The sequence below is a fragment of the Ranitomeya variabilis genome, unplaced genomic scaffold, assembly GCF_051348905.1.
Source record: "Ranitomeya variabilis isolate aRanVar5 unplaced genomic scaffold, aRanVar5.hap1 Scaffold_551, whole genome shotgun sequence".
Classification (NCBI taxonomy): Eukaryota; Metazoa; Chordata; class Amphibia; order Anura; family Dendrobatidae; genus Ranitomeya; species Ranitomeya variabilis.
This window is the reverse complement of record NW_027508187.1, coordinates 98,953-166,154: the sequence shown is the minus strand read 5'-3', so window position 1 is coordinate 166,154 and position 67,202 is coordinate 98,953. Positions and strand designations below refer to the sequence as shown.

The 67,202-nt window shown below is 58.4% G+C and overlaps 4 protein-coding genes and 4 non-coding genes across 8 annotated transcripts; 4 read left to right on the top strand and 4 right to left on the bottom strand.

Moving 5' to 3' along the window:
* Positions 1-5,895: 5,895 nt before the first annotated feature.
* LOC143790784 (5.8S ribosomal RNA) lies at positions 5,896-6,049 on the top strand. The gene has a single exon (XR_013219855.1). It is a non-coding gene; the product is annotated as a 5.8S ribosomal RNA (ribosomal RNA).
* A 616-nt stretch (positions 6,050-6,665) lies between these two features.
* On the bottom strand, positions 6,666-9,893 carry LOC143790765 (uncharacterized). Its single transcript, XM_077279167.1, has 5 exons — positions 8,718-9,893; positions 8,433-8,634; positions 8,227-8,355; positions 7,996-8,129; positions 6,666-7,921 (listed from the first exon to the last, which is right to left on the bottom strand). Exons 1-5 carry the CDS (start codon positions 9,383-9,385, stop codon positions 7,429-7,431), a joined length of 1,626 nt encoding a protein of 541 aa, XP_077135282.1. The 5' UTR covers positions 9,386-9,893; the 3' UTR covers positions 6,666-7,428.
* A 12,265-nt stretch (positions 9,894-22,158) lies between these two features.
* On the top strand, positions 22,159-22,312 carry LOC143790783 (5.8S ribosomal RNA). Its single transcript, XR_013219854.1, has one exon. It is a non-coding gene; the product is annotated as a 5.8S ribosomal RNA (ribosomal RNA).
* A 616-nt stretch (positions 22,313-22,928) lies between these two features.
* Positions 22,929-25,543, bottom strand: LOC143790766 (uncharacterized). Its single transcript, XM_077279168.1, has 5 exons — positions 24,981-25,543; positions 24,696-24,897; positions 24,490-24,618; positions 24,259-24,392; positions 22,929-24,184 (listed from the first exon to the last, which is right to left on the bottom strand). The coding sequence occupies exons 1-5, from the start codon at positions 25,529-25,531 to the stop codon at positions 23,692-23,694; spliced, it is 1,509 nt and encodes a 502-aa protein (XP_077135283.1). The 5' UTR covers positions 25,532-25,543; the 3' UTR covers positions 22,929-23,691.
* Positions 25,544-37,703: 12,160 nt separating this feature from the next.
* On the top strand, positions 37,704-37,857 carry LOC143790782 (5.8S ribosomal RNA). Its single transcript, XR_013219853.1, has one exon. It is a non-coding gene; the product is annotated as a 5.8S ribosomal RNA (ribosomal RNA).
* A 616-nt stretch (positions 37,858-38,473) lies between these two features.
* Positions 38,474-41,701, bottom strand: LOC143790771 (uncharacterized). The gene is made up of 5 exons (XM_077279172.1): positions 40,526-41,701; positions 40,241-40,442; positions 40,035-40,163; positions 39,804-39,937; positions 38,474-39,729 (listed from the first exon to the last, which is right to left on the bottom strand). Exons 1-5 carry the CDS (start codon positions 41,191-41,193, stop codon positions 39,237-39,239), a joined length of 1,626 nt encoding a protein of 541 aa, XP_077135287.1. The 5' UTR covers positions 41,194-41,701; the 3' UTR covers positions 38,474-39,236.
* A 12,265-nt stretch (positions 41,702-53,966) lies between these two features.
* Positions 53,967-54,120, top strand: LOC143790781 (5.8S ribosomal RNA). Its single transcript, XR_013219852.1, has one exon. It is a non-coding gene; the product is annotated as a 5.8S ribosomal RNA (ribosomal RNA).
* A 616-nt stretch (positions 54,121-54,736) lies between these two features.
* On the bottom strand, positions 54,737-57,964 carry LOC143790772 (uncharacterized). The gene is made up of 5 exons (XM_077279174.1): positions 56,789-57,964; positions 56,504-56,705; positions 56,298-56,426; positions 56,067-56,200; positions 54,737-55,992 (listed from the first exon to the last, which is right to left on the bottom strand). The coding sequence occupies exons 1-5, from the start codon at positions 57,454-57,456 to the stop codon at positions 55,500-55,502; spliced, it is 1,626 nt and encodes a 541-aa protein (XP_077135289.1). The 5' UTR covers positions 57,457-57,964; the 3' UTR covers positions 54,737-55,499.
* Between the last annotated feature and the right edge of the window lie 9,238 nt (positions 57,965-67,202).

Genomic DNA, 67,202 nt, shown 5'->3' with positions numbered 1-67,202 from the left:
TGCATATTTTCATACTTTGAAAATTTCAGGCGTGTGTCAGACTTCCATGCAGGGGAAACCGCTGGAGGCGTACCGATGACGCTTCCAGGAGCCTGGGGAAGATTTTCTGGAAGAGTCCTTGATACTTTAAAAAAAAAATAACTTAGTGCGTTTTTTGAGAAAATCTCGATTTTGTGAAAAATGTCACATTTCCCCTACTTCCACCCCAGGGGGGCGTCAATATGTTGTAAAGCACCCCAAGGCAGTGACCTAAATGCGGGTGAAGTTTGCGGGGCGCGGGCGGAAAGTTGAATTTTTGGATGAAAATGCATATTTTCATACTTTGAAAATTTCAGGCGTGTGTCAGACTTCCATGCAGGGGAAACCGCTGGAGGCGTACCGATGACGCTTCCAGGAGCCTGGGGAAGATTTTCTGGAAGAGTCCTTGATACTTTAAAAAAAAAATAACTTAGTGCGTTTTTTGAGAAAATCTCGATTTTGTGAAAAATGTCACATTTCCCCTACTTCCACCCCAGGGGGGCGTCAATATGTTGTAAAGCACCCCAAGGCAGTGACCTAAGTGGGGGTGAAGTTTGCGGGGCGCGGGCGGAAAGTTGAATTTTTGGATGAAAATGCATATTTTCATACTTTGAAAATTTCAGGCGTGTGTCAGACTTCCATGCAGGGGAAACCGCTGGAGGCGTACCGATGACGCTTCCAGGAGCCTGGGGAAGATTTTCTGGAAGAGTCCTTGATACTTTAAAAAAAAAATAACTTAGTGCGTTTTTTGAGAAAATCTCGATTTTGTGAAAAATGTCACATTTCCCCTACTTCCACCCCAGGGGGGCGTCAATATGTTGTAAAGCACCCCAAGGCAGTGACCTAAGTGGGGGTGAAGTTTGCAGGGCGCGGGCGGAAAGTTGAATTTTTGAGAAAATCCACATTTGAGAACAAACAGAGAGCTCAAAACTTTGAAAAACGTCAGACCGCTGTCAGACTTCCAGGCGGGGGAAAGCTCTGAGGTTGTACCGAGGACACTTCCATGGCCCCCGGATTGATTTTCAAGAAAGAGTCCTTGGGACTTTGAAATTTTCCGGCGAGCTGTTTTTGGCTTCCGGGAGCCGTAGAACTTTGGGAAATCGATTCCGCTCACCGGTTCAGGGTGTTTCGAGCTAGTCCAGGTCCCAGCCACGCCGCCTGGCCTCCAAATTTCGCAAATTCGAAAAAAAAAAAAATAGAACCGGAATGAGGAAATTTCTGGCCGCCGGATCCGCCGCACGGCTCCAGGAGGTCGGACACTTTTTGACTTTGTTCCCTTAAAGTGGGGGTCGGTGTCTCACCATGCAAATACCCAGTTTTGCACACCAGCTGCAGGATATAGGAGAGAGAGGTACCTCTCGGCCCCGACCAAAATCCGTTGTTTTCGTGGTTCCTCGACTCGGGTAGGCGGTTTGGCGAGTACCCCCCTTTTGCATGGAAGTTCGCACTCGCGCCGAGACCAGGCTTCCGCGGCTCCAGGGGGACTTTTGCCGGTTGTCCGTCCCGAGTCCGAGACGCGTTTCCTGGGTCGCCCGAGCCCGAACGGACCCTCCCCACGTGGGTTCCTGTCCTCTGAGGGCGACGGTCGTCAGAAGGGGGGCAGATCCAGAGTCCTCGTCCGCAGGAGGGCTCTGGGAGGGCGGATCGCTCCTTCTGACTTTGTCCCCTCGGAGCGGGCTCGGCGTTTCTCTGTGTCGGATGTCTCCCGCTTCCGCGCCAACGGGGAGACCTATGAGAGAATCGCACCGCGACCCGGCTTCCGTCTCGAGGGCGCCCGGAGCGCGCCGGACACTCGCTTCCAGGACTCCAGGGGCACGTTTCTTCCCCGTCTCCCCCGAGGGGAAGAACGGAGGCAGGGGTTCCACCCGAGCCCCTGCCCTTTCTTCCGATCGATCTGGCTCAGCGCTCCCGGGTGGGGAGGTGGTGCCGCTCGCTCGGCCCGGGCTTTGGAGCCCGCGTCGGTTTACGGCGGGCGGTCTCCTTCCTCTGTTACCCCCCCCGGGTTTCAGGCACTCGTCCTTGGGCGCGCACGCCGGCGGTCGCCCTCCCGTCTACGGACGGAGGCGGCCGAGCTGTGGGGAGTTTGACCCGAACCGTGGTACGGCAGCGGTCCGACGACCCGCACGGGCGAACGGAGGGGCGCCCACCCACCTCGGCGTGGGGGCCCGCCGTCCGAATCGCTCCCCGCGCGGGGCAGCACAACGATCTTCTCCGAGGGCGGCCCTTTGACTTCCAGATGCGCAGCTCGTCCGCGGAGGCCCGCGCCGCACCCCAGCGTCCGAAGGGCGGCCTCCGCGGTGGGCATCGGCGAGAGCGGCGGCGGTGGGTGGCGCTTCCACGCCACCGCCGAGCTCCGCGTTTTCCAGTCTTTTCCCGAGCCCCTACGATAGTGGGGGGATGACAGACGTGCGGGGAGGCGGGCGAGTGGGTTCTCACCGTGCGGTGTGCCCCGCGGCCGAACGCCGTCGCCTTCCCCTCGTCCGCCGTCCTCCGAGGCGGCTCGGCAGGGAGCGCGAGAGCGAGAGGGAGAGCGAGAGAGAGAGACCAAGCGGACGCCCCGGAGCGAGAAGGGAGGATGGAGAAGGAAAGACGAATCGAAGGGGGGGCACGAGTTTGGCGAAGGGAGTACCCGGCGTATTGCCGCACCGGACTTCGTCTGTTCTCAACAGTCGAGACACGGCTTCGGGGGGAGACGCCGCTCGGTCGGTCACCTTTGAGGTTACGGGCAAGAGCCCGGGACAAGGGACTACGCCGGAGGGCGACGCCGACACGGCCAGGCCGACCATGCCCCGCGCTTGACCTCCGGGTCGCTGGGGCTTGTGCTGGAGCCGCGGCGGACCCCGACGGCCAGCCCCCCTCTCCCACTCCTCGCGCCCGTCCGCCGGTGGGTCGAGGACCCCCCGCGGTGGAGGCAGGTCTAAGCCAGACGGCGGCGCCGCACAGGCCCCCCACGCCCTGGCCCCTCTCCCCAGCAGCGACTCAGTGCGTCGCCCCGGGAGCGGTGGGTCACGAGGCAGGGCGGCCGTGGCGTCCTCCGGAGGCCAGTCACCTCGACCTTCCCGCGCAAGGGGTGGTCTTTCGCGACAGATGCCCTCCGTTCGGGAGGCCGGGTCTAAGCCAGACGGCGGCGCCGCGCAGGCCCCCCACGCCCTGGCCCCTCTCCCCAGCAGCGACTCTGTGTGTCGCCCCGGGAGCGGTGGGTCACGAGGCGGGGCGGCCGTGGCGTCCTCCGCGGGCCAGTCACCTCGCCCTCTCCGTGCAAGGTGGGTATTTTCCAGACGCCCTCCGCATCGGTGGCTTTGCGCGCCGTACAGCGTGCACGATCTCCTGGCGGCACTGCACTCGCCGTTCAGGCTCCTTTTTCCTGTGGGTTACGCCCCCGTGATGCCGCCTACCGGCACGGACGACGACGACAAGATGCGCAGCTTGTCCGCGGAGGCCCGCGCCGCACCCCAGCGTCCGAAGGGCAGCCTCCGCGGTGGGCATCGGCGAGAGCGGCGGCAGTGGGTGGCGCTTCCACGCCACCGCTGAGCTCCGCGTTTTCCAGTCTTTTCCCGAGCCCCTACGATAGTGGGGGGATGACAGACGTGCGGGGAGGCGGGCGAGTGGGTTCTCACCGTGCGGTGTGCCCCGCGGCCGAACGCCGTCGCCTTCCCCTCGTCCGCCGTCCTCCGAGGCGGCTCGGCAGGGAGCGCGAGAGCGAGAGAGAGACCAAGCGGACGCCCCGGAGCGAGAATGGAGGATGGAGAAGGAAAGACGAATCGAAGGGGGGGGCACGAGTTTGGCGAAGGGAGTACCCGGCGTATTGCCGCACCGGACTTCGTCTGTTCTCAACAGTCGAGACACGGCTTCGGGGGGAGACGCCGCTTGGTCGGTCACCTTTGAGGTTACGGGCAAGAGCCCGGGACAAGGGACTACGCTGGAGGGCGACGCCGACACGGCCAGGCCGACCATGCCCCGCGCTTGACCTCCGGGTCGCTGGGGCTTGTGCTGGAGCCGCGGCGGACCCCGACGGCCAGCCCCCCTCTCCCACTCCTCGCGCCCGTCCGCCGGTGGGTCGAGGACCCCCCGCGGTGGAGGCAGGTCTAAGCCAGACGGTGGCGCCGCACAGGCCCCCCACGCCCTGGCCCCTCTCCCCAGCAGCGACTCTGTGCGTCGCCCCGGGAGCGGTGGGTCACGAGGCAGGGCGGCCGTGGCGTCCTCCGGAGGCCAGTCACCTCGACCTTCCCGCGCAAGGGGTGGTCTTTCGCGACAGATGCCCTCCGTTCGGGAGGCCGGGTCTAAGCCAGACGGCGGCGCCGCGCAGGCCCCCCCACGCCCTGGCCCCTCTCCCCAGCAGCGACTCTGTGTGTCGCCCCGGGAGCGGTGGGTCACGAGGCGGGGCGGCCGTGGCGTCCTCCGCGGGCCAGTCACCTCGCCCTCTCCGTGCAAGGTGGGTATTTTCCAGACGCCCTCCGCATCGGTGGCTTTGCGCGCCGTACAGCGTGCACGATCTCCTGGCGGCACTGCACTCGCCGTTCAGGCTCCTTTTTCCCGTGGGTTACGCCCCCGTGATGCCGCCTACCGGCACGGACGACGACGACGATGAGGATTTCCCTTCCTCCGGGCGCCCTTCCCGCTGCGGGGCTTCCTCCGGCCTCTCTTCCTCGCTCTCCCCCTCCGGGTCCGCTCCCTCGCCTCAACGCGGTCCAGTCGTGTTGGGGAGCTACCTGGTTGATCCTGCCAGTAGCATATGCTTGTCTCAAAGATTAAGCCATGCACGTGTAAGTGGTTCTCCTTCCGCTTTGCCAGGGCGCTCTGCAGGGCGGGGGTGTCGAGGGCACGCGAGGACAGCGGGCGGGCGACGTCGGGAGGGTGCGGGGAGCCCCTCTCGCTCCGTCGCCCAGGAAAAAGACGCCCGGCCTCGCGCCGATGATTGTTGCCCTGACGCTGCCTGCCGAGGAAAAACAGGAAGCCCCCCGTGCACGCGAAAGGCCGTCCCGGGTACCATTCTCCTGTGCGCTCACGTACCCCTCCCCGGGGTATGTGGGTCTGGGTGGTAGGTCGAGAAGCCTCGAGCCCTCCTTCGTTCTCCTCCCTGCTGGAGGGAGGGGCGGGGAGGCCGAGCGCCCGGGGCAACAGGGCCGAGATTTGAAAACAACCCATTCTTTTGCGGCCGGCCGAACTGAGAGTGAAAAGGGGGTGCCTCCGAGCGTCCCCACAACCACAAAGTGCGACACTTAATAGTGGATCACTCTGTTCGTTGACTATCTAGAGGTTTGACTATCTAGAGGAAGCAAAAGTCGCACCAATGTTTCCCTAGATGAACCTGCGGAAGGATCATTAATGGGCGAGTGAAAAATACCGATGAGGCGAGGATCAGGAAGCTGAGGCCAGCCATCCGCCAAATCCCCGCAGGGTACCGAACGTGATGGGGGCGGTGGTGGGTCTCCTTCCGCTTCGCCAGGGCGCTCCGCAGGGCGGGGGCGTCGAGGGCACGCGAGGACAGCGGGCGGGCGACGTCGGGAGGGCGCGGGGAGCCCCTCTCGCTCCGTCGCCCGAGAAAGACGCCCGGCCTCGCGCCGACGATTTTGCCCTGCCGCCACCTGCCGAGGAAAAACAGAAGCCCCCCGCACGCGAAAGGCCGTCCCGGGTACCATTCTCCCGTGCGCTCGCGCACCCCCCTCCCCGGGGTACGCGGGTCCGGGCGGTAGGTCGAGAAGCCTCGAGCCCTCCTTCGTTCTCCTCCCCGCCGGAGGGAGGGACGTGGGAGGCCGAGCGCCCGGGGCAACAGGGCCGAGATGGAAAACCCCTTTCGACGCACCCCAGTCTTTTGCGGCCGGCCGACACGAGAGTGAAAGAGGGGGCGCCTCCGAGCGTCCCAGACCCAGAAAGCGCGACTCTTAACGGTGGATCACTCGGCTCGCGCGTCGATGAAGAACGCAGCTAGCTGCGAGAATTAGTGTGAATTGCAGGACACATTGATCATCGACACTTCGAACGCACCTTGCGGCCCCGGGTTGCTCCCGGGGCTACGCCTGTCTGAGGGTCGATCGCCTCCGTGGCGCGGCTGGGGTCCCGTCGCAAGGGTGACATCGAGGGAGGCCCGAGGCTCCGCGCCCCGACGCCCTCCCCTCCTTTCTCCCCTTACGTCCCCCCAAGGCCAGACCCACCCGCCCTGGGCCCACCCGATGGGGTTCACCCTCCGTCACTCCCCCCCAGGAGCGTGCCGCGAGGCTGTCTGTGGAGACACAGGGCTGCCTCCGGCGACGAGAGGGCGAAGACCGAAGGTGGGCGCCGGACCTCCCCCTACCTACGGGCGGCGTGGACGGGCAGCGCGCGGCGCCCGGCGGCTCGTCCGCCGGCGCCCGGACTCGACTAAAGACCTCAGATCAGACGTGGCGACCCGCTGAATTTAAGCATATTACTAAGCGGAGGAAAAGAAACTAACCAGGATTCCCTCAGTAACGGCGAGTGAAGAGGGAAGAGCCCAGCGCCGAATCCCCGTCCGCCCGGCGGGCGTCGGGAAATGTGGCGTACGGGAGACCGGACCACCCCGACGTCGCTCGGGGGCCCGAGTCCTTCTAATAGTGGCCCCAGCCCGCGGACGGTGGTAGGCCGGTAGCGGCCCCCGGCGTGGCGGGACCCGGTCTCCCCGGAGTCGGGTTGTTTGTGAATGCAGCCCAAAGCGGGTGGTAAACTCCATCTAAGGCTAAATACCGGCGCGAGACCGATAGCGGACAAGTACCGTGAGGGAAAGTTGAAAAGAACTTTTAAGAGAGAGTTCAAGAGGGCGTGAAACCGCTGCAATCTATTGAAAGTCATCCCTCGAGACAAGCTTTTGTCATTTGCCTCCGATGCGTATCCCCCCCTCTAACGCTGCAGGGGGGAAGCGGGAACCCCTCCGGGGCACGGAGACCACGACCGGACGTACAGGGGTCTGATCAACCCCTGGACCGTACGGGCTGCTGGCTGCCGTGCCTGCTGCAGGCGAGAAGCGGGAACCCCTCTGGGGCACGGAGACCACGACCGGACGTACAGGGGTCTGATCAACCCCTGGACCGTACGGGCTGCTGGCTGCCGTGCCTGCTGCAGGCGAGAAGCGGGGAACCCCTTCGGGGCACGGGGACGGACGTACCAGGGGACTGATCAACCCCTGGACCGTACGGGCTGCCGTGCCTTCCTCAAATCGCTTGACCTGAACAAAAGGTCAATTTTTTGTGATGACCGTGGTGGAACATTGGAGGTGTACCGAGGACGCTTCCAGGAGCCTGGGGAAGCTTTTCTGGAAGAGTCCTTGACACTTAGAAAATTTGGGGCAATTTTCTAAGGGAAAAAAATCACAGGTCAGTGATTTTAGACCGAGTCAAAGAGGCAAAGATGAACGTAGATTTGAATATTTTTATTCATGACAGACCAAAATTGACAGATTCACATGGGCTTTGTTCTCCTGAATGGGATGAGCCGAATATTCTCGAGACTATACGACTCGGTAGACTCAGTAGACTCGGGTGACTCGGGAGCACTTTCCGTGAGGTCTACCGGCTCGTTATCCAATTCACTGGTCGATGCCATTACTGGGGACAGAATCTCGGCGTCATCACGATTTCCTGCATGCCCCTCAGACTCGTGTGACTCGGGTGCACTTTCCGTGAGGTCTACCAGCTCGTTATCCAATTCACTGGTCGATGCCATCACTGGTGACAGAATCTCAGCGTCATCACGATTTCCTGCGTTGAACACCAGCTCTTGGGCACGGCACATATCGGTCAGGGTCTTCTCCCGGTAAATTCGCTCGGCCACGTCGTTTGTATGTGCCAAGTACCGAGCAAACAATCGCTTTTCACAATCCGTGTATTGTGACAAAGTCCATGTCTCACATACCCGCCGTACGAGGTGGCTGGTGATGTTTGTGAGGTTGTAGCTGCGGAGAAAAGCATATCGTTAGTACCGGTTGCTACGTACGGCTGTGGGTCACTTGACTGGTGGCCGCCTTGCCTTGAATGGTATCGTCTGAGTCCCACAGACGGATTTTCTATGACCTTCCCGGTACACGTCACAAAAAAGTTTGTGATGATCTTTCGGCCAGCGGTAAAGACCGGCCTGACATGTTCCGCATATGCTTTGAACCACTGAAAAAGAAAAAAAAATGTTAATCTCAAGCCAGAGGGCACCCCTCCAAAAGGCGAGTGGGGTTGCCTGGGTTCCCTGGCTTTGAGAAAAGCTTACCGATTCCTCTTCCTCCGAAAGTACGAAAGTTGCTACCTGAGAGGTGGAACACTTGTGAGTCTTCACACCCACAATTGTCTTGCGCCTTCCGTGGTACATGTGATGGATCCTCTCATTCCACTCTGAAACCTACGATGTGAAAAAAGGTGGAAAAATATTGAACCGGTTCAGCAAATACCGCTGACCCACAGGGCGCGACGACTTACCGTCATGTTACGAACGACACCCGGTCTTTGGAGATGTTTTAGAATCAGAAGGGCTTGGAGGTACAGTACGACTTCCCGGCGATCTACTTCCGATCCGCCATCTGTCACAGCCTCGATGCTAGCTAGAAATGTTGGCCTTGCCTCCTCCAGTATCATCTGGCAGTCCTTGGGTGACTTTGATGGCTTCATCAATATATCGTACCTGTGGGGAAAAATGAAGCCAATTAACCAACATGCAAGGTTCGGTAACAATCCGCGGACGATTGGCTTTTTTGAACGGCGCACCTTTTACTGACAGACTCTCGGCAGGCTCCCTTGTACAATGTTTTCTGGAGGTCTGTTGTAAAATTCATGAACACTTCACAGGCCTTATAAAGCTGCGGATTCTCCAGTCTCAGTTTGGTGGCCCTCATCTGATAGATGGTAAATCTCCGTATGTGCTTCAACATTTTGAGGGAGGTCTGGCTCGATAGACGGAGTTTTCCAAGTTGCTCGAAAAAATTATTAACCTTGGATGGTTTTACGAGGTACTCGAGTGTTACAAATCTTGGGTTCACAAAAAATAGAAACCGTGCTACGTTTGATACCTCCTGTTGACAGTTTGGGACCCCACGGGTAACTGTCAGGTACGAGTGGAACCCCTTTAACATGGGGTGATTCAATGAGTGACGCTTGTACAATCCGGCGGCCTTGGTAGCCCTGCGGTTTTTGTCTTTCCATTCCCTTTTCTGAATACTTAAATCGCTGCCATCCACGACGCTCCCCGTGTGGTCAGGCTCAGGGCACGGTTCTCCCACCGGACTGTCTACCGTCCGTAAAAAGAAAGGCACGTCCATCTCATCCGAATCTCGCTCTGCCAGGGGCGGGGAGCACGGTTCTCCCACCGGACTGTCTACCGGCCGTAAAAGGAAAGGCACGTCCATCTCATCCGAATCTAGCTCTTCCAGGGGCATGGAGCCTGGGCGGTGCTCCGTATTGTCAGCTGGTACCTGAGCGGACCCTTCAGAGGTCAGTGGCGCGTTTTGTGACTCAAACCTCGGCTTGTTTGCTATTAAAAAGCCGCGACCTTCTAAGAAGGTAACAGTCTCTTCCAACGAATGGAGGGGCTTGAGCTCACTGAATTGGATCGTTGTCCCCTTGCTAGCGATACAGCGGAGTTGACACTTGGCCGAAGCGATGGCGGTTTTTATCTCCGACTCCCCGTGGGACCTCAGGCATACCCGTCTCAGATGTGTGGATATGTATTTGGTTGCCCTGTGACACACGGGGCATGTAAGCGGTGTCCGTGGATGCCTGCGGGGACACAAGCAATAAAACCGGTCACCTTGAGTACAACTCCGCTGCAAGGTACATTTATGTGTCTCTATGTGGCCGACGAATGTCTTCTACTCACCGCTCCATGGCGAAGGGTTTCCCGCAGTCAAACGGAGCGTCCCGTAATAGTTGATTAAAGCGCTGTGTTTCTCTGTGTCTTGAACGGTGGCAAACTGCTTTTCCTCCGCGTGTCACCCGCCCAGGTGAAAGACGCCAGCACAGGTGATTGGAATTGACCGGATGTGTTTTGCCGTACTCTGATATACGTCACCACGGGGGATGAGTCGGCCCCAAGGGTGGCACCTACACGGCTGCTAAAGATCCGTAGGGTTGCTGTTATATCCCTAACCGGATCCACCCGCCGTAATCACCTATACGGCACCACGGGGGATGACTCAGCCCCAGGGGTGGCACCTAACCGGATCCACCTGTCAGAATCACCTATACGGCATCACGGGGGATGACTCAGCCCCAGGGGTGGCACCTACACGGTTGTCGAGCAGCCATGGCTGTAACGATGAGGTACCAACTGGATCCATCGATCCTCATCACAGCACGGTGGCTCACTCGTTAGCGCTGCGGCCTTGCCGATCCGGCGTCACGGGTTCGAATCATGTGTTGTCATGCAGAGGAAAAAACCTCGGATGTAATGCAAGGACACTTCCATTAGCCTGGGAAGGTTATAAGGAGGATGCCTTGCCTCTTAGGAAAATTCTGAGGTCCCTGTTCTCTGGAGGTGAAGTCCCCTGCGGGACGTTGTCTGGGCGCGTGTCCGAAGTGAGAGAGGCAAATCTGGGTGACCCGAGGCCGGAGGGACCCCTCCCCACGGGGGTCCCTGCTCTCTGGAGGGGAAGTCCCCTGCGGGACGTTGTCTGGGCACGTGTCCGAAGTGAGAGAGGCCAATCTGGGCGACCCGAGGCCGGAGGGACCCCTCCCCACGGGGGTCCCTGTTCTCTGGAGGGGAAGTTGGCTGGACGCGTGTCCGAAGCGAGAGAGGCCAATCTGGGCGACCTGAGGCCGGAGGGACCCCTCCCCACGGGGGTCCCTGTTCTCTGGAGGGGACGTTGGCTGGACGCGTGTCCGAAGCGAGAGAGGTGAATCTGGGCGACCCAAGGCCGGAGGGACCCCTCCCCACGGGGGTCCCTGTTCTCCGGAGGGGATCACTGTCATAAGGGCAATATTCCTGAGTCCGAACCCAGGGTTGGGCTCTCGAATGGCGGACGCCTTTCTGTCTTTTTCCCCCCGGAGCGGGCTCGTTGTTTTCCTGTCGGAAGTCCCCTGCGGGACATTGGCTGGGCGCGTGTCCGAAGTGAGAGAGGCGAATCTGGGCGACCCGAGGCCGGAGGGACCCCTCCCCACGGGGGTCCCTGTTCTCCGGAGGGGATCACTGTCATAAGGGCAATATTCCTGAGTCCGAACCCAGGGTTGGGCTCTCGAATGGCGGACGCCTTTCTGTATTTGTCCCCCGGAGCGGGCTCGTTGTTTTCCTGTCGGAAGTCCCCTGCGGGACATTGGCTGGGCGCGTGTCCGAAGTGAGAGGGGCGAATCTGGGCGACCCGAGGCCGGAGGGACCCCTCCCCACGGGGGTCCCTGTTCTCCGGAGGGGATCACTGTCATAAGGGCAATATTCCTGAGTCCGAACCCAGGGTTGGGCTCTCGAGTGGCGGACGCCTTTCTGTCTTTGTCCCCCGGAGCGGGCTCGTTGTTTTCCTGTCGGAAGTCCCCTGCGGGACATTGGCTGGGCGCGTGTCCGAAGTGAGAGAGGCGAATCTGGGCGACCCGAGGCCGGAGGGACCCCTCCCCACGGGGGTCCCTGTTCTCCGGAGGGGATCACTGTCATAAGGGCAATATTCCTGAGTCCGAACCCAGGGTTGGGCTCTCGAGTGGCGGACGCCTTTCTGTCTTTGTCCCCCGGAGCGGGCTCGTTGTTTTCCTGTCGGAAGTCCCCTGCGGGACGTTGGCTGGGCGCGTGTCCGAAGTGAGAGAGGCGAATCTGGGCGAACCGAGGCCAGAGGGACCCCTCCCCACGGGGGTCCCTGTTCCCTGGAGGTGAAGTCCCCTGCAGGACATTGGCTGGGCGCGTGTCCGAAGTGAGAGAGGCGAATCTGTGCGACCCGAGGCCAGAGGGACCCCTCCCCACGGGGGTCCCTGTTCCCTGGAGGTGAAGTCCCCTGCGGGACATTGGCTGGGCGCGTGTCCGAAGTGAGAGAGGCGAATCTGGGCGACCCGAGGCCGGAGGGACCCCTCCCCACGGGGGTCCCTGTTCTCTGGAGGGGATCACTGTCATAAGGGCAATATTCCTGAGTCCGAACCCAGGGTTGGGCTCTCGAGTGGCGGACGCCTTTCTGTCTTTGTCCCCCGGAGCGGGCTCGTTGTTTTCCTGTCGGAAGTCCCCTGCGGGACGTTGGCTGGGCGCGTGTCCGAAGTGAGAGAGGTGAATCTGGGCGACCTGAGGCCAGAGGGACCCCTCCCCACGGGGGTCCCTGTTCCCTGGAGGTGAAGTCCCCTGCGGGACATTGGCTGGGCGCGTGTACGAAGTGAGAGAGGCGAATCTGGGCGACCCGAGGCCGGAGGGACCCCTCCCCACGGGGGTCCCTGTTCTCCGGAGGGGATCACTGTCATAAGGGCAATATTCCTGAGTCCGAACCCAGGGTTGGGCTCTCGAATGGCGGACGCCTTTCTGTATTTGTCCCCCGGAGCGGGCTCGTTGTTTTCCTGTCGGAAGTCCCCTGTGGGACGTTGGCTGGGCGCGTGTCCGAAGCGAGAGAGGCGAATCTGGGCGACCCGAGGCCGGAGGGACCCCTCCCCACGGGGGTCCCTGTTCTCCGGAGGGGATCACTGTCATAAGGGCAATATTCCTGAGTCCGAACCCAGGGTTGGGCTCTCGAATGGCGGACGCCTTTCTGTCTTTGTCCCCCCGGAGCGGGCTCGTTGTTTTCCTGTCGGAAGTCCCCTGCGGGACGTTGGCTGGGCGCGTGTCCGAAGCGAGAGAGGCGAATCTGGGCGACCCGAGGCCGGAGGGACCCCTCCCACGGGGGTCCCTGTTCTCCGGAGGGGATCACTGTCATAAGGGCAATATTCCGGAGTCCGAAACCAGGGGTGGGCTCTCGAATGGCGGACGCCTTTCTGTCTTTGTCCCCCCGGAGCGGGCTCGATGTCTCCCTGTCGGAAGTCCCCTGCGGAGGTTGGCTGTCTTTTCTTGCCTCGAGGCAGGGGGGGGGAATTATCGTCACCTGACCTAAACAAACAAGCACCCACTTTGGTTGGGACAGTGATGAACATGGTTGAGCTCTTTGGACGCGGCTGGGAGGCCGGCACCCCGCCCCAGCTCAGGCCCTGACGGAGTGTACACCGAGGGGGCTTAATAGTCGAAGGGGGCTTAATATTCGTCCAGTGGAAGCCGTCGGAGGGGGCTTAATATTCGGCCAGTGGAAGCCGGCGGAGGGGGCTTAATATTCGTCCAGTGGAAGCCGGCGGAGGGAGCTTAATATTCGGCCAGTGGAAGCCGGCGGAGGGGGCTTAATAGTCGGCCTGAGTACCCCTAAAAATCTCCAAAGTGAGGTCAAAGTGTGTGTTCCATGGGCGGAAATTTGAATCTTGAGCGAAAAACCATATTTTCATGCTTTAAAAATTTCGGACTTCCAGGCAGGGGGAAATCGCATGCGCTATACCGCGGATGCTCCCCTGATCCTGGGGAAGCTGTTCGGGGGTTGCCGCTAATACTTCCATACTTCCAGCGGGTTGCGCTGGCAGGCGCTATCCCGCGGAGTCTCCCCTGGGCCCGGGGAAGCTGTCCGGGAGTTGCCGCTAATACTTCCATGCTTCCAGCGGGTTGCGCTGGTAGGCGCTATCCCGCAGAGGCTCCCTGGGGCCCGGGGAAGCTGTTCTGGAAGATCCGTTGACACTTAGAAAAATTTTGAGAAATTTCCGTTTTTTGTGAAAAATGCCCCCTTTCCCTCACTTCCACCCCAGGGGGGCGTCAATATGTTGTAAAGCACCCCAAGGCAGTGACCTAAGTGGGGGTGAAGTTTGCGGGGCGCGGGCGGAAAGTTGAATTTTTGGATGAAAATGCATATTTTCATACTTTGAAAATTTCAGGCGTGTGTCAGACTTCCATGCAGGGGAAACCGCTGGAGGCGTACCGATGACGCTTCCAGGAGCCTGGGGAAGATTTTCTGGAAGAGTCCTTGATACTTTAAAAAAAAAATAACTTAGTGCGTTTTTTGAGAAAATCTCGATTTTGTGAAAAATGTCACATTTCCCCTACTTCCACCCCAGGGGGGCGTCAATATGTTGTAAAGCACCCCAAGGCAGTGACCTAAATGCGGGTGAAGTTTGCGGGGCGCGGGCGGAAAGTTGAATTTTTGGATGAAAATGCATATTTTCATACTTTGAAAATTTCAGGCGTGTGTCAGACTTCCATGCAGGGGAAACCGCTGGAGGCGTACCGATGACGCTTCCAGGAGCCTGGGGAAGATTTTCTGGAAGAGTCCTTGATACTTTAAAAAAAAAATAACTTAGTGCGTTTTTTGAGAAAATCTCGATTTTGTGAAAAATGTCACATTTCCCCTACTTCCACCCCAGGGGGGCGTCAATATGTTGTAAAGCACCCCAAGGCAGTGACCTAAGTGGGGGTGAAGTTTGCGGGGCGCGGGCGGAAAGTTGAATTTTTGGATGAAAATGCATATTTTCATACTTTGAAAATTTCAGGCGTGTGTCAGACTTCCATGCAGGGGAAACCGCTGGAGGCGTACCGATGACGCTTCCAGGAGCCTGGGGAAGATTTTCTGGAAGAGTCCTTGATACTTTAAAAACAAAATAACTTAGTGCGTTTTTTGAGAAAATCTCGATTTTGTGAAAAATGTCACATTTCCCCTACTTCCACCCCAGGGGGGCGTCAATATGTTGTAAAGCACCCCAAGGCAGTGACCTAAATGCGGGTGAAGTTTGCGGGGCGCGGGCGGAAAGTTGAATTTTTGGATGAAAATGCATATTTTCATACTTTGAAAATTTCAGGCGTGTGTCAGACTTCCATGCAGGGGAAACCGCTGGAGGCGTACCGATGACGCTTCCAGGAGCCTGGGGAAGATTTTCTGGAAGAGTCCTTGATACTTTAAAAAAAAAATAACTTAGTGCGTTTTTTGAGAAAATCTCGATTTTGTGAAAAATGTCACAATTCCCCTACTTCCACCCCAGGGGGGCGTCAATATGTTGTAAAGCACCCCAAGGCAGTGACCTAAGTGGGGGTGAAGTTTGCGGGGCGCGGGCGGAAAGTTGAATTTTTGGATGAAAATGCATATTTTCATACTTTGAAAATTTCAGGCGTGTGTCAGACTTCCATGCAGGGGAAACCGCTGGAGGCGTACCGATGACGCTTCCAGGAGCCTGGGGAAGATTTTCTGGAAGAGTCCTTGATACTTTAAAAAAAAAATAACTTAGTGCGTTTTTTGAGAAAATCTCGATTTTGTGAAAAATGTCACATTTCCCCTACTTCCACCCCAGGGGGGCGTCAATATGTTGTAAAGCACCCCAAGGCAGTGACCTAAATGCGGGTGAAGTTTGCGGGGCGCGGGCGGAAAGTTGAATTTTTGGATGAAAATGCATATTTTCATACTTTGAAAATTTCAGGCGTGTGTCAGACTTCCATGCAGGGGAAACCGCTGGAGGCGTACCGATGACGCTTCCAGGAGCCTGGGGAAGATTTTCTGGAAGAGTCCTTGATACTTTAAAAAAAAAATAACTTAGTGCGTTTTTTGAGAAAATCTCGATTTTGTGAAAAATGTCACATTTCCCCTACTTCCACCCCAGGGGGGCGTCAATATGTTGTAAAGCACCCCAAGGCAGTGACCTAAGTGGGGGTGAAGTTTGCGGGGCGCGGGCGGAAAGTTGAATTTTTGGATGAAAATGCATATTTTCATACTTTGAAAATTTCAGGCGTGTGTCAGACTTCCATGCAGGGGAAACCGCTGGAGGCGTACCGATGACGCTTCCAGGAGCCTGGGGAAGATTTTCTGGAAGAGTCCTTGATACTTTAAAAAAAAAATAACTTAGTGCGTTTTTTGAGAAAATCTCGATTTTGTGAAAAATGTCACATTTCCCCTACTTCCACCCCAGGGGGGCGTCAATATGTTGTAAAGCACCCCAAGGCAGTGACCTAAATGCGGGTGAAGTTTGCGGGGCGCGGGCGGAAAGTTGAATTTTTGGATGAAAATGCATATTTTCATACTTTGAAAATTTCAGGCGTGTGTCAGACTTCCATGCAGGGGAAACCGCTGGAGGCGTACCGATGACGCTTCCAGGAGCCTGGGGAAGATTTTCTGGAAGAGTCCTTGATACTTTAAAAAAAAAATAACTTAGTGCGTTTTTTGAGAAAATCTCGATTTTGTGAAAAATGTCACAATTCCCCTACTTCCACCCCAGGGGGGCGTCAATATGTTGTAAAGCACCCCAAGGCAGTGACCTAAGTGGGGGTGAAGTTTGCGGGGCGCGGGCGGAAAGTTGAATTTTTGGATGAAAATGCATATTTTCATACTTTGAAAATTTCAGGCGTGTGTCAGACTTCCATGCAGGGGAAACCGCTGGAGGCGTACCGATGACGCTTCCAGGAGCCTGGGGAAGATTTTCTGGAAGAGTCCTTGATACTTTAAAAAAAAAATAACTTAGTGCGTTTTTTGAGAAAATCTCGATTTTGTGAAAAATGTCACATTTCCCCTACTTCCACCCCAGGGGGGCGTCAATATGTTGTAAAGCACCCCAAGGCAGTGACCTAAATGCGGGTGAAGTTTGCGGGGCGCGGGCGGAAAGTTGAATTTTTGGATGAAAATGCATATTTTCATACTTTGAAAATTTCAGGCGTGTGTCAGACTTCCATGCAGGGGAAACCGCTGGAGGCGTACCGATGACGCTTCCAGGAGCCTGGGGAAGATTTTCTGGAAGAGTCCTTGATACTTTAAAAAAAAAATAACTTAGTGCGTTTTTTGAGAAAATCTCGATTTTGTGAAAAATGTCACATTTCCCCTACTTCCACCCCAGGGGGGCGTCAATATGTTGTAAAGCACCCCAAGGCAGTGACCTAAGTGGGGGTGAAGTTTGCGGGGCGCGGGCGGAAAGTTGAATTTTTGGATGAAAATGCATATTTTCATACTTTGAAAATTTCAGGCGTGTGTCAGACTTCCATGCAGGGGAAACCGCTGGAGGCGTACCGATGACGCTTCCAGGAGCCTGGGGAAGATTTTCTGGAAGAGTCCTTGATACTTTAAAAAAAAAATAACTTAGTGCGTTTTTTGAGAAAATCTCGATTTTGTGAAAAATGTCACATTTCCCCTACTTCCACCCCAGGGGGGCGTCAATATGTTGTAAAGCACCCCAAGGCAGTGACCTAAGTGGGGGTGAAGTTTGCAGGGCGCGGGCGGAAAGTTGAATTTTTGAGAAAATCCACATTTGAGAACAAACAGAGAGCTCAAAACTTTGAAAAACGTCAGACCGCTGTCAGACTTCCAGGCGGGGGAAAGCTCTGAGGTTGTACCGAGGACACTTCCATGGCCCCCGGATTGATTTTCAAGAAAGAGTCCTTGGGACTTTGAAATTTTCCGGCGAGCTGTTTTTGGCTTCCGGGAGCCGTAGAACTTTGGGAAATCGATTCCGCTCACCGGTTCAGGGTGTTTCGAGCTAGTCCAGGTCCCAGCCACGCCGCCTGGCCTCCAAATTTCGCAAATTCGAAAAAAAAAAAAATAGAACCGGAATGAGGAAATTTCTGGCCGCCGGATCCGCCGCACGGCTCCAGGAGGTCGGACACTTTTTGACTTTGTTCCCTTAAAGTGGGGGTCGGTGTCTCACCATGCAAATACCCAGTTTTGCACACCAGCTGCAGGATATAGGAGAGAGAGGTACCTCTCGGCCCCGACCAAAATCCGTTGTTTTCGTGGTTCCTCGACTCGGGTAGGCGGTTTGGCGAGTACCCCCCTTTTGCATGGAAGTTCGCACTCGCGCCGAGACCAGGCTTCCGCGGCTCCAGGGGGACTTTTGCCGGTTGTCCGTCCCGAGTCCGAGACGCGTTTCCTGGGTCGCCCGAGCCCGAACGGACCCTCCCCACGTGGGTTCCTGTCCTCTGAGGGCGACGGTCGTCAGAAGGGGGGCAGATCCAGAGTCCTCGTCCGCAGGAGGGCTCTGGGAGGGCGGATCGCTCCTTCTGACTTTGTCCCCTCGGAGCGGGCTCGGCGTTTCTCTGTGTCGGATGTCTCCCGCTTCCGCGCCAACGGGGAGACCTATGAGAGAATCGCACCGCGACCCGGCTTCCGTCTCGAGGGCGCCCGGAGCGCGCCGGACACTCGCTTCCAGGACTCCAGGGGCACGTTTCTTCCCCGTCTCCCCCGAGGGGAAGAACGGAGGCAGGGGTTCCACCCGAGCCCCTGCCCTTTCTTCCGATCGATCTGGCTCAGCGCTCCCGGGTGGGGAGGTGGTGCCGCTCGCTCGGCCCGGGCTTTGGAGCCCGCGTCGGTTTACGGCGGGCGGTCTCCTTCCTCTGTTACCCCCCCCGGGTTTCAGGCACTCGTCCTTGGGCGCGCACGCCGGCGGTCGCCCTCCCGTCTACGGACGGAGGCGGCCGAGCTGTGGGGAGTTTGACCCGAACCGTGGTACGGCAGCGGTCCGACGACCCGCACGGGCGAACGGAGGGGCGCCCACCCACCTCGGCGTGGGGGCCCGCCGTCCGAATCGCTCCCCGCGCGGGGCAGCACAACGATCTTCTCCGAGGGCGGCCCTTTGACTTCCAGATGCGCAGCTCGTCCGCGGAGGCCCGCGCCGCACCCCAGCGTCCGAAGGGCGGCCTCCGCGGTGGGCATCGGCGAGAGCGGCGGCGGTGGGTGGCGCTTCCACGCCACCGCCGAGCTCCGCGTTTTCCAGTCTTTTCCCGAGCCCCTACGATAGTGGGGGGATGACAGACGTGCGGGGAGGCGGGCGAGTGGGTTCTCACCGTGCGGTGTGCCCCGCGGCCGAACGCCGTCGCCTTCCCCTCGTCCGCCGTCCTCCGAGGCGGCTCGGCAGGGAGCGCGAGAGCGAGAGGGAGAGCGAGAGAGAGAGACCAAGCGGACGCCCCGGAGCGAGAAGGGAGGATGGAGAAGGAAAGACGAATCGAAGGGGGGGCACGAGTTTGGCGAAGGGAGTACCCGGCGTATTGCCGCACCGGACTTCGTCTGTTCTCAACAGTCGAGACACGGCTTCGGGGGGAGACGCCGCTCGGTCGGTCACCTTTGAGGTTACGGGCAAGAGCCCGGGACAAGGGACTACGCCGGAGGGCGACGCCGACACGGCCAGGCCGACCATGCCCCGCGCTTGACCTCCGGGTCGCTGGGGCTTGTGCTGGAGCCGCGGCGGACCCCGACGGCCAGCCCCCCTCTCCCACTCCTCGCGCCCGTCCGCCGGTGGGTCGAGGACCCCCCGCGGTGGAGGCAGGTCTAAGCCAGACGGCGGCGCCGCACAGGCCCCCCACGCCCTGGCCCCTCTCCCCAGCAGCGACTCAGTGCGTCGCCCCGGGAGCGGTGGGTCACGAGGCAGGGCGGCCGTGGCGTCCTCCGGAGGCCAGTCACCTCGACCTTCCCGCGCAAGGGGTGGTCTTTCGCGACAGATGCCCTCCGTTCGGGAGGCCGGGTCTAAGCCAGACGGCGGCGCCGCGCAGGCCCCCCACGCCCTGGCCCCTCTCCCCAGCAGCGACTCTGTGTGTCGCCCCGGGAGCGGTGGGTCACGAGGCGGGGCGGCCGTGGCGTCCTCCGCGGGCCAGTCACCTCGCCCTCTCCGTGCAAGGTGGGTATTTTCCAGACGCCCTCCGCATCGGTGGCTTTGCGCGCCGTACAGCGTGCACGATCTCCTGGCGGCACTGCACTCGCCGTTCAGGCTCCTTTTTCCTGTGGGTTACGCCCCCGTGATGCCGCCTACCGGCACGGACGACGACGACAAGATGCGCAGCTTGTCCGCGGAGGCCCGCGCCGCACCCCAGCGTCCGAAGGGCAGCCTCCGCGGTGGGCATCGGCGAGAGCGGCGGCAGTGGGTGGCGCTTCCACGCCACCGCTGAGCTCCGCGTTTTCCAGTCTTTTCCCGAGCCCCTACGATAGTGGGGGGATGACAGACGTGCGGGGAGGCGGGCGAGTGGGTTCTCACCGTGCGGTGTGCCCCGCGGCCGAACGCCGTCGCCTTCCCCTCGTCCGCCGTCCTCCGAGGCGGCTCGGCAGGGAGCGCGAGAGCGAGAGAGAGACCAAGCGGACGCCCCGGAGCGAGAATGGAGGATGGAGAAGGAAAGACGAATCGAAGGGGGGGGCACGAGTTTGGCGAAGGGAGTACCCGGCGTATTGCCGCACCGGACTTCGTCTGTTCTCAACAGTCGAGACACGGCTTCGGGGGGAGACGCCGCTTGGTCGGTCACCTTTGAGGTTACGGGCAAGAGCCCGGGACAAGGGACTACGCTGGAGGGCGACGCCGACACGGCCAGGCCGACCATGCCCCGCGCTTGACCTCCGGGTCGCTGGGGCTTGTGCTGGAGCCGCGGCGGACCCCGACGGCCAGCCCCCCTCTCCCACTCCTCGCGCCCGTCCGCCGGTGGGTCGAGGACCCCCCGCGGTGGAGGCAGGTCTAAGCCAGACGGTGGCGCCGCACAGGCCCCCCACGCCCTGGCCCCTCTCCCCAGCAGCGACTCTGTGCGTCGCCCCGGGAGCGGTGGGTCACGAGGCAGGGCGGCCGTGGCGTCCTCCGGAGGCCAGTCACCTCGACCTTCCCGCGCAAGGGGTGGTCTTTCGCGACAGATGCCCTCCGTTCGGGAGGCCGGGTCTAAGCCAGACGGCGGCGCCGCGCAGGCCCCCCCACGCCCTGGCCCCTCTCCCCAGCAGCGACTCTGTGTGTCGCCCCGGGAGCGGTGGGTCACGAGGCGGGGCGGCCGTGGCGTCCTCCGCGGGCCAGTCACCTCGCCCTCTCCGTGCAAGGTGGGTATTTTCCAGACGCCCTCCGCATCGGTGGCTTTGCGCGCCGTACAGCGTGCACGATCTCCTGGCGGCACTGCACTCGCCGTTCAGGCTCCTTTTTCCCGTGGGTTACGCCCCCGTGATGCCGCCTACCGGCACGGACGACGACGACGATGAGGATTTCCCTTCCTCCGGGCGCCCTTCCCGCTGCGGGGCTTCCTCCGGCCTCTCTTCCTCGCTCTCCCCCTCCGGGTCCGCTCCCTCGCCTCAACGCGGTCCAGTCGTGTTGGGGAGCTACCTGGTTGATCCTGCCAGTAGCATATGCTTGTCTCAAAGATTAAGCCATGCACGTGTAAGTGGTTCTCCTTCCGCTTTGCCAGGGCGCTCTGCAGGGCGGGGGTGTCGAGGGCACGCGAGGACAGCGGGCGGGCGACGTCGGGAGGGTGCGGGGAGCCCCTCTCGCTCCGTCGCCCAGGAAAAAGACGCCCGGCCTCGCGCCGATGATTGTTGCCCTGACGCTGCCTGCCGAGGAAAAACAGGAAGCCCCCCGTGCACGCGAAAGGCCGTCCCGGGTACCATTCTCCTGTGCGCTCACGTACCCCTCCCCGGGGTATGTGGGTCTGGGTGGTAGGTCGAGAAGCCTCGAGCCCTCCTTCGTTCTCCTCCCTGCTGGAGGGAGGGGCGGGGAGGCCGAGCGCCCGGGGCAACAGGGCCGAGATTTGAAAACAACCCATTCTTTTGCGGCCGGCCGAACTGAGAGTGAAAAGGGGGTGCCTCCGAGCGTCCCCACAACCACAAAGTGCGACACTTAATAGTGGATCACTCTGTTCGTTGACTATCTAGAGGTTTGACTATCTAGAGGAAGCAAAAGTCGCACCAATGTTTCCCTAGATGAACCTGCGGAAGGATCATTAATGGGCGAGTGAAAAATACCGATGAGGCGAGGATCAGGAAGCTGAGGCCAGCCATCCGCCAAATCCCCGCAGGGTACCGAACGTGATGGGGGCGGTGGTGGGTCTCCTTCCGCTTCGCCAGGGCGCTCCGCAGGGCGGGGGCGTCGAGGGCACGCGAGGACAGCGGGCGGGCGACGTCGGGAGGGCGCGGGGAGCCCCTCTCGCTCCGTCGCCCGAGAAAGACGCCCGGCCTCGCGCCGACGATTTTGCCCTGCCGCCACCTGCCGAGGAAAAACAGAAGCCCCCCGCACGCGAAAGGCCGTCCCGGGTACCATTCTCCCGTGCGCTCGCGCACCCCCCTCCCCGGGGTACGCGGGTCCGGGCGGTAGGTCGAGAAGCCTCGAGCCCTCCTTCGTTCTCCTCCCCGCCGGAGGGAGGGACGTGGGAGGCCGAGCGCCCGGGGCAACAGGGCCGAGATGGAAAACCCCTTTCGACGCACCCCAGTCTTTTGCGGCCGGCCGACACGAGAGTGAAAGAGGGGGCGCCTCCGAGCGTCCCAGACCCAGAAAGCGCGACTCTTAACGGTGGATCACTCGGCTCGCGCGTCGATGAAGAACGCAGCTAGCTGCGAGAATTAGTGTGAATTGCAGGACACATTGATCATCGACACTTCGAACGCACCTTGCGGCCCCGGGTTGCTCCCGGGGCTACGCCTGTCTGAGGGTCGATCGCCTCCGTGGCGCGGCTGGGGTCCCGTCGCAAGGGTGACATCGAGGGAGGCCCGAGGCTCCGCGCCCCGACGCCCTCCCCTCCTTTCTCCCCTTACGTCCCCCCAAGGCCAGACCCACCCGCCCTGGGCCCACCCGATGGGGTTCACCCTCCGTCACTCCCCCCCAGGAGCGTGCCGCGAGGCTGTCTGTGGAGACACAGGGCTGCCTCCGGCGACGAGAGGGCGAAGACCGAAGGTGGGCGCCGGACCTCCCCCTACCTACGGGCGGCGTGGACGGGCAGCGCGCGGCGCCCGGCGGCTCGTCCGCCGGCGCCCGGACTCGACTAAAGACCTCAGATCAGACGTGGCGACCCGCTGAATTTAAGCATATTACTAAGCGGAGGAAAAGAAACTAACCAGGATTCCCTCAGTAACGGCGAGTGAAGAGGGAAGAGCCCAGCGCCGAATCCCCGTCCGCCCGGCGGGCGTCGGGAAATGTGGCGTACGGGAGACCGGACCACCCCGACGTCGCTCGGGGGCCCGAGTCCTTCTAATAGTGGCCCCAGCCCGCGGACGGTGGTAGGCCGGTAGCGGCCCCCGGCGTGGCGGGACCCGGTCTCCCCGGAGTCGGGTTGTTTGTGAATGCAGCCCAAAGCGGGTGGTAAACTCCATCTAAGGCTAAATACCGGCGCGAGACCGATAGCGGACAAGTACCGTGAGGGAAAGTTGAAAAGAACTTTTAAGAGAGAGTTCAAGAGGGCGTGAAACCGCTGCAATCTATTGAAAGTCATCCCTCGAGACAAGCTTTTGTCATTTGCCTCCGATGCGTATCCCCCCCTCTAACGCTGCAGGGGGGAAGCGGGAACCCCTCCGGGGCACGGAGACCACGACCGGACGTACAGGGGTCTGATCAACCCCTGGACCGTACGGGCTGCTGGCTGCCGTGCCTGCTGCAGGCGAGAAGCGGGAACCCCTCTGGGGCACGGAGACCACGACCGGACGTACAGGGGTCTGATCAACCCCTGGACCGTACGGGCTGCTGGCTGCCGTGCCTGCTGCAGGCGAGAAGCGGGGAACCCCTTCGGGGCACGGGGACGGACGTACCAGGGGACTGATCAACCCCTGGACCGTACGGGCTGCCGTGCCTTCCTCAAATCGCTTGACCTGAACAAAAGGTCAATTTTTTGTGATGACCGTGGTGGAACATTGGAGGTGTACCGAGGACGCTTCCAGGAGCCTGGGGAAGCTTTTCTGGAAGAGTCCTTGACACTTAGAAAATTTGGGGCAATTTTCTAAGGGAAAAAAATCACAGGTCAGTGATTTTAGACCGAGTCAAAGAGGCAAAGATGAACGTAGATTTGAATATTTTTATTCATGACAGACCAAAATTGACAGATTCACATGGGCTTTGTTCTCCTGAATGGGATGAGCCGAATATTCTCGAGACTATACGACTCGGTAGACTCAGTAGACTCGGGTGACTCGGGAGCACTTTCCGTGAGGTCTACCGGCTCGTTATCCAATTCACTGGTCGATGCCATTACTGGGGACAGAATCTCGGCGTCATCACGATTTCCTGCATGCCCCTCAGACTCGTGTGACTCGGGTGCACTTTCCGTGAGGTCTACCAGCTCGTTATCCAATTCACTGGTCGATGCCATCACTGGTGACAGAATCTCAGCGTCATCACGATTTCCTGCGTTGAACACCAGCTCTTGGGCACGGCACATATCGGTCAGGGTCTTCTCCCGGTAAATTCGCTCGGCCACGTCGTTTGTATGTGCCAAGTACCGAGCAAACAATCGCTTTTCACAATCCGTGTATTGTGACAAAGTCCATGTCTCACATACCCGCCGTACGAGGTGGCTGGTGATGTTTGTGAGGTTGTAGCTGCGGAGAAAAGCATATCGTTAGTACCGGTTGCTACGTACGGCTGTGGGTCACTTGACTGGTGGCCGCCTTGCCTTGAATGGTATCGTCTGAGTCCCACAGACGGATTTTCTATGACCTTCCCGGTACACGTCACAAAAAAGTTTGTGATGATCTTTCGGCCAGCGGTAAAGACCGGCCTGACATGTTCCGCATATGCTTTGAACCACTGAAAAAGAAAAAAAAATGTTAATCTCAAGCCAGAGGGCACCCCTCCAAAAGGCGAGTGGGGTTGCCTGGGTTCCCTGGCTTTGAGAAAAGCTTACCGATTCCTCTTCCTCCGAAAGTACGAAAGTTGCTACCTGAGAGGTGGAACACTTGTGAGTCTTCACACCCACAATTGTCTTGCGCCTTCCGTGGTACATGTGATGGATCCTCTCATTCCACTCTGAAACCTACGATGTGAAAAAAGGTGGAAAAATATTGAACCGGTTCAGCAAATACCGCTGACCCACAGGGCGCGACGACTTACCGTCATGTTACGAACGACACCCGGTCTTTGGAGATGTTTTAGAATCAGAAGGGCTTGGAGGTACAGTACGACTTCCCGGCGATCTACTTCCGATCCGCCATCTGTCACAGCCTCGATGCTAGCTAGAAATGTTGGCCTTGCCTCCTCCAGTATCATCTGGCAGTCCTTGGGTGACTTTGATGGCTTCATCAATATATCGTACCTGTGGGGAAAAATGAAGCCAATTAACCAACATGCAAGGTTCGGTAACAATCCGCGGACGATTGGCTTTTTTGAACGGCGCACCTTTTACTGACAGACTCTCGGCAGGCTCCCTTGTACAATGTTTTCTGGAGGTCTGTTGTAAAATTCATGAACACTTCACAGGCCTTATAAAGCTGCGGATTCTCCAGTCTCAGTTTGGTGGCCCTCATCTGATAGATGGTAAATCTCCGTATGTGCTTCAACATTTTGAGGGAGGTCTGGCTCGATAGACGGAGTTTTCCAAGTTGCTCGAAAAAATTATTAACCTTGGATGGTTTTACGAGGTACTCGAGTGTTACAAATCTTGGGTTCACAAAAAATAGAAACCGTGCTACGTTTGATACCTCCTGTTGACAGTTTGGGACCCCACGGGTAACTGTCAGGTACGAGTGGAACCCCTTTAACATGGGGTGATTCAATGAGTGACGCTTGTACAATCCGGCGGCCTTGGTAGCCCTGCGGTTTTTGTCTTTCCATTCCCTTTTCTGAATACTTAAATCGCTGCCATCCACGACGCTCCCCGTGTGGTCAGGCTCAGGGCACGGTTCTCCCACCGGACTGTCTACCGTCCGTAAAAAGAAAGGCACGTCCATCTCATCCGAATCTCGCTCTGCCAGGGGCGGGGAGCACGGTTCTCCCACCGGACTGTCTACCGGCCGTAAAAGGAAAGGCACGTCCATCTCATCCGAATCTAGCTCTAACCGGATCCACCCGCCGTAATCACCTATACGGCACCACGGGGGATGACTCAGCCCCAGGGGTGGCACCTAACCGGATCCACCTGTCAGAATCACCTATACGGCATCACGGGGGATGACTCAGCCCCAGGGGTGGCACCTACACGGTTGTCGAGCAGCCATGGCTGTAACGATGAGGTACCAACTGGATCCATCGATCCTCATCACAGCACGGTGGCTCACTCGTTAGCGCTGCGGCCTTGCCGATCCGGCGTCACGGGTTCGAATCATGTGTTGTCATGCAGAGGAAAAAACCTCGGATGTAATGCAAGGACACTTCCATTAGCCTGGGAAGGTTATAAGGAGGATGCCTTGCCTCTTAGGAAAATTCTGAGGTCCCTGTTCTCTGGAGGTGAAGTCCCCTGCGGGACGTTGTCTGGGCGCGTGTCCGAAGTGAGAGAGGCAAATCTGGGTGACCCGAGGCCGGAGGGACCCCTCCCCACGGGGGTCCCTGCTCTCTGGAGGGGAAGTCCCCTGCGGGACGTTGTCTGGGCACGTGTCCGAAGTGAGAGAGGCCAATCTGGGCGACCCGAGGCCGGAGGGACCCCTCCCCACGGGGGTCCCTGTTCTCTGGAGGGGAAGTTGGCTGGACGCGTGTCCGAAGCGAGAGAGGCCAATCTGGGCGACCTGAGGCCGGAGGGACCCCTCCCCACGGGGGTCCCTGTTCTCTGGAGGGGACGTTGGCTGGACGCGTGTCCGAAGCGAGAGAGGTGAATCTGGGCGACCCAAGGCCGGAGGGACCCCTCCCCACGGGGGTCCCTGTTCTCCGGAGGGGATCACTGTCATAAGGGCAATATTCCTGAGTCCGAACCCAGGGTTGGGCTCTCGAATGGCGGACGCCTTTCTGTCTTTTTCCCCCCGGAGCGGGCTCGTTGTTTTCCTGTCGGAAGTCCCCTGCGGGACATTGGCTGGGCGCGTGTCCGAAGTGAGAGAGGCGAATCTGGGCGACCCGAGGCCGGAGGGACCCCTCCCCACGGGGGTCCCTGTTCTCCGGAGGGGATCACTGTCATAAGGGCAATATTCCTGAGTCCGAACCCAGGGTTGGGCTCTCGAATGGCGGACGCCTTTCTGTATTTGTCCCCCGGAGCGGGCTCGTTGTTTTCCTGTCGGAAGTCCCCTGCGGGACATTGGCTGGGCGCGTGTCCGAAGTGAGAGGGGCGAATCTGGGCGACCCGAGGCCGGAGGGACCCCTCCCCACGGGGGTCCCTGTTCTCCGGAGGGGATCACTGTCATAAGGGCAATATTCCTGAGTCCGAACCCAGGGTTGGGCTCTCGAGTGGCGGACGCCTTTCTGTCTTTGTCCCCCGGAGCGGGCTCGTTGTTTTCCTGTCGGAAGTCCCCTGCGGGACATTGGCTGGGCGCGTGTCCGAAGTGAGAGAGGCGAATCTGGGCGACCCGAGGCCGGAGGGACCCCTCCCCACGGGGGTCCCTGTTCTCCGGAGGGGATCACTGTCATAAGGGCAATATTCCTGAGTCCGAACCCAGGGTTGGGCTCTCGAGTGGCGGACGCCTTTCTGTCTTTGTCCCCCGGAGCGGGCTCGTTGTTTTCCTGTCGGAAGTCCCCTGCGGGACGTTGGCTGGGCGCGTGTCCGAAGTGAGAGAGGCGAATCTGGGCGAACCGAGGCCAGAGGGACCCCTCCCCACGGGGGTCCCTGTTCCCTGGAGGTGAAGTCCCCTGCAGGACATTGGCTGGGCGCGTGTCCGAAGTGAGAGAGGCGAATCTGTGCGACCCGAGGCCAGAGGGACCCCTCCCCACGGGGGTCCCTGTTCCCTGGAGGTGAAGTCCCCTGCGGGACATTGGCTGGGCGCGTGTCCGAAGTGAGAGAGGCGAATCTGGGCGACCCGAGGCCGGAGGGACCCCTCCCCACGGGGGTCCCTGTTCTCTGGAGGGGATCACTGTCATAAGGGCAATATTCCTGAGTCCGAACCCAGGGTTGGGCTCTCGAGTGGCGGACGCCTTTCTGTCTTTGTCCCCCGGAGCGGGCTCGTTGTTTTCCTGTCGGAAGTCCCCTGCGGGACGTTGGCTGGGCGCGTGTCCGAAGTGAGAGAGGTGAATCTGGGCGACCTGAGGCCAGAGGGACCCCTCCCCACGGGGGTCCCTGTTCCCTGGAGGTGAAGTCCCCTGCGGGACATTGGCTGGGCGCGTGTACGAAGTGAGAGAGGCGAATCTGGGCGACCCGAGGCCGGAGGGACCCCTCCCCACGGGGGTCCCTGTTCTCCGGAGGGGATCACTGTCATAAGGGCAATATTCCTGAGTCCGAACCCAGGGTTGGGCTCTCGAATGGCGGACGCCTTTCTGTATTTGTCCCCCGGAGCGGGCTCGTTGTTTTCCTGTCGGAAGTCCCCTGTGGGACGTTGGCTGGGCGCGTGTCCGAAGCGAGAGAGGCGAATCTGGGCGACCCGAGGCCGGAGGGACCCCTCCCCACGGGGGTCCCTGTTCTCCGGAGGGGATCACTGTCATAAGGGCAATATTCCTGAGTCCGAACCCAGGGTTGGGCTCTCGAATGGCGGACGCCTTTCTGTCTTTGTCCCCCCGGAGCGGGCTCGTTGTTTTCCTGTCGGAAGTCCCCTGCGGGACGTTGGCTGGGCGCGTGTCCGAAGCGAGAGAGGCGAATCTGGGCGACCCGAGGCCGGAGGGACCCCTCCCACGGGGGTCCCTGTTCTCCGGAGGGGATCACTGTCATAAGGGCAATATTCCGGAGTCCGAAACCAGGGGTGGGCTCTCGAATGGCGGACGCCTTTCTGTCTTTGTCCCCCCGGAGCGGGCTCGATGTCTCCCTGTCGGAAGTCCCCTGCGGAGGTTGGCTGTCTTTTCTTGCCTCGAGGCAGGGGGGGGGAATTATCGTCACCTGACCTAAACAAACAAGCACCCACTTTGGTTGGGACAGTGATGAACATGGTTGAGCTCTTTGGACGCGGCTGGGAGGCCGGCACCCCGCCCCAGCTCAGGCCCTGACGGAGTGTACACCGAGGGGGCTTAATAGTCGAAGGGGGCTTAATATTCGTCCAGTGGAAGCCGTCGGAGGGGGCTTAATATTCGGCCAGTGGAAGCCGGCGGAGGGGGCTTAATATTCGTCCAGTGGAAGCCGGCGGAGGGAGCTTAATATTCGGCCAGTGGAAGCCGGCGGAGGGGGCTTAATAGTCGGCCTGAGTACCCCTAAAAATCTCCAAAGTGAGGTCAAAGTGTGTGTTCCATGGGCGGAAATTTGAATCTTGAGCGAAAAACCATATTTTCATGCTTTAAAAATTTCGGACTTCCAGGCAGGGGGAAATCGCATGCGCTATACCGCGGATGCTCCCCTGATCCTGGGGAAGCTGTTCGGGGGTTGCCGCTAATACTTCCATACTTCCAGCGGGTTGCGCTGGCAGGCGCTATCCCGCGGAGTCTCCCCTGGGCCCGGGGAAGCTGTCCGGGAGTTGCCGCTAATACTTCCATGCTTCCAGCGGGTTGCGCTGGTAGGCGCTATCCCGCAGAGGCTCCCTGGGGCCCGGGGAAGCTGTTCTGGAAGATCCGTTGACACTTAGAAAAATTTTGAGAAATTTCCGTTTTTTGTGAAAAATGCCCCCTTTCCCTCACTTCCACCCCAGGGGGGCGTCAATATGTTGTAAAGCACCCCAAGGCAGTGACCTAAGTGGGGGTGAAGTTTGCGGGGCGCGGGCGGAAAGTTGAATTTTTGGATGAAAATGCATATTTTCATACTTTGAAAATTTCAGGCGTGTGTCAGACTTCCATGCAGGGGAAACCGCTGGAGGCGTACCGATGACGCTTCCAGGAGCCTGGGGAAGATTTTCTGGAAGAGTCCTTGATACTTTAAAAAAAAAATAACTTAGTGCGTTTTTTGAGAAAATCTCGATTTTGTGAAAAATGTCACATTTCCCCTACTTCCACCCCAGGGGGGCGTCAATATGTTGTAAAGCACCCCAAGGCAGTGACCTAAATGCGGGTGAAGTTTGCGGGGCGCGGGCGGAAAGTTGAATTTTTGGATGAAAATGCATATTTTCATACTTTGAAAATTTCAGGCGTGTGTCAGACTTCCATGCAGGGGAAACCGCTGGAGGCGTACCGATGACGCTTCCAGGAGCCTGGGGAAGATTTTCTGGAAGAGTCCTTGATACTTTAAAAAAAAAATAACTTAGTGCGTTTTTTGAGAAAATCTCGATTTTGTGAAAAATGTCACATTTCCCCTACTTCCACCCCAGGGGGGCGTCAATATGTTGTAAAGCACCCCAAGGCAGTGACCTAAGTGGGGGTGAAGTTTGCGGGGCGCGGGCGGAAAGTTGAATTTTTGGATGAAAATGCATATTTTCATACTTTGAAAATTTCAGGCGTGTGTCAGACTTCCATGCAGGGGAAACCGCTGGAGGCGTACCGATGACGCTTCCAGGAGCCTGGGGAAGATTTTCTGGAAGAGTCCTTGATACTTTAAAAACAAAATAACTTAGTGCGTTTTTTGAGAAAATCTCGATTTTGTGAAAAATGTCACATTTCCCCTACTTCCACCCCAGGGGGGCGTCAATATGTTGTAAAGCACCCCAAGGCAGTGACCTAAATGCGGGTGAAGTTTGCGGGGCGCGGGCGGAAAGTTGAATTTTTGGATGAAAATGCATATTTTCATACTTTGAAAATTTCAGGCGTGTGTCAGACTTCCATGCAGGGGAAACCGCTGGAGGCGTACCGATGACGCTTCCAGGAGCCTGGGGAAGATTTTCTGGAAGAGTCCTTGATACTTTAAAAAAAAAATAACTTAGTGCGTTTTTTGAGAAAATCTCGATTTTGTGAAAAATGTCACAATTCCCCTACTTCCACCCCAGGGGGGCGTCAATATGTTGTAAAGCACCCCAAGGCAGTGACCTAAGTGGGGGTGAAGTTTGCGGGGCGCGGGCGGAAAGTTGAATTTTTGGATGAAAATGCATATTTTCATACTTTGAAAATTTCAGGCGTGTGTCAGACTTCCATGCAGGGGAAACCGCTGGAGGCGTACCGATGACGCTTCCAGGAGCCTGGGGAAGATTTTCTGGAAGAGTCCTTGATACTTTAAAAAAAAAATAACTTAGTGCGTTTTTTGAGAAAATCTCGATTTTGTGAAAAATGTCACATTTCCCCTACTTCCACCCCAGGGGGGCGTCAATATGTTGTAAAGCACCCCAAGGCAGTGACCTAAATGCGGGTGAAGTTTGCGGGGCGCGGGCGGAAAGTTGAATTTTTGGATGAAAATGCATATTTTCATACTTTGAAAATTTCAGGCGTGTGTCAGACTTCCATGCAGGGGAAACCGCTGGAGGCGTACCGATGACGCTTCCAGGAGCCTGGGGAAGATTTTCTGGAAGAGTCCTTGATACTTTAAAAAAAAAATAACTTAGTGCGTTTTTTGAGAAAATCTCGATTTTGTGAAAAATGTCACATTTCCCCTACTTCCACCCCAGGGGGGCGTCAATATGTTGTAAAGCACCCCAAGGCAGTGACCTAAGTGGGGGTGAAGTTTGCGGGGCGCGGGCGGAAAGTTGAATTTTTGGATGAAAATGCATATTTTCATACTTTGAAAATTTCAGGCGTGTGTCAGACTTCCATGCAGGGGAAACCGCTGGAGGCGTACCGATGACGCTTCCAGGAGCCTGGGGAAGATTTTCTGGAAGAGTCCTTGATACTTTAAAAAAAAAATAACTTAGTGCGTTTTTTGAGAAAATCTCGATTTTGTGAAAAATGTCACATTTCCCCTACTTCCACCCCAGGGGGGCGTCAATATGTTGTAAAGCACCCCAAGGCAGTGACCTAAATGCGGGTGAAGTTTGCGGGGCGCGGGCGGAAAGTTGAATTTTTGGATGAAAATGCATATTTTCATACTTTGAAAATTTCAGGCGTGTGTCAGACTTCCATGCAGGGGAAACCGCTGGAGGCGTACCGATGACGCTTCCAGGAGCCTGGGGAAGATTTTCTGGAAGAGTCCTTGATACTTTAAAAAAAAAATAACTTAGTGCGTTTTTTGAGAAAATCTCGATTTTGTGAAAAATGTCACAATTCCCCTACTTCCACCCCAGGGGGGCGTCAATATGTTGTAAAGCACCCCAAGGCAGTGACCTAAGTGGGGGTGAAGTTTGCGGGGCGCGGGCGGAAAGTTGAATTTTTGGATGAAAATGCATATTTTCATACTTTGAAAATTTCAGGCGTGTGTCAGACTTCCATGCAGGGGAAACCGCTGGAGGCGTACCGATGACGCTTCCAGGAGCCTGGGGAAGATTTTCTGGAAGAGTCCTTGATACTTTAAAAAAAAAATAACTTAGTGCGTTTTTTGAGAAAATCTCGATTTTGTGAAAAATGTCACATTTCCCCTACTTCCACCCCAGGGGGGCGTCAATATGTTGTAAAGCACCCCAAGGCAGTGACCTAAATGCGGGTGAAGTTTGCGGGGCGCGGGCGGAAAGTTGAATTTTTGGATGAAAATGCATATTTTCATACTTTGAAAATTTCAGGCGTGTGTCAGACTTCCATGCAGGGGAAACCGCTGGAGGCGTACCGATGACGCTTCCAGGAGCCTGGGGAAGATTTTCTGGAAGAGTCCTTGATACTTTAAAAAAAAAATAACTTAGTGCGTTTTTTGAGAAAATCTCGATTTTGTGAAAAATGTCACATTTCCCCTACTTCCACCCCAGGGGGGCGTCAATATGTTGTAAAGCACCCCAAGGCAGTGACCTAAGTGGGGGTGAAGTTTGCGGGGCGCGGGCGGAAAGTTGAATTTTTGGATGAAAATGCATATTTTCATACTTTGAAAATTTCAGGCGTGTGTCAGACTTCCATGCAGGGGAAACCGCTGGAGGCGTACCGATGACGCTTCCAGGAGCCTGGGGAAGATTTTCTGGAAGAGTCCTTGATACTTTAAAAAAAAAATAACTTAGTGCGTTTTTTGAGAAAATCTCGATTTTGTGAAAAATGTCACATTTCCCCTACTTCCACCCCAGGGGGGCGTCAATATGTTGTAAAGCACCCCAAGGCAGTGACCTAAGTGGGGGTGAAGTTTGCAGGGCGCGGGCGGAAAGTTGAATTTTTGAGAAAATCCACATTTGAGAACAAACAGAGAGCTCAAAACTTTGAAAAACGTCAGACCGCTGTCAGACTTCCAGGCGGGGGAAAGCTCTGAGGTTGTACCGAGGACACTTCCATGGCCCCCGGATTGATTTTCAAGAAAGAGTCCTTGGGACTTTGAAATTTTCCGGCGAGCTGTTTTTGGCTTCCGGGAGCCGTAGAACTTTGGGAAATCGATTCCGCTCACCGGTTCAGGGTGTTTCGAGCTAGTCCAGGTCCCAGCCACGCCGCCTGGCCTCCAAATTTCGCAAATTCGAAAAAAAAAAAAATAGAACCGGAATGAGGAAATTTCTGGCCGCCGGATCCGCCGCACGGCTCCAGGAGGTCGGACACTTTTTGACTTTGTTCCCTTAAAGTGGGGGTCGGTGTCTCACCATGCAAATACCCAGTTTTGCACACCAGCTGCAGGATATAGGAGAGAGAGGTACCTCTCGGCCCCGACCAAAATCCGTTGTTTTCGTGGTTCCTCGACTCGGGTAGGCGGTTTGGCGAGTACCCCCCTTTTGCATGGAAGTTCGCACTCGCGCCGAGACCAGGCTTCCGCGGCTCCAGGGGGACTTTTGCCGGTTGTCCGTCCCGAGTCCGAGACGCGTTTCCTGGGTCGCCCGAGCCCGAACGGACCCTCCCCACGTGGGTTCCTGTCCTCTGAGGGCGACGGTCGTCAGAAGGGGGGCAGATCCAGAGTCCTCGTCCGCAGGAGGGCTCTGGGAGGGCGGATCGCTCCTTCTGACTTTGTCCCCTCGGAGCGGGCTCGGCGTTTCTCTGTGTCGGATGTCTCCCGCTTCCGCGCCAACGGGGAGACCTATGAGAGAATCGCACCGCGACCCGGCTTCCGTCTCGAGGGCGCCCGGAGCGCGCCGGACACTCGCTTCCAGGACTCCAGGGGCACGTTTCTTCCCCGTCTCCCCCGAGGGGAAGAACGGAGGCAGGGGTTCCACCCGAGCCCCTGCCCTTTCTTCCGATCGATCTGGCTCAGCGCTCCCGGGTGGGGAGGTGGTGCCGCTCGCTCGGCCCGGGCTTTGGAGCCCGCGTCGGTTTACGGCGGGCGGTCTCCTTCCTCTGTTACCCCCCCCGGGTTTCAGGCACTCGTCCTTGGGCGCGCACGCCGGCGGTCGCCCTCCCGTCTACGGACGGAGGCGGCCGAGCTGTGGGGAGTTTGACCCGAACCGTGGTACGGCAGCGGTCCGACGACCCGCACGGGCGAACGGAGGGGCGCCCACCCACCTCGGCGTGGGGGCCCGCCGTCCGAATCGCTCCCCGCGCGGGGCAGCACAACGATCTTCTCCGAGGGCGGCCCTTTGACTTCCAGATGCGCAGCTCGTCCGCGGAGGCCCGCGCCGCACCCCAGCGTCCGAAGGGCGGCCTCCGCGGTGGGCATCGGCGAGAGCGGCGGCGGTGGGTGGCGCTTCCACGCCACCGCCGAGCTCCGCGTTTTCCAGTCTTTTCCCGAGCCCCTACGATAGTGGGGGGATGACAGACGTGCGGGGAGGCGGGCGAGTGGGTTCTCACCGTGCGGTGTGCCCCGCGGCCGAACGCCGTCGCCTTCCCCTCGTCCGCCGTCCTCCGAGGCGGCTCGGCAGGGAGCGCGAGAGCGAGAGGGAGAGCGAGAGAGAGAGACCAAGCGGACGCCCCGGAGCGAGAAGGGAGGATGGAGAAGGAAAGACGAATCGAAGGGGGGGCACGAGTTTGGCGAAGGGAGTACCCGGCGTATTGCCGCACCGGACTTCGTCTGTTCTCAACAGTCGAGACACGGCTTCGGGGGGAGACGCCGCTCGGTCGGTCACCTTTGAGGTTACGGGCAAGAGCCCGGGACAAGGGACTACGCCGGAGGGCGACGCCGACACGGCCAGGCCGACCATGCCCCGCGCTTGACCTCCGGGTCGCTGGGGCTTGTGCTGGAGCCGCGGCGGACCCCGACGGCCAGCCCCCCTCTCCCACTCCTCGCGCCCGTCCGCCGGTGGGTCGAGGACCCCCCGCGGTGGAGGCAGGTCTAAGCCAGACGGCGGCGCCGCACAGGCCCCCCACGCCCTGGCCCCTCTCCCCAGCAGCGACTCAGTGCGTCGCCCCGGGAGCGGTGGGTCACGAGGCAGGGCGGCCGTGGCGTCCTCCGGAGGCCAGTCACCTCGACCTTCCCGCGCAAGGGGTGGTCTTTCGCGACAGATGCCCTCCGTTCGGGAGGCCGGGTCTAAGCCAGACGGCGGCGCCGCGCAGGCCCCCCACGCCCTGGCCCCTCTCCCCAGCAGCGACTCTGTGTGTCGCCCCGGGAGCGGTGGGTCACGAGGCGGGGCGGCCGTGGCGTCCTCCGCGGGCCAGTCACCTCGCCCTCTCCGTGCAAGGTGGGTATTTTCCAGACGCCCTCCGCATCGGTGGCTTTGCGCGCCGTACAGCGTGCACGATCTCCTGGCGGCACTGCACTCGCCGTTCAGGCTCCTTTTTCCTGTGGGTTACGCCCCCGTGATGCCGCCTACCGGCACGGACGACGACGACAAGATGCGCAGCTTGTCCGCGGAGGCCCGCGCCGCACCCCAGCGTCCGAAGGGCAGCCTCCGCGGTGGGCATCGGCGAGAGCGGCGGCAGTGGGTGGCGCTTCCACGCCACCGCTGAGCTCCGCGTTTTCCAGTCTTTTCCCGAGCCCCTACGATAGTGGGGGGATGACAGACGTGCGGGGAGGCGGGCGAGTGGGTTCTCACCGTGCGGTGTGCCCCGCGGCCGAACGCCGTCGCCTTCCCCTCGTCCGCCGTCCTCCGAGGCGGCTCGGCAGGGAGCGCGAGAGCGAGAGAGAGACCAAGCGGACGCCCCGGAGCGAGAATGGAGGATGGAGAAGGAAAGACGAATCGAAGGGGGGGGCACGAGTTTGGCGAAGGGAGTACCCGGCGTATTGCCGCACCGGACTTCGTCTGTTCTCAACAGTCGAGACACGGCTTCGGGGGGAGACGCCGCTTGGTCGGTCACCTTTGAGGTTACGGGCAAGAGCCCGGGACAAGGGACTACGCTGGAGGGCGACGCCGACACGGCCAGGCCGACCATGCCCCGCGCTTGACCTCCGGGTCGCTGGGGCTTGTGCTGGAGCCGCGGCGGACCCCGACGGCCAGCCCCCCTCTCCCACTCCTCGCGCCCGTCCGCCGGTGGGTCGAGGACCCCCCGCGGTGGAGGCAGGTCTAAGCCAGACGGTGGCGCCGCACAGGCCCCCCACGCCCTGGCCCCTCTCCCCAGCAGCGACTCTGTGCGTCGCCCCGGGAGCGGTGGGTCACGAGGCAGGGCGGCCGTGGCGTCCTCCGGAGGCCAGTCACCTCGACCTTCCCGCGCAAGGGGTGGTCTTTCGCGACAGATGCCCTCCGTTCGGGAGGCCGGGTCTAAGCCAGACGGCGGCGCCGCGCAGGCCCCCCCACGCCCTGGCCCCTCTCCCCAGCAGCGACTCTGTGTGTCGCCCCGGGAGCGGTGGGTCACGAGGCGGGGCGGCCGTGGCGTCCTCCGCGGGCCAGTCACCTCGCCCTCTCCGTGCAAGGTGGGTATTTTCCAGACGCCCTCCGCATCGGTGGCTTTGCGCGCCGTACAGCGTGCACGATCTCCTGGCGGCACTGCACTCGCCGTTCAGGCTCCTTTTTCCCGTGGGTTACGCCCCCGTGATGCCGCCTACCGGCACGGACGACGACGACGATGAGGATTTCCCTTCCTCCGGGCGCCCTTCCCGCTGCGGGGCTTCCTCCGGCCTCTCTTCCTCGCTCTCCCCCTCCGGGTCCGCTCCCTCGCCTCAACGCGGTCCAGTCGTGTTGGGGAGCTACCTGGTTGATCCTGCCAGTAGCATATGCTTGTCTCAAAGATTAAGCCATGCACGTGTAAGTGGTTCTCCTTCCGCTTTGCCAGGGCGCTCTGCAGGGCGGGGGTGTCGAGGGCACGCGAGGACAGCGGGCGGGCGACGTCGGGAGGGTGCGGGGAGCCCCTCTCGCTCCGTCGCCCAGGAAAAAGACGCCCGGCCTCGCGCCGATGATTGTTGCCCTGACGCTGCCTGCCGAGGAAAAACAGGAAGCCCCCCGTGCACGCGAAAGGCCGTCCCGGGTACCATTCTCCTGTGCGCTCACGTACCCCTCCCCGGGGTATGTGGGTCTGGGTGGTAGGTCGAGAAGCCTCGAGCCCTCCTTCGTTCTCCTCCCTGCTGGAGGGAGGGGCGGGGAGGCCGAGCGCCCGGGGCAACAGGGCCGAGATTTGAAAACAACCCATTCTTTTGCGGCCGGCCGAACTGAGAGTGAAAAGGGGGTGCCTCCGAGCGTCCCCACAACCACAAAGTGCGACACTTAATAGTGGATCACTCTGTTCGTTGACTATCTAGAGGTTTGACTATCTAGAGGAAGCAAAAGTCGCACCAATGTTTCCCTAGATGAACCTGCGGAAGGATCATTAATGGGCGAGTGAAAAATACCGATGAGGCGAGGATCAGGAAGCTGAGGCCAGCCATCCGCCAAATCCCCGCAGGGTACCGAACGTGATGGGGGCGGTGGTGGGTCTCCTTCCGCTTCGCCAGGGCGCTCCGCAGGGCGGGGGCGTCGAGGGCACGCGAGGACAGCGGGCGGGCGACGTCGGGAGGGCGCGGGGAGCCCCTCTCGCTCCGTCGCCCGAGAAAGACGCCCGGCCTCGCGCCGACGATTTTGCCCTGCCGCCACCTGCCGAGGAAAAACAGAAGCCCCCCGCACGCGAAAGGCCGTCCCGGGTACCATTCTCCCGTGCGCTCGCGCACCCCCCTCCCCGGGGTACGCGGGTCCGGGCGGTAGGTCGAGAAGCCTCGAGCCCTCCTTCGTTCTCCTCCCCGCCGGAGGGAGGGACGTGGGAGGCCGAGCGCCCGGGGCAACAGGGCCGAGATGGAAAACCCCTTTCGACGCACCCCAGTCTTTTGCGGCCGGCCGACACGAGAGTGAAAGAGGGGGCGCCTCCGAGCGTCCCAGACCCAGAAAGCGCGACTCTTAACGGTGGATCACTCGGCTCGCGCGTCGATGAAGAACGCAGCTAGCTGCGAGAATTAGTGTGAATTGCAGGACACATTGATCATCGACACTTCGAACGCACCTTGCGGCCCCGGGTTGCTCCCGGGGCTACGCCTGTCTGAGGGTCGATCGCCTCCGTGGCGCGGCTGGGGTCCCGTCGCAAGGGTGACATCGAGGGAGGCCCGAGGCTCCGCGCCCCGACGCCCTCCCCTCCTTTCTCCCCTTACGTCCCCCCAAGGCCAGACCCACCCGCCCTGGGCCCACCCGATGGGGTTCACCCTCCGTCACTCCCCCCCAGGAGCGTGCCGCGAGGCTGTCTGTGGAGACACAGGGCTGCCTCCGGCGACGAGAGGGCGAAGACCGAAGGTGGGCGCCGGACCTCCCCCTACCTACGGGCGGCGTGGACGGGCAGCGCGCGGCGCCCGGCGGCTCGTCCGCCGGCGCCCGGACTCGACTAAAGACCTCAGATCAGACGTGGCGACCCGCTGAATTTAAGCATATTACTAAGCGGAGGAAAAGAAACTAACCAGGATTCCCTCAGTAACGGCGAGTGAAGAGGGAAGAGCCCAGCGCCGAATCCCCGTCCGCCCGGCGGGCGTCGGGAAATGTGGCGTACGGGAGACCGGACCACCCCGACGTCGCTCGGGGGCCCGAGTCCTTCTAATAGTGGCCCCAGCCCGCGGACGGTGGTAGGCCGGTAGCGGCCCCCGGCGTGGCGGGACCCGGTCTCCCCGGAGTCGGGTTGTTTGTGAATGCAGCCCAAAGCGGGTGGTAAACTCCATCTAAGGCTAAATACCGGCGCGAGACCGATAGCGGACAAGTACCGTGAGGGAAAGTTGAAAAGAACTTTTAAGAGAGAGTTCAAGAGGGCGTGAAACCGCTGCAATCTATTGAAAGTCATCCCTCGAGACAAGCTTTTGTCATTTGCCTCCGATGCGTATCCCCCCCTCTAACGCTGCAGGGGGGAAGCGGGAACCCCTCCGGGGCACGGAGACCACGACCGGACGTACAGGGGTCTGATCAACCCCTGGACCGTACGGGCTGCTGGCTGCCGTGCCTGCTGCAGGCGAGAAGCGGGAACCCCTCTGGGGCACGGAGACCACGACCGGACGTACAGGGGTCTGATCAACCCCTGGACCGTACGGGCTGCTGGCTGCCGTGCCTGCTGCAGGCGAGAAGCGGGGAACCCCTTCGGGGCACGGGGACGGACGTACCAGGGGACTGATCAACCCCTGGACCGTACGGGCTGCCGTGCCTTCCTCAAATCGCTTGACCTGAACAAAAGGTCAATTTTTTGTGATGACCGTGGTGGAACATTGGAGGTGTACCGAGGACGCTTCCAGGAGCCTGGGGAAGCTTTTCTGGAAGAGTCCTTGACACTTAGAAAATTTGGGGCAATTTTCTAAGGGAAAAAAATCACAGGTCAGTGATTTTAGACCGAGTCAAAGAGGCAAAGATGAACGTAGATTTGAATATTTTTATTCATGACAGACCAAAATTGACAGATTCACATGGGCTTTGTTCTCCTGAATGGGATGAGCCGAATATTCTCGAGACTATACGACTCGGTAGACTCAGTAGACTCGGGTGACTCGGGAGCACTTTCCGTGAGGTCTACCGGCTCGTTATCCAATTCACTGGTCGATGCCATTACTGGGGACAGAATCTCGGCGTCATCACGATTTCCTGCATGCCCCTCAGACTCGTGTGACTCGGGTGCACTTTCCGTGAGGTCTACCAGCTCGTTATCCAATTCACTGGTCGATGCCATCACTGGTGACAGAATCTCAGCGTCATCACGATTTCCTGCGTTGAACACCAGCTCTTGGGCACGGCACATATCGGTCAGGGTCTTCTCCCGGTAAATTCGCTCGGCCACGTCGTTTGTATGTGCCAAGTACCGAGCAAACAATCGCTTTTCACAATCCGTGTATTGTGACAAAGTCCATGTCTCACATACCCGCCGTACGAGGTGGCTGGTGATGTTTGTGAGGTTGTAGCTGCGGAGAAAAGCATATCGTTAGTACCGGTTGCTACGTACGGCTGTGGGTCACTTGACTGGTGGCCGCCTTGCCTTGAATGGTATCGTCTGAGTCCCACAGACGGATTTTCTATGACCTTCCCGGTACACGTCACAAAAAAGTTTGTGATGATCTTTCGGCCAGCGGTAAAGACCGGCCTGACATGTTCCGCATATGCTTTGAACCACTGAAAAAGAAAAAAAAATGTTAATCTCAAGCCAGAGGGCACCCCTCCAAAAGGCGAGTGGGGTTGCCTGGGTTCCCTGGCTTTGAGAAAAGCTTACCGATTCCTCTTCCTCCGAAAGTACGAAAGTTGCTACCTGAGAGGTGGAACACTTGTGAGTCTTCACACCCACAATTGTCTTGCGCCTTCCGTGGTACATGTGATGGATCCTCTCATTCCACTCTGAAACCTACGATGTGAAAAAAGGTGGAAAAATATTGAACCGGTTCAGCAAATACCGCTGACCCACAGGGCGCGACGACTTACCGTCATGTTACGAACGACACCCGGTCTTTGGAGATGTTTTAGAATCAGAAGGGCTTGGAGGTACAGTACGACTTCCCGGCGATCTACTTCCGATCCGCCATCTGTCACAGCCTCGATGCTAGCTAGAAATGTTGGCCTTGCCTCCTCCAGTATCATCTGGCAGTCCTTGGGTGACTTTGATGGCTTCATCAATATATCGTACCTGTGGGGAAAAATGAAGCCAATTAACCAACATGCAAGGTTCGGTAACAATCCGCGGACGATTGGCTTTTTTGAACGGCGCACCTTTTACTGACAGACTCTCGGCAGGCTCCCTTGTACAATGTTTTCTGGAGGTCTGTTGTAAAATTCATGAACACTTCACAGGCCTTATAAAGCTGCGGATTCTCCAGTCTCAGTTTGGTGGCCCTCATCTGATAGATGGTAAATCTCCGTATGTGCTTCAACATTTTGAGGGAGGTCTGGCTCGATAGACGGAGTTTTCCAAGTTGCTCGAAAAAATTATTAACCTTGGATGGTTTTACGAGGTACTCGAGTGTTACAAATCTTGGGTTCACAAAAAATAGAAACCGTGCTACGTTTGATACCTCCTGTTGACAGTTTGGGACCCCACGGGTAACTGTCAGGTACGAGTGGAACCCCTTTAACATGGGGTGATTCAATGAGTGACGCTTGTACAATCCGGCGGCCTTGGTAGCCCTGCGGTTTTTGTCTTTCCATTCCCTTTTCTGAATACTTAAATCGCTGCCATCCACGACGCTCCCCGTGTGGTCAGGCTCAGGGCACGGTTCTCCCACCGGACTGTCTACCGTCCGTAAAAAGAAAGGCACGTCCATCTCATCCGAATCTCGCTCTGCCAGGGGCGGGGAGCACGGTTCTCCCACCGGACTGTCTACCGGCCGTAAAAGGAAAGGCACGTCCATCTCATCCGAATCTAGCTCTTCCAGGGGCATGGAGCCTGGGCGGTGCTCCGTATTGTCAGCTGGTACCTGAGCGGACCCTTCAGAGGTCAGTGGCGCGTTTTGTGACTCAAACCTCGGCTTGTTTGCTATTAAAAAGCCGCGACCTTCTAAGAAGGTAACAGTCTCTTCCAACGAATGGAGGGGCTTGAGCTCACTGAATTGGATCGTTGTCCCCTTGCTAGCGATACAGCGGAGTTGACACTTGGCCGAAGCGATGGCGGTTTTTATCTCCGACTCCCCGTGGGACCTCAGGCATACCCGTCTCAGATGTGTGGATATGTATTTGGTTGCCCTGTGACACACGGGGCATGTAAGCGGTGTCCGTGGATGCCTGCGGGGACACAAGCAATAAAACCGGTCACCTTGAGTACAACTCCGCTGCAAGGTACATTTATGTGTCTCTATGTGGCCGACGAATGTCTTCTACTCACCGCTCCATGGCGAAGGGTTTCCCGCAGTCAAACGGAGCGTCCCGTAATAGTTGATTAAAGCGCTGTGTTTCTCTGTGTCTTGAACGGTGGCAAACTGCTTTTCCTCCGCGTGTCACCCGCCCAGGTGAAAGACGCCAGCACAGGTGATTGGAATTGACCGGATGTGTTTTGCCGTACTCTGATATACGTCACCACGGGGGATGAGTCGGCCCCAAGGGTGGCACCTACACGGCTGCTAAAGATCCGTAGGGTTGCTGTTATATCCCTAACCGGATCCACCCGCCGTAATCACCTATACGGCACCACGGGGGATGACTCAGCCCCAGGGGTGGCACCTAACCGGATCCACCTGTCAGAATCACCTATACGGCATCACGGGGGATGACTCAGCCCCAGGGGTGGCACCTACACGGTTGTCGAGCAGCCATGGCTGTAACGATGAGGTACCAACTGGATCCATCGATCCTCATCACAGCACGGTGGCTCACTCGTTAGCGCTGCGGCCTTGCCGATCCGGCGTCACGGGTTCGAATCATGTGTTGTCATGCAGAGGAAAAAACCTCGGATGTAATGCAAGGACACTTCCATTAGCCTGGGAAGGTTATAAGGAGGATGCCTTGCCTCTTAGGAAAATTCTGAGGTCCCTGTTCTCTGGAGGTGAAGTCCCCTGCGGGACGTTGTCTGGGCGCGTGTCCGAAGTGAGAGAGGCAAATCTGGGTGACCCGAGGCCGGAGGGACCCCTCCCCACGGGGGTCCCTGCTCTCTGGAGGGGAAGTCCCCTGCGGGACGTTGTCTGGGCACGTGTCCGAAGTGAGAGAGGCCAATCTGGGCGACCCGAGGCCGGAGGGACCCCTCCCCACGGGGGTCCCTGTTCTCTGGAGGGGAAGTTGGCTGGACGCGTGTCCGAAGCGAGAGAGGCCAATCTGGGCGACCTGAGGCCGGAGGGACCCCTCCCCACGGGGGTCCCTGTTCTCTGGAGGGGACGTTGGCTGGACGCGTGTCCGAAGCGAGAGAGGTGAATCTGGGCGACCCAAGGCCGGAGGGACCCCTCCCCACGGGGGTCCCTGTTCTCCGGAGGGGATCACTGTCATAAGGGCAATATTCCTGAGTCCGAACCCAGGGTTGGGCTCTCGAATGGCGGACGCCTTTCTGTCTTTTTCCCCCCGGAGCGGGCTCGTTGTTTTCCTGTCGGAAGTCCCCTGCGGGACATTGGCTGGGCGCGTGTCCGAAGTGAGAGAGGCGAATCTGGGCGACCCGAGGCCGGAGGGACCCCTCCCCACGGGGGTCCCTGTTCTCCGGAGGGGATCACTGTCATAAGGGCAATATTCCTGAGTCCGAACCCAGGGTTGGGCTCTCGAATGGCGGACGCCTTTCTGTATTTGTCCCCCGGAGCGGGCTCGTTGTTTTCCTGTCGGAAGTCCCCTGCGGGACATTGGCTGGGCGCGTGTCCGAAGTGAGAGGGGCGAATCTGGGCGACCCGAGGCCGGAGGGACCCCTCCCCACGGGGGTCCCTGTTCTCCGGAGGGGATCACTGTCATAAGGGCAATATTCCTGAGTCCGAACCCAGGGTTGGGCTCTCGAGTGGCGGACGCCTTTCTGTCTTTGTCCCCCGGAGCGGGCTCGTTGTTTTCCTGTCGGAAGTCCCCTGCGGGACATTGGCTGGGCGCGTGTCCGAAGTGAGAGAGGCGAATCTGGGCGACCCGAGGCCGGAGGGACCCCTCCCCACGGGGGTCCCTGTTCTCCGGAGGGGATCACTGTCATAAGGGCAATATTCCTGAGTCCGAACCCAGGGTTGGGCTCTCGAGTGGCGGACGCCTTTCTGTCTTTGTCCCCCGGAGCGGGCTCGTTGTTTTCCTGTCGGAAGTCCCCTGCGGGACGTTGGCTGGGCGCGTGTCCGAAGTGAGAGAGGCGAATCTGGGCGAACCGAGGCCAGAGGGACCCCTCCCCACGGGGGTCCCTGTTCCCTGGAGGTGAAGTCCCCTGCAGGACATTGGCTGGGCGCGTGTCCGAAGTGAGAGAGGCGAATCTGTGCGACCCGAGGCCAGAGGGACCCCTCCCCACGGGGGTCCCTGTTCCCTGGAGGTGAAGTCCCCTGCGGGACATTGGCTGGGCGCGTGTCCGAAGTGAGAGAGGCGAATCTGGGCGACCCGAGGCCGGAGGGACCCCTCCCCACGGGGGTCCCTGTTCTCTGGAGGGGATCACTGTCATAAGGGCAATATTCCTGAGTCCGAACCCAGGGTTGGGCTCTCGAGTGGCGGACGCCTTTCTGTCTTTGTCCCCCGGAGCGGGCTCGTTGTTTTCCTGTCGGAAGTCCCCTGCGGGACGTTGGCTGGGCGCGTGTCCGAAGTGAGAGAGGTGAATCTGGGCGACCTGAGGCCAGAGGGACCCCTCCCCACGGGGGTCCCTGTTCCCTGGAGGTGAAGTCCCCTGCGGGACATTGGCTGGGCGCGTGTACGAAGTGAGAGAGGCGAATCTGGGCGACCCGAGGCCGGAGGGACCCCTCCCCACGGGGGTCCCTGTTCTCCGGAGGGGATCACTGTCATAAGGGCAATATTCCTGAGTCCGAACCCAGGGTTGGGCTCTCGAATGGCGGACGCCTTTCTGTATTTGTCCCCCGGAGCGGGCTCGTTGTTTTCCTGTCGGAAGTCCCCTGTGGGACGTTGGCTGGGCGCGTGTCCGAAGCGAGAGAGGCGAATCTGGGCGACCCGAGGCCGGAGGGACCCCTCCCCACGGGGGTCCCTGTTCTCCGGAGGGGATCACTGTCATAAGGGCAATATTCCTGAGTCCGAACCCAGGGTTGGGCTCTCGAATGGCGGACGCCTTTCTGTCTTTGTCCCCCCGGAGCGGGCTCGTTGTTTTCCTGTCGGAAGTCCCCTGCGGGACGTTGGCTGGGCGCGTGTCCGAAGCGAGAGAGGCGAATCTGGGCGACCCGAGGCCGGAGGGACCCCTCCCACGGGGGTCCCTGTTCTCCGGAGGGGATCACTGTCATAAGGGCAATATTCCGGAGTCCGAAACCAGGGGTGGGCTCTCGAATGGCGGACGCCTTTCTGTCTTTGTCCCCCCGGAGCGGGCTCGATGTCTCCCTGTCGGAAGTCCCCTGCGGAGGTTGGCTGTCTTTTCTTGCCTCGAGGCAGGGGGGGGGAATTATCGTCACCTGACCTAAACAAACAAGCACCCACTTTGGTTGGGACAGTGATGAACATGGTTGAGCTCTTTGGACGCGGCTGGGAGGCCGGCACCCCGCCCCAGCTCAGGCCCTGACGGAGTGTACACCGAGGGGGCTTAATAGTCGAAGGGGGCTTAATATTCGTCCAGTGGAAGCCGTCGGAGGGGGCTTAATATTCGGCCAGTGGAAGCCGGCGGAGGGGGCTTAATATTCGTCCAGTGGAAGCCGGCGGAGGGAGCTTAATATTCGGCCAGTGGAAGCCGGCGGAGGGGGCTTAATAGTCGGCCTGAGTACCCCTAAAAATCTCCAAAGTGAGGTCAAAGTGTGTGTTCCATGGGCGGAAATTTGAATCTTGAGCGAAAAACCATATTTTCATGCTTTAAAAATTTCGGACTTCCAGGCAGGGGGAAATCGCATGCGCTATACCGCGGATGCTCCCCTGATCCTGGGGAAGCTGTTCGGGGGTTGCCGCTAATACTTCCATACTTCCAGCGGGTTGCGCTGGCAGGCGCTATCCCGCGGAGTCTCCCCTGGGCCCGGGGAAGCTGTCCGGGAGTTGCCGCTAATACTTCCATGCTTCCAGCGGGTTGCGCTGGTAGGCGCTATCCCGCAGAGGCTCCCTGGGGCCCGGGGAAGCTGTTCTGGAAGATCCGTTGACACTTAGAAAAATTTTGAGAAATTTCCGTTTTTTGTGAAAAATGCCCCCTTTCCCTCACTTCCACCCCAGGGGGGCGTCAATATGTTGTAAAGCACCCCAAGGCAGTGACCTAAGTGGGGGTGAAGTTTGCGGGGCGCGGGCGGAAAGTTGAATTTTTGGATGAAAATGCATATTTTCATACTTTGAAAATTTCAGGCGTGTGTCAGACTTCCATGCAGGGGAAACCGCTGGAGGCGTACCGATGACGCTTCCAGGAGCCTGGGGAAGATTTTCTGGAAGAGTCCTTGATACTTTAAAAAAAAAATAACTTAGTGCGTTTTTTGAGAAAATCTCGATTTTGTGAAAAATGTCACATTTCCCCTACTTCCACCCCAGGGGGGCGTCAATATGTTGTAAAGCACCCCAAGGCAGTGACCTAAATGCGGGTGAAGTTTGCGGGGCGCGGGCGGAAAGTTGAATTTTTGGATGAAAATGCATATTTTCATACTTTGAAAATTTCAGGCGTGTGTCAGACTTCCATGCAGGGGAAACCGCTGGAGGCGTACCGATGACGCTTCCAGGAGCCTGGGGAAGATTTTCTGGAAGAGTCCTTGATACTTTAAAAAAAAAATAACTTAGTGCGTTTTTTGAGAAAATCTCGATTTTGTGAAAAATGTCACATTTCCCCTACTTCCACCCCAGGGGGGCGTCAATATGTTGTAAAGCACCCCAAGGCAGTGACCTAAGTGGGGGTGAAGTTTGCGGGGCGCGGGCGGAAAGTTGAATTTTTGGATGAAAATGCATATTTTCATACTTTGAAAATTTCAGGCGTGTGTCAGACTTCCATGCAGGGGAAACCGCTGGAGGCGTACCGATGACGCTTCCAGGAGCCTGGGGAAGATTTTCTGGAAGAGTCCTTGATACTTTAAAAACAAAATAACTTAGTGCGTTTTTTGAGAAAATCTCGATTTTGTGAAAAATGTCACATTTCCCCTACTTCCACCCCAGGGGGGCGTCAATATGTTGTAAAGCACCCCAAGGCAGTGACCTAAATGCGGGTGAAGTTTGCGGGGCGCGGGCGGAAAGTTGAATTTTTGGATGAAAATGCATATTTTCATACTTTGAAAATTTCAGGCGTGTGTCAGACTTCCATGCAGGGGAAACCGCTGGAGGCGTACCGATGACGCTTCCAGGAGCCTGGGGAAGATTTTCTGGAAGAGTCCTTGATACTTTAAAAAAAAAATAACTTAGTGCGTTTTTTGAGAAAATCTCGATTTTGTGAAAAATGTCACAATTCCCCTACTTCCACCCCAGGGGGGCGTCAATATGTTGTAAAGCACCCCAAGGCAGTGACCTAAGTGGGGGTGAAGTTTGCGGGGCGCGGGCGGAAAGTTGAATTTTTGGATGAAAATGCATATTTTCATACTTTGAAAATTTCAGGCGTGTGTCAGACTTCCATGCAGGGGAAACCGCTGGAGGCGTACCGATGACGCTTCCAGGAGCCTGGGGAAGATTTTCTGGAAGAGTCCTTGATACTTTAAAAAAAAAATAACTTAGTGCGTTTTTTGAGAAAATCTCGATTTTGTGAAAAATGTCACATTTCCCCTACTTCCACCCCAGGGGGGCGTCAATATGTTGTAAAGCACCCCAAGGCAGTGACCTAAATGCGGGTGAAGTTTGCGGGGCGCGGGCGGAAAGTTGAATTTTTGGATGAAAATGCATATTTTCATACTTTGAAAATTTCAGGCGTGTGTCAGACTTCCATGCAGGGGAAACCGCTGGAGGCGTACCGATGACGCTTCCAGGAGCCTGGGGAAGATTTTCTGGAAGAGTCCTTGATACTTTAAAAAAAAAATAACTTAGTGCGTTTTTTGAGAAAATCTCGATTTTGTGAAAAATGTCACATTTCCCCTACTTCCACCCCAGGGGGGCGTCAATATGTTGTAAAGCACCCCAAGGCAGTGACCTAAGTGGGGGTGAAGTTTGCGGGGCGCGGGCGGAAAGTTGAATTTTTGGATGAAAATGCATATTTTCATACTTTGAAAATTTCAGGCGTGTGTCAGACTTCCATGCAGGGGAAACCGCTGGAGGCGTACCGATGACGCTTCCAGGAGCCTGGGGAAGATTTTCTGGAAGAGTCCTTGATACTTTAAAAAAAAAATAACTTAGTGCGTTTTTTGAGAAAATCTCGATTTTGTGAAAAATGTCACATTTCCCCTACTTCCACCCCAGGGGGGCGTCAATATGTTGTAAAGCACCCCAAGGCAGTGACCTAAATGCGGGTGAAGTTTGCGGGGCGCGGGCGGAAAGTTGAATTTTTGGATGAAAATGCATATTTTCATACTTTGAAAATTTCAGGCGTGTGTCAGACTTCCATGCAGGGGAAACCGCTGGAGGCGTACCGATGACGCTTCCAGGAGCCTGGGGAAGATTTTCTGGAAGAGTCCTTGATACTTTAAAAAAAAAATAACTTAGTGCGTTTTTTGAGAAAATCTCGATTTTGTGAAAAATGTCACAATTCCCCTACTTCCACCCCAGGGGGGCGTCAATATGTTGTAAAGCACCCCAAGGCAGTGACCTAAGTGGGGGTGAAGTTTGCGGGGCGCGGGCGGAAAGTTGAATTTTTGGATGAAAATGCATATTTTCATACTTTGAAAATTTCAGGCGTGTGTCAGACTTCCATGCAGGGGAAACCGCTGGAGGCGTACCGATGACGCTTCCAGGAGCCTGGGGAAGATTTTCTGGAAGAGTCCTTGATACTTTAAAAAAAAAATAACTTAGTGCGTTTTTTGAGAAAATCTCGATTTTGTGAAAAATGTCACATTTCCCCTACTTCCACCCCAGGGGGGCGTCAATATGTTGTAAAGCACCCCAAGGCAGTGACCTAAATGCGGGTGAAGTTTGCGGGGCGCGGGCGGAAAGTTGAATTTTTGGATGAAAATGCATATTTTCATACTTTGAAAATTTCAGGCGTGTGTCAGACTTCCATGCAGGGGAAACCGCTGGAGGCGTACCGATGACGCTTCCAGGAGCCTGGGGAAGATTTTCTGGAAGAGTCCTTGATACTTTAAAAAAAAAATAACTTAGTGCGTTTTTTGAGAAAATCTCGATTTTGTGAAAAATGTCACATTTCCCCTACTTCCACCCCAGGGGGGCGTCAATATGTTGTAAAGCACCCCAAGGCAGTGACCTAAGTGGGGGTGAAGTTTGCGGGGCGCGGGCGGAAAGTTGAATTTTTGGATGAAAATGCATATTTTCATACTTTGAAAATTTCAGGCGTGTGTCAGACTTCCATGCAGGGGAAACCGCTGGAGGCGTACCGATGACGCTTCCAGGAGCCTGGGGAAGATTTTCTGGAAGAGTCCTTGATACTTTAAAAAAAAAATAACTTAGTGCGTTTTTTGAGAAAATCTCGATTTTGTGAAAAATGTCACATTTCCCCTACTTCCACCCCAGGGGGGCGTCAATATGTTGTAAAGCACCCCAAGGCAGTGACCTAAGTGGGGGTGAAGTTTGCAGGGCGCGGGCGGAAAGTTGAATTTTTGAGAAAATCCACATTTGAGAACAAACAGAGAGCTCAAAACTTTGAAAAACGTCAGACCGCTGTCAGACTTCCAGGCGGGGGAAAGCTCTGAGGTTGTACCGAGGACACTTCCATGGCCCCCGGATTGATTTTCAAGAAAGAGTCCTTGGGACTTTGAAATTTTCCGGCGAGCTGTTTTTGGCTTCCGGGAGCCGTAGAACTTTGGGAAATCGATTCCGCTCACCGGTTCAGGGTGTTTCGAGCTAGTCCAGGTCCCAGCCACGCCGCCTGGCCTCCAAATTTCGCAAATTCGAAAAAAAAAAAAATAGAACCGGAATGAGGAAATTTCTGGCCGCCGGATCCGCCGCACGGCTCCAGGAGGTCGGACACTTTTTGACTTTGTTCCCTTAAAGTGGGGGTCGGTGTCTCACCATGCAAATACCCAGTTTTGCACACCAGCTGCAGGATATAGGAGAGAGAGGTACCTCTCGGCCCCGACCAAAATCCGTTGTTTTCGTGGTTCCTCGACTCGGGTAGGCGGTTTGGCGAGTACCCCCCTTTTGCATGGAAGTTCGCACTCGCGCCGAGACCAGGCTTCCGCGGCTCCAGGGGGACTTTTGCCGGTTGTCCGTCCCGAGTCCGAGACGCGTTTCCTGGGTCGCCCGAGCCCGAACGGACCCTCCCCACGTGGGTTCCTGTCCTCTGAGGGCGACGGTCGTCAGAAGGGGGGCAGATCCAGAGTCCTCGTCCGCAGGAGGGCTCTGGGAGGGCGGATCGCTCCTTCTGACTTTGTCCCCTCGGAGCGGGCTCGGCGTTTCTCTGTGTCGGATGTCTCCCGCTTCCGCGCCAACGGGGAGACCTATGAGAGAATCGCACCGCGACCCGGCTTCCGTCTCGAGGGCGCCCGGAGCGCGCCGGACACTCGCTTCCAGGACTCCAGGGGCACGTTTCTTCCCCGTCTCCCCCGAGGGGAAGAACGGAGGCAGGGGTTCCACCCGAGCCCCTGCCCTTTCTTCCGATCGATCTGGCTCAGCGCTCCCGGGTGGGGAGGTGGTGCCGCTCGCTCGGCCCGGGCTTTGGAGCCCGCGTCGGTTTACGGCGGGCGGTCTCCTTCCTCTGTTACCCCCCCCGGGTTTCAGGCACTCGTCCTTGGGCGCGCACGCCGGCGGTCGCCCTCCCGTCTACGGACGGAGGCGGCCGAGCTGTGGGGAGTTTGACCCGAACCGTGGTACGGCAGCGGTCCGACGACCCGCACGGGCGAACGGAGGGGCGCCCACCCACCTCGGCGTGGGGGCCCGCCGTCCGAATCGCTCCCCGCGCGGGGCAGCACAACGATCTTCTCCGAGGGCGGCCCTTTGACTTCCAGATGCGCAGCTCGTCCGCGGAGGCCCGCGCCGCACCCCAGCGTCCGAAGGGCGGCCTCCGCGGTGGGCATCGGCGAGAGCGGCGGCGGTGGGTGGCGCTTCCACGCCACCGCCGAGCTCCGCGTTTTCCAGTCTTTTCCCGAGCCCCTACGATAGTGGGGGGATGACAGACGTGCGGGGAGGCGGGCGAGTGGGTTCTCACCGTGCGGTGTGCCCCGCGGCCGAACGCCGTCGCCTTCCCCTCGTCCGCCGTCCTCCGAGGCGGCTCGGCAGGGAGCGCGAGAGCGAGAGGGAGAGCGAGAGAGAGAGACCAAGCGGACGCCCCGGAGCGAGAAGGGAGGATGGAGAAGGAAAGACGAATCGAAGGGGGGGCACGAGTTTGGCGAAGGGAGTACCCGGCGTATTGCCGCACCGGACTTCGTCTGTTCTCAACAGTCGAGACACGGCTTCGGGGGGAGACGCCGCTCGGTCGGTCACCTTTGAGGTTACGGGCAAGAGCCCGGGACAAGGGACTACGCCGGAGGGCGACGCCGACACGGCCAGGCCGACCATGCCCCGCGCTTGACCTCCGGGTCGCTGGGGCTTGTGCTGGAGCCGCGGCGGACCCCGACGGCCAGCCCCCCTCTCCCACTCCTCGCGCCCGTCCGCCGGTGGGTCGAGGACCCCCCGCGGTGGAGGCAGGTCTAAGCCAGACGGCGGCGCCGCACAGGCCCCCCACGCCCTGGCCCCTCTCCCCAGCAGCGACTCAGTGCGTCGCCCCGGGAGCGGTGGGTCACGAGGCAGGGCGGCCGTGGCGTCCTCCGGAGGCCAGTCACCTCGACCTTCCCGCGCAAGGGGTGGTCTTTCGCGACAGATGCCCTCCGTTCGGGAGGCCGGGTCTAAGCCAGACGGCGGCGCCGCGCAGGCCCCCCACGCCCTGGCCCCTCTCCCCAGCAGCGACTCTGTGTGTCGCCCCGGGAGCGGTGGGTCACGAGGCGGGGCGGCCGTGGCGTCCTCCGCGGGCCAGTCACCTCGCCCTCTCCGTGCAAGGTGGGTATTTTCCAGACGCCCTCCGCATCGGTGGCTTTGCGCGCCGTACAGCGTGCACGATCTCCTGGCGGCACTGCACTCGCCGTTCAGGCTCCTTTTTCCTGTGGGTTACGCCCCCGTGATGCCGCCTACCGGCACGGACGACGACGACAAGATGCGCAGCTTGTCCGCGGAGGCCCGCGCCGCACCCCAGCGTCCGAAGGGCAGCCTCCGCGGTGGGCATCGGCGAGAGCGGCGGCAGTGGGTGGCGCTTCCACGCCACCGCTGAGCTCCGCGTTTTCCAGTCTTTTCCCGAGCCCCTACGATAGTGGGGGGATGACAGACGTGCGGGGAGGCGGGCGAGTGGGTTCTCACCGTGCGGTGTGCCCCGCGGCCGAACGCCGTCGCCTTCCCCTCGTCCGCCGTCCTCCGAGGCGGCTCGGCAGGGAGCGCGAGAGCGAGAGAGAGACCAAGCGGACGCCCCGGAGCGAGAATGGAGGATGGAGAAGGAAAGACGAATCGAAGGGGGGGGCACGAGTTTGGCGAAGGGAGTACCCGGCGTATTGCCGCACCGGACTTCGTCTGTTCTCAACAGTCGAGACACGGCTTCGGGGGGAGACGCCGCTTGGTCGGTCACCTTTGAGGTTACGGGCAAGAGCCCGGGACAAGGGACTACGCTGGAGGGCGACGCCGACACGGCCAGGCCGACCATGCCCCGCGCTTGACCTCCGGGTCGCTGGGGCTTGTGCTGGAGCCGCGGCGGACCCCGACGGCCAGCCCCCCTCTCCCACTCCTCGCGCCCGTCCGCCGGTGGGTCGAGGACCCCCCGCGGTGGAGGCAGGTCTAAGCCAGACGGTGGCGCCGCACAGGCCCCCCACGCCCTGGCCCCTCTCCCCAGCAGCGACTCTGTGCGTCGCCCCGGGAGCGGTGGGTCACGAGGCAGGGCGGCCGTGGCGTCCTCCGGAGGCCAGTCACCTCGACCTTCCCGCGCAAGGGGTGGTCTTTCGCGACAGATGCCCTCCGTTCGGGAGGCCGGGTCTAAGCCAGACGGCGGCGCCGCGCAGGCCCCCCCACGCCCTGGCCCCTCTCCCCAGCAGCGACTCTGTGTGTCGCCCCGGGAGCGGTGGGTCACGAGGCGGGGCGGCCGTGGCGTCCTCCGCGGGCCAGTCACCTCGCCCTCTCCGTGCAAGGTGGGTATTTTCCAGACGCCCTCCGCATCGGTGGCTTTGCGCGCCGTACAGCGTGCACGATCTCCTGGCGGCACTGCACTCGCCGTTCAGGCTCCTTTTTCCCGTGGGTTACGCCCCCGTGATGCCGCCTACCGGCACGGACGACGACGACGATGAGGATTTCCCTTCCTCCGGGCGCCCTTCCCGCTGCGGGGCTTCCTCCGGCCTCTCTTCCTCGCTCTCCCCCTCCGGGTCCGCTCCCTCGCCTCAACGCGGTCCAGTCGTGTTGGGGAGCTACCTGGTTGATCCTGCCAGTAGCATATGCTTGTCTCAAAGATTAAGCCATGCACGTGTAAGTGGTTCTCCTTCCGCTTTGCCAGGGCGCTCTGCAGGGCGGGGGTGTCGAGGGCACGCGAGGACAGCGGGCGGGCGACGTCGGGAGGGTGCGGGGAGCCCCTCTCGCTCCGTCGCCCAGGAAAAAGACGCCCGGCCTCGCGCCGATGATTGTTGCCCTGACGCTGCCTGCCGAGGAAAAACAGGAAGCCCCCCGTGCACGCGAAAGGCCGTCCCGGGTACCATTCTCCTGTGCGCTCACGTACCCCTCCCCGGGGTATGTGGGTCTGGGTGGTAGGTCGAGAAGCCTCGAGCCCTCCTTCGTTCTCCTCCCTGCTGGAGGGAGGGGCGGGGAGGCCGAGCGCCCGGGGCAACAGGGCCGAGATTTGAAAACAACCCATTCTTTTGCGGCCGGCCGAACTGAGAGTGAAAAGGGGGTGCCTCCGAGCGTCCCCACAACCACAAAGTGCGACACTTAATAGTGGATCACTCTGTTCGTTGACTATCTAGAGGTTTGACTATCTAGAGGAAGCAAAAGTCGCACCAATGTTTCCCTAGATGAACCTGCGGAAGGATCATTAATGGGCGAGTGAAAAATACCGATGAGGCGAGGATCAGGAAGCTGAGGCCAGCCATCCGCCAAATCCCCGCAGGGTACCGAACGTGATGGGGGCGGTGGTGGGTCTCCTTCCGCTTCGCCAGGGCGCTCCGCAGGGCGGGGGCGTCGAGGGCACGCGAGGACAGCGGGCGGGCGACGTCGGGAGGGCGCGGGGAGCCCCTCTCGCTCCGTCGCCCGAGAAAGACGCCCGGCCTCGCGCCGACGATTTTGCCCTGCCGCCACCTGCCGAGGAAAAACAGAAGCCCCCCGCACGCGAAAGGCCGTCCCGGGTACCATTCTCCCGTGCGCTCGCGCACCCCCCTCCCCGGGGTACGCGGGTCCGGGCGGTAGGTCGAGAAGCCTCGAGCCCTCCTTCGTTCTCCTCCCCGCCGGAGGGAGGGACGTGGGAGGCCGAGCGCCCGGGGCAACAGGGCCGAGATGGAAAACCCCTTTCGACGCACCCCAGTCTTTTGCGGCCGGCCGACACGAGAGTGAAAGAGGGGGCGCCTCCGAGCGTCCCAGACCCAGAAAGCGCGACTCTTAACGGTGGATCACTCGGCTCGCGCGTCGATGAAGAACGCAGCTAGCTGCGAGAATTAGTGTGAATTGCAGGACACATTGATCATCGACACTTCGAACGCACCTTGCGGCCCCGGGTTGCTCCCGGGGCTACGCCTGTCTGAGGGTCGATCGCCTCCGTGGCGCGGCTGGGGTCCCGTCGCAAGGGTGACATCGAGGGAGGCCCGAGGCTCCGCGCCCCGACGCCCTCCCCTCCTTTCTCCCCTTACGTCCCCCCAAGGCCAGACCCACCCGCCCTGGGCCCACCCGATGGGGTTCACCCTCCGTCACTCCCCCCCAGGAGCGTGCCGCGAGGCTGTCTGTGGAGACACAGGGCTGCCTCCGGCGACGAGAGGGCGAAGACCGAAGGTGGGCGCCGGACCTCCCCCTACCTACGGGCGGCGTGGACGGGCAGCGCGCGGCGCCCGGCGGCTCGTCCGCCGGCGCCCGGACTCGACTAAAGACCTCAGATCAGACGTGGCGACCCGCTGAATTTAAGCATATTACTAAGCGGAGGAAAAGAAACTAACCAGGATTCCCTCAGTAACGGCGAGTGAAGAGGGAAGAGCCCAGCGCCGAATCCCCGTCCGCCCGGCGGGCGTCGGGAAATGTGGCGTACGGGAGACCGGACCACCCCGACGTCGCTCGGGGGCCCGAGTCCTTCTAATAGTGGCCCCAGCCCGCGGACGGTGGTAGGCCGGTAGCGGCCCCCGGCGTGGCGGGACCCGGTCTCCCCGGAGTCGGGTTGTTTGTGAATGCAGCCCAAAGCGGGTGGTAAACTCCATCTAAGGCTAAATACCGGCGCGAGACCGATAGCGGACAAGTACCGTGAGGGAAAGTTGAAAAGAACTTTTAAGAGAGAGTTCAAGAGGGCGTGAAACCGCTGCAATCTATTGAAAGTCATCCCTCGAGACAAGCTTTTGTCATTTGCCTCCGATGCGTATCCCCCCCTCTAACGCTGCAGGGGGGAAGCGGGAACCCCTCCGGGGCACGGAGACCACGACCGGACGTACAGGGGTCTGATCAACCCCTGGACCGTACGGGCTGCTGGCTGCCGTGCCTGCTGCAGGCGAGAAGCGGGAACCCCTCTGGGGCACGGAGACCACGACCGGACGTACAGGGGTCTGATCAACCCCTGGACCGTACGGGCTGCTGGCTGCCGTGCCTGCTGCAGGCGAGAAGCGGGGAACCCCTTCGGGGCACGGGGACGGACGTACCAGGGGACTGATCAACCCCTGGACCGTACGGGCTGCCGTGCCTTCCTCAAATCGCTTGACCTGAACAAAAGGTCAATTTTTTGTGATGACCGTGGTGGAACATTGGAGGTGTACCGAGGACGCTTCCAGGAGCCTGGGGAAGCTTTTCTGGAAGAGTCCTTGACACTTAGAAAATTTGGGGCAATTTTCTAAGGGAAAAAAATCACAGGTCAGTGATTTTAGACCGAGTCAAAGAGGCAAAGATGAACGTAGATTTGAATATTTTTATTCATGACAGACCAAAATTGACAGATTCACATGGGCTTTGTTCTCCTGAATGGGATGAGCCGAATATTCTCGAGACTATACGACTCGGTAGACTCAGTAGACTCGGGTGACTCGGGAGCACTTTCCGTGAGGTCTACCGGCTCGTTATCCAATTCACTGGTCGATGCCATTACTGGGGACAGAATCTCGGCGTCATCACGATTTCCTGCATGCCCCTCAGACTCGTGTGACTCGGGTGCACTTTCCGTGAGGTCTACCAGCTCGTTATCCAATTCACTGGTCGATGCCATCACTGGTGACAGAATCTCAGCGTCATCACGATTTCCTGCGTTGAACACCAGCTCTTGGGCACGGCACATATCGGTCAGGGTCTTCTCCCGGTAAATTCGCTCGGCCACGTCGTTTGTATGTGCCAAGTACCGAGCAAACAATCGCTTTTCACAATCCGTGTATTGTGACAAAGTCCATGTCTCACATACCCGCCGTACGAGGTGGCTGGTGATGTTTGTGAGGTTGTAGCTGCGGAGAAAAGCATATCGTTAGTACCGGTTGCTACGTACGGCTGTGGGTCACTTGACTGGTGGCCGCCTTGCCTTGAATGGTATCGTCTGAGTCCCACAGACGGATTTTCTATGACCTTCCCGGTACACGTCACAAAAAAGTTTGTGATGATCTTTCGGCCAGCGGTAAAGACCGGCCTGACATGTTCCGCATATGCTTTGAACCACTGAAAAAGAAAAAAAAATGTTAATCTCAAGCCAGAGGGCACCCCTCCAAAAGGCGAGTGGGGTTGCCTGGGTTCCCTGGCTTTGAGAAAAGCTTACCGATTCCTCTTCCTCCGAAAGTACGAAAGTTGCTACCTGAGAGGTGGAACACTTGTGAGTCTTCACACCCACAATTGTCTTGCGCCTTCCGTGGTACATGTGATGGATCCTCTCATTCCACTCTGAAACCTACGATGTGAAAAAAGGTGGAAAAATATTGAACCGGTTCAGCAAATACCGCTGACCCACAGGGCGCGACGACTTACCGTCATGTTACGAACGACACCCGGTCTTTGGAGATGTTTTAGAATCAGAAGGGCTTGGAGGTACAGTACGACTTCCCGGCGATCTACTTCCGATCCGCCATCTGTCACAGCCTCGATGCTAGCTAGAAATGTTGGCCTTGCCTCCTCCAGTATCATCTGGCAGTCCTTGGGTGACTTTGATGGCTTCATCAATATATCGTACCTGTGGGGAAAAATGAAGCCAATTAACCAACATGCAAGGTTCGGTAACAATCCGCGGACGATTGGCTTTTTTGAACGGCGCACCTTTTACTGACAGACTCTCGGCAGGCTCCCTTGTACAATGTTTTCTGGAGGTCTGTTGTAAAATTCATGAACACTTCACAGGCCTTATAAAGCTGCGGATTCTCCAGTCTCAGTTTGGTGGCCCTCATCTGATAGATGGTAAATCTCCGTATGTGCTTCAACATTTTGAGGGAGGTCTGGCTCGATAGACGGAGTTTTCCAAGTTGCTCGAAAAAATTATTAACCTTGGATGGTTTTACGAGGTACTCGAGTGTTACAAATCTTGGGTTCACAAAAAATAGAAACCGTGCTACGTTTGATACCTCCTGTTGACAGTTTGGGACCCCACGGGTAACTGTCAGGTACGAGTGGAACCCCTTTAACATGGGGTGATTCAATGAGTGACGCTTGTACAATCCGGCGGCCTTGGTAGCCCTGCGGTTTTTGTCTTTCCATTCCCTTTTCTGAATACTTAAATCGCTGCCATCCACGACGCTCCCCGTGTGGTCAGGCTCAGGGCACGGTTCTCCCACCGGACTGTCTACCGTCCGTAAAAAGAAAGGCACGTCCATCTCATCCGAATCTCGCTCTGCCAGGGGCGGGGAGCACGGTTCTCCCACCGGACTGTCTACCGGCCGTAAAAGGAAAGGCACGTCCATCTCATCCGAATCTAGCTCTTCCAGGGGCATGGAGCCTGGGCGGTGCTCCGTATTGTCAGCTGGTACCTGAGCGGACCCTTCAGAGGTCAGTGGCGCGTTTTGTGACTCAAACCTCGGCTTGTTTGCTATTAAAAAGCCGCGACCTTCTAAGAAGGTAACAGTCTCTTCCAACGAATGGAGGGGCTTGAGCTCACTGAATTGGATCGTTGTCCCCTTGCTAGCGATACAGCGGAGTTGACACTTGGCCGAAGCGATGGCGGTTTTTATCTCCGACTCCCCGTGGGACCTCAGGCATACCCGTCTCAGATGTGTGGATATGTATTTGGTTGCCCTGTGACACACGGGGCATGTAAGCGGTGTCCGTGGATGCCTGCGGGGACACAAGCAATAAAACCGGTCACCTTGAGTACAACTCCGCTGCAAGGTACATTTATGTGTCTCTATGTGGCCGACGAATGTCTTCTACTCACCGCTCCATGGCGAAGGGTTTCCCGCAGTCAAACGGAGCGTCCCGTAATAGTTGATTAAAGCGCTGTGTTTCTCTGTGTCTTGAACGGTGGCAAACTGCTTTTCCTCCGCGTGTCACCCGCCCAGGTGAAAGACGCCAGCACAGGTGATTGGAATTGACCGGATGTGTTTTGCCGTACTCTGATATACGTCACCACGGGGGATGAGTCGGCCCCAAGGGTGGCACCTACACGGCTGCTAAAGATCCGTAGGGTTGCTGTTATATCCCTAACCGGATCCACCCGCCGTAATCACCTATACGGCACCACGGGGGATGACTCAGCCCCAGGGGTGGCACCTAACCGGATCCACCTGTCAGAATCACCTATACGGCATCACGGGGGATGACTCAGCCCCAGGGGTGGCACCTACACGGTTGTCGAGCAGCCATGGCTGTAACGATGAGGTACCAACTGGATCCATCGATCCTCATCACAGCACGGTGGCTCACTCGTTAGCGCTGCGGCCTTGCCGATCCGGCGTCACGGGTTCGAATCATGTGTTGTCATGCAGAGGAAAAAACCTCGGATGTAATGCAAGGACACTTCCATTAGCCTGGGAAGGTTATAAGGAGGATGCCTTGCCTCTTAGGAAAATTCTGAGGTCCCTGTTCTCTGGAGGTGAAGTCCCCTGCGGGACGTTGTCTGGGCGCGTGTCCGAAGTGAGAGAGGCAAATCTGGGTGACCCGAGGCCGGAGGGACCCCTCCCCACGGGGGTCCCTGCTCTCTGGAGGGGAAGTCCCCTGCGGGACGTTGTCTGGGCACGTGTCCGAAGTGAGAGAGGCCAATCTGGGCGACCCGAGGCCGGAGGGACCCCTCCCCACGGGGGTCCCTGTTCTCTGGAGGGGAAGTTGGCTGGACGCGTGTCCGAAGCGAGAGAGGCCAATCTGGGCGACCTGAGGCCGGAGGGACCCCTCCCCACGGGGGTCCCTGTTCTCTGGAGGGGACGTTGGCTGGACGCGTGTCCGAAGCGAGAGAGGTGAATCTGGGCGACCCAAGGCCGGAGGGACCCCTCCCCACGGGGGTCCCTGTTCTCCGGAGGGGATCACTGTCATAAGGGCAATATTCCTGAGTCCGAACCCAGGGTTGGGCTCTCGAATGGCGGACGCCTTTCTGTCTTTTTCCCCCCGGAGCGGGCTCGTTGTTTTCCTGTCGGAAGTCCCCTGCGGGACATTGGCTGGGCGCGTGTCCGAAGTGAGAGAGGCGAATCTGGGCGACCCGAGGCCGGAGGGACCCCTCCCCACGGGGGTCCCTGTTCTCCGGAGGGGATCACTGTCATAAGGGCAATATTCCTGAGTCCGAACCCAGGGTTGGGCTCTCGAATGGCGGACGCCTTTCTGTATTTGTCCCCCGGAGCGGGCTCGTTGTTTTCCTGTCGGAAGTCCCCTGCGGGACATTGGCTGGGCGCGTGTCCGAAGTGAGAGGGGCGAATCTGGGCGACCCGAGGCCGGAGGGACCCCTCCCCACGGGGGTCCCTGTTCTCCGGAGGGGATCACTGTCATAAGGGCAATATTCCTGAGTCCGAACCCAGGGTTGGGCTCTCGAGTGGCGGACGCCTTTCTGTCTTTGTCCCCCGGAGCGGGCTCGTTGTTTTCCTGTCGGAAGTCCCCTGCGGGACATTGGCTGGGCGCGTGTCCGAAGTGAGAGAGGCGAATCTGGGCGACCCGAGGCCGGAGGGACCCCTCCCCACGGGGGTCCCTGTTCTCCGGAGGGGATCACTGTCATAAGGGCAATATTCCTGAGTCCGAACCCAGGGTTGGGCTCTCGAGTGGCGGACGCCTTTCTGTCTTTGTCCCCCGGAGCGGGCTCGTTGTTTTCCTGTCGGAAGTCCCCTGCGGGACGTTGGCTGGGCGCGTGTCCGAAGTGAGAGAGGCGAATCTGGGCGAACCGAGGCCAGAGGGACCCCTCCCCACGGGGGTCCCTGTTCCCTGGAGGTGAAGTCCCCTGCAGGACATTGGCTGGGCGCGTGTCCGAAGTGAGAGAGGCGAATCTGTGCGACCCGAGGCCAGAGGGACCCCTCCCCACGGGGGTCCCTGTTCCCTGGAGGTGAAGTCCCCTGCGGGACATTGGCTGGGCGCGTGTCCGAAGTGAGAGAGGCGAATCTGGGCGACCCGAGGCCGGAGGGACCCCTCCCCACGGGGGTCCCTGTTCTCTGGAGGGGATCACTGTCATAAGGGCAATATTCCTGAGTCCGAACCCAGGGTTGGGCTCTCGAGTGGCGGACGCCTTTCTGTCTTTGTCCCCCGGAGCGGGCTCGTTGTTTTCCTGTCGGAAGTCCCCTGCGGGACGTTGGCTGGGCGCGTGTCCGAAGTGAGAGAGGTGAATCTGGGCGACCTGAGGCCAGAGGGACCCCTCCCCACGGGGGTCCCTGTTCCCTGGAGGTGAAGTCCCCTGCGGGACATTGGCTGGGCGCGTGTACGAAGTGAGAGAGGCGAATCTGGGCGACCCGAGGCCGGAGGGACCCCTCCCCACGGGGGTCCCTGTTCTCCGGAGGGGATCACTGTCATAAGGGCAATATTCCTGAGTCCGAACCCAGGGTTGGGCTCTCGAATGGCGGACGCCTTTCTGTATTTGTCCCCCGGAGCGGGCTCGTTGTTTTCCTGTCGGAAGTCCCCTGTGGGACGTTGGCTGGGCGCGTGTCCGAAGCGAGAGAGGCGAATCTGGGCGACCCGAGGCCGGAGGGACCCCTCCCCACGGGGGTCCCTGTTCTCCGGAGGGGATCACTGTCATAAGGGCAATATTCCTGAGTCCGAACCCAGGGTTGGGCTCTCGAATGGCGGACGCCTTTCTGTCTTTGTCCCCCCGGAGCGGGCTCGTTGTTTTCCTGTCGGAAGTCCCCTGCGGGACGTTGGCTGGGCGCGTGTCCGAAGCGAGAGAGGCGAATCTGGGCGACCCGAGGCCGGAGGGACCCCTCCCACGGGGGTCCCTGTTCTCCGGAGGGGATCACTGTCATAAGGGCAATATTCCGGAGTCCGAAACCAGGGGTGGGCTCTCGAATGGCGGACGCCTTTCTGTCTTTGTCCCCCCGGAGCGGGCTCGATGTCTCCCTGTCGGAAGTCCCCTGCGGAGGTTGGCTGTCTTTTCTTGCCTCGAGGCAGGGGGGGGGAATTATCGTCACCTGACCTAAACAAACAAGCACCCACTTTGGTTGGGACAGTGATGAACATGGTTGAGCTCTTTGGACGCGGCTGGGAGGCCGGCACCCCGCCCCAGCTCAGGCCCTGACGGAGTGTACACCGAGGGGGCTTAATAGTCGAAGGGGGCTTAATATTCGTCCAGTGGAAGCCGTCGGAGGGGGCTTAATATTCGGCCAGTGGAAGCCGGCGGAGGGGGCTTAATATTCGTCCAGTGGAAGCCGGCGGAGGGAGCTTAATATTCGGCCAGTGGAAGCCGGCGGAGGGGGCTTAATAGTCGGCCTGAGTACCCCTAAAAATCTCCAAAGTGAGGTCAAAGTGTGTGTTCCATGGGCGGAAATTTGAATCTTGAGCGAAAAACCATATTTTCATGCTTTAAAAATTTCGGACTTCCAGGCAGGGGGAAATCGCATGCGCTATACCGCGGATGCTCCCCTGATCCTGGGGAAGCTGTTCGGGGGTTGCCGCTAATACTTCCATACTTCCAGCGGGTTGCGCTGGCAGGCGCTATCCCGCGGAGTCTCCCCTGGGCCCGGGGAAGCTGTCCGGGAGTTGCCGCTAATACTTCCATGCTTCCAGCGGGTTGCGCTGGTAGGCGCTATCCCGCAGAGGCTCCCTGGGGCCCGGGGAAGCTGTTCTGGAAGATCCGTTGACACTTAGAAAAATTTTGAGAAATTTCCGTTTTTTGTGAAAAATGCCCCCTTTCCCTCACTTCCACCCCAGGGGGGCGTCAATATGTTGTAAAGCACCCCAAGGCAGTGACCTAAGTGGGGGTGAAGTTTGCGGGGCGCGGGCGGAAAGTTGAATTTTTGGATGAAAATGCATATTTTCATACTTTGAAAATTTCAGGCGTGTGTCAGACTTCCATGCAGGGGAAACCGCTGGAGGCGTACCGATGACGCTTCCAGGAGCCTGGGGAAGATTTTCTGGAAGAGTCCTTGATACTTTAAAAAAAAAATAACTTAGTGCGTTTTTTGAGAAAATCTCGATTTTGTGAAAAATGTCACATTTCCCCTACTTCCACCCCAGGGGGGCGTCAATATGTTGTAAAGCACCCCAAGGCAGTGACCTAAATGCGGGTGAAGTTTGCGGGGCGCGGGCGGAAAGTTGAATTTTTGGATGAAAATGCATATTTTCATACTTTGAAAATTTCAGGCGTGTGTCAGACTTCCATGCAGGGGAAACCGCTGGAGGCGTACCGATGACGCTTCCAGGAGCCTGGGGAAGATTTTCTGGAAGAGTCCTTGATACTTTAAAAAAAAAATAACTTAGTGCGTTTTTTGAGAAAATCTCGATTTTGTGAAAAATGTCACATTTCCCCTACTTCCACCCCAGGGGGGCGTCAATATGTTGTAAAGCACCCCAAGGCAGTGACCTAAGTGGGGGTGAAGTTTGCGGGGCGCGGGCGGAAAGTTGAATTTTTGGATGAAAATGCATATTTTCATACTTTGAAAATTTCAGGCGTGTGTCAGACTTCCATGCAGGGGAAACCGCTGGAGGCGTACCGATGACGCTTCCAGGAGCCTGGGGAAGATTTTCTGGAAGAGTCCTTGATACTTTAAAAACAAAATAACTTAGTGCGTTTTTTGAGAAAATCTCGATTTTGTGAAAAATGTCACATTTCCCCTACTTCCACCCCAGGGGGGCGTCAATATGTTGTAAAGCACCCCAAGGCAGTGACCTAAATGCGGGTGAAGTTTGCGGGGCGCGGGCGGAAAGTTGAATTTTTGGATGAAAATGCATATTTTCATACTTTGAAAATTTCAGGCGTGTGTCAGACTTCCATGCAGGGGAAACCGCTGGAGGCGTACCGATGACGCTTCCAGGAGCCTGGGGAAGATTTTCTGGAAGAGTCCTTGATACTTTAAAAAAAAAATAACTTAGTGCGTTTTTTGAGAAAATCTCGATTTTGTGAAAAATGTCACAATTCCCCTACTTCCACCCCAGGGGGGCGTCAATATGTTGTAAAGCACCCCAAGGCAGTGACCTAAGTGGGGGTGAAGTTTGCGGGGCGCGGGCGGAAAGTTGAATTTTTGGATGAAAATGCATATTTTCATACTTTGAAAATTTCAGGCGTGTGTCAGACTTCCATGCAGGGGAAACCGCTGGAGGCGTACCGATGACGCTTCCAGGAGCCTGGGGAAGATTTTCTGGAAGAGTCCTTGATACTTTAAAAAAAAAATAACTTAGTGCGTTTTTTGAGAAAATCTCGATTTTGTGAAAAATGTCACATTTCCCCTACTTCCACCCCAGGGGGGCGTCAATATGTTGTAAAGCACCCCAAGGCAGTGACCTAAATGCGGGTGAAGTTTGCGGGGCGCGGGCGGAAAGTTGAATTTTTGGATGAAAATGCATATTTTCATACTTTGAAAATTTCAGGCGTGTGTCAGACTTCCATGCAGGGGAAACCGCTGGAGGCGTACCGATGACGCTTCCAGGAGCCTGGGGAAGATTTTCTGGAAGAGTCCTTGATACTTTAAAAAAAAAATAACTTAGTGCGTTTTTTGAGAAAATCTCGATTTTGTGAAAAATGTCACATTTCCCCTACTTCCACCCCAGGGGGGCGTCAATATGTTGTAAAGCACCCCAAGGCAGTGACCTAAGTGGGGGTGAAGTTTGCGGGGCGCGGGCGGAAAGTTGAATTTTTGGATGAAAATGCATATTTTCATACTTTGAAAATTTCAGGCGTGTGTCAGACTTCCATGCAGGGGAAACCGCTGGAGGCGTACCGATGACGCTTCCAGGAGCCTGGGGAAGATTTTCTGGAAGAGTCCTTGATACTTTAAAAAAAAAATAACTTAGTGCGTTTTTTGAGAAAATCTCGATTTTGTGAAAAATGTCACATTTCCCCTACTTCCACCCCAGGGGGGCGTCAATATGTTGTAAAGCACCCCAAGGCAGTGACCTAAATGCGGGTGAAGTTTGCGGGGCGCGGGCGGAAAGTTGAATTTTTGGATGAAAATGCATATTTTCATACTTTGAAAATTTCAGGCGTGTGTCAGACTTCCATGCAGGGGAAACCGCTGGAGGCGTACCGATGACGCTTCCAGGAGCCTGGGGAAGATTTTCTGGAAGAGTCCTTGATACTTTAAAAAAAAAATAACTTAGTGCGTTTTTTGAGAAAATCTCGATTTTGTGAAAAATGTCACAATTCCCCTACTTCCACCCCAGGGGGGCGTCAATATGTTGTAAAGCACCCCAAGGCAGTGACCTAAGTGGGGGTGAAGTTTGCGGGGCGCGGGCGGAAAGTTGAATTTTTGGATGAAAATGCATATTTTCATACTTTGAAAATTTCAGGCGTGTGTCAGACTTCCATGCAGGGGAAACCGCTGGAGGCGTACCGATGACGCTTCCAGGAGCCTGGGGAAGATTTTCTGGAAGAGTCCTTGATACTTTAAAAAAAAAATAACTTAGTGCGTTTTTTGAGAAAATCTCGATTTTGTGAAAAATGTCACATTTCCCCTACTTCCACCCCAGGGGGGCGTCAATATGTTGTAAAGCACCCCAAGGCAGTGACCTAAATGCGGGTGAAGTTTGCGGGGCGCGGGCGGAAAGTTGAATTTTTGGATGAAAATGCATATTTTCATACTTTGAAAATTTCAGGCGTGTGTCAGACTTCCATGCAGGGGAAACCGCTGGAGGCGTACCGATGACGCTTCCAGGAGCCTGGGGAAGATTTTCTGGAAGAGTCCTTGATACTTTAAAAAAAAAATAACTTAGTGCGTTTTTTGAGAAAATCTCGATTTTGTGAAAAATGTCACATTTCCCCTACTTCCACCCCAGGGGGGCGTCAATATGTTGTAAAGCACCCCAAGGCAGTGACCTAAGTGGGGGTGAAGTTTGCGGGGCGCGGGCGGAAAGTTGAATTTTTGGATGAAAATGCATATTTTCATACTTTGAAAATTTCAGGCGTGTGTCAGACTTCCATGCAGGGGAAACCGCTGGAGGCGTACCGATGACGCTTCCAGGAGCCTGGGGAAGATTTTCTGGAAGAGTCCTTGATACTTTAAAAAAAAAATAACTTAGTGCGTTTTTTGAGAAAATCTCGATTTTGTGAAAAATGTCACATTTCCCCTACTTCCACCCCAGGGGGGCGTCAATATGTTGTAAAGCACCCCAAGGCAGTGACCTAAGTGGGGGTGAAGTTTGCAGGGCGCGGGCGGAAAGTTGAATTTTTGAGAAAATCCACATTTGAGAACAAACAGAGAGCTCAAAACTTTGAAAAACGTCAGACCGCTGTCAGACTTCCAGGCGGGGGAAAGCTCTGAGGTTGTACCGAGGACACTTCCATGGCCCCCGGATTGATTTTCAAGAAAGAGTCCTTGGGACTTTGAAATTTTCCGGCGAGCTGTTTTTGGCTTCCGGGAGCCGTAGAACTTTGGGAAATCGATTCCGCTCACCGGTTCAGGGTGTTTCGAGCTAGTCCAGGTCCCAGCCACGCCGCCTGGCCTCCAAATTTCGCAAATTCGAAAAAAAAAAAAATAGAACCGGAATGAGGAAATTTCTGGCCGCCGGATCCGCCGCACGGCTCCAGGAGGTCGGACACTTTTTGACTTTGTTCCCTTAAAGTGGGGGTCGGTGTCTCACCATGCAAATACCCAGTTTTGCACACCAGCTGCAGGATATAGGAGAGAGAGGTACCTCTCGGCCCCGACCAAAATCCGTTGTTTTCGTGGTTCCTCGACTCGGGTAGGCGGTTTGGCGAGTACCCCCCTTTTGCATGGAAGTTCGCACTCGCGCCGAGACCAGGCTTCCGCGGCTCCAGGGGGACTTTTGCCGGTTGTCCGTCCCGAGTCCGAGACGCGTTTCCTGGGTCGCCCGAGCCCGAACGGACCCTCCCCACGTGGGTTCCTGTCCTCTGAGGGCGACGGTCGTCAGAAGGGGGGCAGATCCAGAGTCCTCGTCCGCAGGAGGGCTCTGGGAGGGCGGATCGCTCCTTCTGACTTTGTCCCCTCGGAGCGGGCTCGGCGTTTCTCTGTGTCGGATGTCTCCCGCTTCCGCGCCAACGGGGAGACCTATGAGAGAATCGCACCGCGACCCGGCTTCCGTCTCGAGGGCGCCCGGAGCGCGCCGGACACTCGCTTCCAGGACTCCAGGGGCACGTTTCTTCCCCGTCTCCCCCGAGGGGAAGAACGGAGGCAGGGGTTCCACCCGAGCCCCTGCCCTTTCTTCCGATCGATCTGGCTCAGCGCTCCCGGGTGGGGAGGTGGTGCCGCTCGCTCGGCCCGGGCTTTGGAGCCCGCGTCGGTTTACGGCGGGCGGTCTCCTTCCTCTGTTACCCCCCCCGGGTTTCAGGCACTCGTCCTTGGGCGCGCACGCCGGCGGTCGCCCTCCCGTCTACGGACGGAGGCGGCCGAGCTGTGGGGAGTTTGACCCGAACCGTGGTACGGCAGCGGTCCGACGACCCGCACGGGCGAACGGAGGGGCGCCCACCCACCTCGGCGTGGGGGCCCGCCGTCCGAATCGCTCCCCGCGCGGGGCAGCACAACGATCTTCTCCGAGGGCGGCCCTTTGACTTCCAGATGCGCAGCTCGTCCGCGGAGGCCCGCGCCGCACCCCAGCGTCCGAAGGGCGGCCTCCGCGGTGGGCATCGGCGAGAGCGGCGGCGGTGGGTGGCGCTTCCACGCCACCGCCGAGCTCCGCGTTTTCCAGTCTTTTCCCGAGCCCCTACGATAGTGGGGGGATGACAGACGTGCGGGGAGGCGGGCGAGTGGGTTCTCACCGTGCGGTGTGCCCCGCGGCCGAACGCCGTCGCCTTCCCCTCGTCCGCCGTCCTCCGAGGCGGCTCGGCAGGGAGCGCGAGAGCGAGAGGGAGAGCGAGAGAGAGAGACCAAGCGGACGCCCCGGAGCGAGAAGGGAGGATGGAGAAGGAAAGACGAATCGAAGGGGGGGCACGAGTTTGGCGAAGGGAGTACCCGGCGTATTGCCGCACCGGACTTCGTCTGTTCTCAACAGTCGAGACACGGCTTCGGGGGGAGACGCCGCTCGGTCGGTCACCTTTGAGGTTACGGGCAAGAGCCCGGGACAAGGGACTACGCCGGAGGGCGACGCCGACACGGCCAGGCCGACCATGCCCCGCGCTTGACCTCCGGGTCGCTGGGGCTTGTGCTGGAGCCGCGGCGGACCCCGACGGCCA

Bases quoted from the DNA above. Each gene is read 5' to 3' on its own strand.
- LOC143790765 (XM_077279167.1), bottom strand. From the start codon at position 9,385: ATGCCCCTGGAAGAGCTAGATTCGGATGAGATGGACGTGCCTTTCCTT. The intron at 8,635-8,717 runs GTGCGCCGTTCA...TTTTCCCCACAG, and splicing joins CGAGAGTCTGTCAGTAAAAG to GTACGATATATTGATGAAGC. The intron at 7,922-7,995 runs GCAAGGCGGCCA...TTTTCTCCGCAG, and splicing joins CTCAGACGATACCATTCAAG to CTACAACCTCACAAACATCA.
- LOC143790766 (XM_077279168.1), bottom strand. From the start codon at position 25,531: ATGGACGTGCCTTTCTTTTTACGGACGGTAGACAGTCCGGTGGGAGAA. The intron at 24,619-24,695 runs GTAAGTCGTCGC...TTCACATCGTAG, and splicing joins GTGTCGTTCGTAACATGACG to GTTTCAGAGTGGAATGAGAG. The intron at 24,393-24,489 runs GTAAGCTTTTCT...TTTCTTTTTCAG, and splicing joins TTTCGGAGGAAGAGGAATCG to TGGTTCAAAGCATATGCGGA.
- LOC143790771 (XM_077279172.1), bottom strand. From the start codon at position 41,193: ATGCCCCTGGAAGAGCTAGATTCGGATGAGATGGACGTGCCTTTCCTT. The intron at 40,443-40,525 runs GTGCGCCGTTCA...TTTTCCCCACAG, and splicing joins CGAGAGTCTGTCAGTAAAAG to GTACGATATATTGATGAAGC. The intron at 40,164-40,240 runs GTAAGTCGTCGC...TTCACATCGTAG, and splicing joins GTGTCGTTCGTAACATGACG to GTTTCAGAGTGGAATGAGAG.
- LOC143790772 (XM_077279174.1), bottom strand. From the start codon at position 57,456: ATGCCCCTGGAAGAGCTAGATTCGGATGAGATGGACGTGCCTTTCCTT. The intron at 56,427-56,503 runs GTAAGTCGTCGC...TTCACATCGTAG, and splicing joins GTGTCGTTCGTAACATGACG to GTTTCAGAGTGGAATGAGAG. The intron at 55,993-56,066 runs GCAAGGCGGCCA...TTTTCTCCGCAG, and splicing joins CTCAGACGATACCATTCAAG to CTACAACCTCACAAACATCA.